This window comes from Microtus ochrogaster, chromosome 15 (assembly GCF_000317375.1).
Source record: "Microtus ochrogaster isolate Prairie Vole_2 chromosome 15, MicOch1.0, whole genome shotgun sequence".
Taxonomy (NCBI): domain Eukaryota; kingdom Metazoa; phylum Chordata; class Mammalia; order Rodentia; family Cricetidae; genus Microtus; species Microtus ochrogaster.
This window is the reverse complement of record NC_022017.1, coordinates 25591524-25648785: the sequence shown is the minus strand read 5'-3', so window position 1 is coordinate 25648785 and position 57262 is coordinate 25591524. Positions and strand designations below refer to the sequence as shown.

At 55.1% G+C, this 57262-nt stretch overlaps 1 protein-coding gene across 2 annotated transcripts; it reads right to left on the bottom strand.

Annotated features, from left to right (window-relative positions):
• Positions 1 to 9801: 9801 nt before the first annotated feature.
• Positions 9802 to 51558, bottom strand: Wnt7b (Wnt family member 7B). 2 transcript variants are annotated; one of them, XM_005354398.3, is made up of 4 exons: positions 51261 to 51558; positions 30646 to 30872; positions 16411 to 16682; positions 9802 to 10703 (listed from the first exon to the last, which is right to left on the bottom strand). In XM_005354398.3, the coding sequence occupies exons 1-4, from the start codon at positions 51329 to 51331 to the stop codon at positions 10224 to 10226; spliced, it is 1050 nt and encodes a 349-aa protein (XP_005354455.1). In that variant the 5' UTR covers positions 51332 to 51558; the 3' UTR covers positions 9802 to 10223. The 2 variants fall into 2 exon arrangements, with proteins under 2 accessions (XP_005354455.1, XP_005354454.1); XM_005354397.3 differs by lacking the exon at positions 51261 to 51558 and adding an exon at positions 47235 to 47745.
• Between the last annotated feature and the right edge of the window lie 5704 nt (positions 51559 to 57262).

Here is a 57262-nt window from a genome sequence, read left to right as displayed (position 1 = left end):
ATGAGTGAGTGTGTGGGTGTGTGAGTGTGTGCTGAGGGTGTATGAGTGAGTGTGTGGGTGTGTGAGTGTGTGCTGAGGGTGTATGAGTGAGTGTGCGCGTATGTGAGAGAACGAGTATGTGTCCATGTGCGTGTGTGTACTGTAGGTGCGTGGGTATGGGTACAGGTGCCGTGGAGAGGCCAGAGGAAGGTGTGGGGTATCTTTCTCTATCACTCTGCCTTCCCTTGAGGCGAGGTATTCCACTGAGCTGGAGCTAGCAGGGTCAGCAGCCTCAGTGACTGCCGGATCTGCCGTGCAGACAGTGCTGAGGTTACAGACATGCACACATCACATTTGCCTTTTAATTTAGGTCCTGAGGATCCTTGTGCTTATACAACAAGCATTCTTACCAGCTGAGCCATCTCTTTAGACCATGGTAGTGGTTGATTTTTTTTTTAAGACAGGCTGTAGCTACATAACCCAGGTTGACCTTGAACAATTGGTGCTCCTCCTGCCTCAGCCTCCTGAGGGTTGGGATTACCGGTGGGCACCACCATACCTGGCTTATTCTTTCATTCACAGGGAGGTCGGGGACATTTGCTGCTGTGACCCTCCAGGACAGACTTTCCCACAAAGGAAGCCACGAGCAGTTAGTTCTTCTTGAGGTTTGGTTTGTCCTTAAATACGTTTACTTTCCGGGATCCTGTCGCTGTTAAACCAATGGGTGGAAACACCGTGCACTGGCTCAACATCCCACAACAGCATCCCACATTCCTAATGTGCTAAGCTTAGGCTCTGTCCTGAGCAGCAGTGATGATAAAGCAGCCACCATCCCCAGCCCAGTGGAGACGTGGAGACAATAGCTTCAAGAGCAACCGTGGGAAAAGAGGGCAGTTGTAGAGGGAGAGCCCAGGCAGACGATGAGGGCAGACAGAAGACCAGAGGACGGCCTTCTCCAGTGACAACCGGTGGCAGAGGGCAAGTGCACCCTAAAGGCGTCAGAGAGGACTTAAGGAGATGGCTTGGCCTAACCTCCATGTTCTTGCCATCTCCCTGAGTGGCAGCAAGGACAGAGTGGAAGGAAATGCAGAGACAAGGGACAGAATGGGGGAGACGGGGAGCAACTGAGATGCACCTCGATTCTTTCCGGGGAACAGTCTGGGAGGTTCTCACAACTTTTCCTGCCCCACGGGTGGGTGAGGAGGTCGGGGGTGGGGTGCGGACTGGTAGCAGACCCTGATGGAGGTCAGACAGTCCTCACACGGGAGAGCAGGACAGAGCCACTAGCCGCTGGACACGCCCTTAGCGCCAACATTGTGCAGCCATGGTAAACCTGGCCTGGCTCCGGGCCGCATCCTTTGCTAGCTCATAGGCCCAGAGATGCTCACCCACCCCACTCTCCCGTCCATGTGACTCCACCCACTTATCCTCATCATGTCCCTATCATCCCACCTGCCAGTCTGTGTGGCTCAGCCATGGTTTGCTCCCAAACCCAAACTGTGGAGGCAGCAACCACTAGCGTCCGACAGACACCCTCAGTCCTTCACTCAGGGAAAGTCAGGGTGGTCTGTAGGAGGCGGATAGTCACAGCCTTCAGAGAAACAATGGGCCTGATCCCCAGACCCAGCAATGTTCCCCTGGATGGTCCATGCAATTCTGTTCCAGATGCTGAGGGTCACCCAGCATTTCCTGGGTGGTTCCCGACATGCTCTTAATGACTCCTAGATGGAAGGTCAGAGACAGGCTAAGGACAGGCAGTGGCATGGGCAACCAAGTAGAGAGATAAAGGGGTGTGTGACGATGTCCTTGAAGATTGCACCAGAGCAGCCACAAACTGGGACACCTTTGTTCCTGAGCTGAACAGGCAGATGCTCCGCCAGAGTGGACTGATTTCTGTACTGTACACATCTTGACTTCAGACGTCTGCCCCAGCAGAATGACTGCTACTTTGAGACCCCAGATTGTGGCTATTTATTCCAGGTCTCCAGGGAGCAAGGGCCTTGTCTCTGAGGTGGTCTGCACAGGGGTCTAAGTTGTTCTCCTAGTGTGGAGGTTCATACAAATGTCTTACACCCTCCCTGAGGCCAGAGCTCCTTGGCACCCCAGTCTTGGTTGGATCCTGGGAAAGATACAGGGTGAACCTCCGTACCAAACCTTTCCTGTCCCTCATTTTCCTTGACTATAGCTCAGGAAATGAGCAATGGGATGGCACACTGATAAAAGATGTCTGCATTCCTGTGAGGGACAACAGCCTTACACTGAAGGACGTTCCCAGCAGGCAGGCTCCTGTAGAGGAAGACACCTGGCTAACCTCAGGGCATGGGATGCCCAAGGCACAACTAGAAGAAGAAGAGGCACTGGGGCAGCAAGGGCAGAATGAGGGCAGGGATAGGGTAAGCTTTTCCTGATTGCACCAGGAAAAGCTGACCCTTCAGTGGTCCCCCGTGGTCTCCCTGATGAGGCTGTGCCAAGCAGGCAGCCTTGGGGACAAGTGAGGCTTCTTCTAAGCGCCTGTATTTAAGAAGGCGCTTACTTCAGTTCCCAGACCAGTCACCTGCCATCCAAGTCCTTTTAACAATAAAAACACATATTTGTTAGGCACGTTGTATGTGCTGGGGTTGAGTTCCTCCCCCACACACTTGAGGCTAAAAATAGAAGCGTCTTGGGTCACATCCCTGTGGGGAGCCCTCCCAACCCACTGCCTGGTGCAAGGTCTGGTTTGGCCTCTGTAGCACGCCAAGCTTTGACTTCACTGTCAGGGGAGGAGGGGTTTTGGAAAATGGTGCTGGGCTGAGGTTGCCCATCTGGATGGTTCACAGGGGAGATTTAGCCCTACAAGGCTGTGCACACCCAGATGTGTAAGGGCCAAGTCTGGCCTTCTGCCAACAGGTCGCGGAGGCTGGAAGAGGTCACGTGCCTACAGCAAGTGGCAGGCCCTCACCCTGGCTCTTCTCCATCCCCTGACAATGATGCATACACACATCTGAGGGACAGCTGGGGAGCCATCAGCCTCCCTTGACCTTGTCCTCTCTGGGCTCCTTCCAGGGCCTGCCTACCCTGCTCTTGGAAACTGCTCTGCCTGCAAAATGTGCGCGGGATCCCACTGTATCCCTGTGGCCGCATACCTGAACCATGGTGTAGACGCCACTCTCGCTGCTGGCTCACGGCCCCTTTACCTTTCATGCAGAACAGCTGAAGGACCTCACAGGTTGCTCTCTTGCCCTTACAGACCAGCCATTGGGAGTAAAGGCCAAACCTGGAGCTGGAACTTCCTGCCATCTAACTACACGTCTGCTGATCCCCTCCCTCAGATCTGGAGTCTGCCTGGTCCCTCTGCCTGGTCCCTCTGCCTAGTATGCCATCTACCCCTGCCTCCTTATCTCCTCCTAGCATGTGTTCAGCCCCAGCCTTGCAGTCTGTCCCCAGCCCTCCCAGATCGACTTAATCCACCTACTTGCCTATCCCCTAGATGTCTGGCCATGCTGAACTATACTGATTGGCTCTCCTCATGCTACCTGTGCCTTCTGGGTCTCCAGAACACTGGTCCTGGCATTTCCCTGACTTCCTGTGGAATCATGGGTAAAGGGAGCTTCTGGTGCCGAGCAACCTGGCAAGGTCAGGGTCGGGGGCTGTGGTCAGATTGACCTCCTCAGAGCTTCTCACCGACCCAGCAGGAGTGAGATTATTGATGCGCTATGTCTGTGCACGTAGCTTCATAGGACCTCAGAACCATACAATCAGAATAGCGCTCTCCTTTCTGTGGAGATAAAACATGCTTGTCCCTCTAGTGACAGGGAGTCTACTCCTTCAGGATCAGCAGACCTGGGAATTGTGGCCTGAGGTCATCGCCGGTCCCTGACTAGGCAGACCTCCTGGTCCATCCCAAAGTCCCCAAGATGAGAGATGCCTACAGACCCTGATGTCACAACGCTTCCCAGTAGAATGGGACCTTAATACGGGGGAGTGCCACTCCCTGTCCCGTTCCCATATGTCCCAGTGACTCAGCTGTCCCTGCGGCTGCCATCCCCTCCATGGTATTTGTCACTGAGATGGAATCGATGTCTCTTGTCTGGGAACTGGGGATGGGACATAAAAGTGGGTCACCCTTCCACATGCCAGGCCACTGGTAGACTGGCAGGTGCTGCCCCATTCTTCAGCTCGGTTGACAAGTGCCCACAGCCTTTGGCAGTGGCCTTGTTAGTGTAAGGTAGCCGCTAGGACCAGCCTTGGCAGGCTCCTCAGTGCTGCACCGGGGCCAGACAGTCCTGGGGATTAATGAGATACCCAGGGCAAACAAAGACCCCCTTAGGCAGGGAAACAGGCCCAAGGAACAACATGAAGGCTACTTGTAGAATTTTTTTGAGGTCTGTGGACTCTTTAAAACCCTCAGAAGATCCCAGCCCTGGATCCTCACCCTCCAATTCTGGTCTTGGACACAGACACCATTCTCTCTTACAATGTCAGCCCACAGGCAGCCTGAGGTTACAGGACAGTGGGAAGCAGGCTCTTTTCCCAAAGGGTCATCCAATGGCTAGCTGCCAGGGGATGGGGCAAGCCTTTCTGGCCAATCCTAGCCTTTGGGGCTCAAAAAGCTAGGTTCCCTTCTATACTTATGGAACTTTCTGGAACGTCACCAACTCAGAGTAGCCCTCCAATTCTCCAAACTCCACTCCCCCACCCCACCAACTCTCAAATCACCTCAGCTCCTTATGTCGCCCTCTTTCCTCCCCCATCCTCTCTTGTTCCACCCTTACTTCGGGTGTCAGTCTCCAGAGGCCATGGCAGAATTTCCACAGCCCATGTTCCCTGGTCTCCCCTGCTGCCATGGAAGGTTCCACAGGAACCACAGGAACACCCTGCCTCCCTTCTCCCCAGCCTGAGACTCTCTGAGGGAAGACGTCCATCTCAGACATAGCTCTGAGCCCTCACAGTGGTCACCCAAGCTCCAGGCACCATGCTGATGAAGAAATAAGACAGCATGGATGCTGTGACCCATACCCCACAGAAAAAGCTGGAGCTCCGGACCCAGAAGCCAGGGAAGGGTCGTGGGTAAGGCTCCTAGCCCGCTTTGTGGTAGGGGGGTGGTGCTGGCAGAGTATCCAACTATATGTAGCTTCTGCCCGGAGCAGGGGACTGGGCCTCAAACAGCTTGTGCCAAGGGCTTCCAGGGGCTCAGCCGTGGCCCTTTGTAGGGCTCCTCCAAAAAGATCAGGGTCCGTAGGTCACCCTTGGGCTTCAAGTGAATAGGCTGCTCACCCAGGAGGGAGCGGCAGCCGGCCCCTGGAAACGAGCCAGTCTTGCTGCCCTGCTGCCGAACCACTGCCTGTAGATGGAGTGAGAGAACTCTCCGTCCCCTACCTGTAGCCTCCTTGAAAGGCCACACAGGGCTTCAGCAGGGCTCACAAGAGAGGACACCAGGCAGCCTCCCTAACATGGGCTCCTTGTGTCTGGAGGTGGGGTAGGACTGTCTCCAGCTTAGCCCTTCATCAGTGCCTTCTTCAGACAACCTGACTCCAGACTGTCCCTGGTCATTGCTGAAGCATCAAGCTTAGTGCTCCCTGAGACCCAGGTCTTGAGTTCCATCCTGGGATCCACAGTTGAGTGGCCTTCAGTCACGGATGGGGTCCTTCGAGATCAAGGACCTGATGGACAAATAGGTCCAGCTTCAGTTGTGGTCCAAGGAGTGCAATAGAGGTGTTAGTTGGGAGGTCCTCACTGGCGTCAGCTGTATGTTCTATGGTAGTGACTCAGGGACCCGATGCAGGGTCTGCCACTCTGCTCAGGGAGGGACTCCTGATCTCCTGGCAGAACATCCCGAGACCCATTTCCATTCGCCTCTCTCATGCCCTTACCCTCTGCTCCCATGCCACCCCAGGCCCTAGCCCACAGCTCCACCCATCCACCTCTTCTTCCTCCTTCATTAGATGGTGGTCCATAGCTACTCCCTCTTGACCTCTCTCCAGTTCACTGAGAGATCTAGCCCAGATCTTGCCTGCTGCTTCTTAACCTGGTCTTTCCTGCTTTGTTCTTAGGGATGACATTCCTGGTATTTCTCCTCTGAGACCTGCCTCAGCCATTCCTTTCCCGTTGTGTGGTCTTCGATGAAGTCCTTGAGCTGGCATACCCCCAGGTAGGAGAATATGAATTGGGGAGAAAAAAGACCCCAGAAGTACTGGGTTTAAATCTTGGCTCTGGCTCTCATCTAGATGTTTCCCACTAATTCCTGGATCTTGGTTAATCCATTTGTGAATGAGAACTTGCACGGGAAGGAGGGTTGTGAAGTCGTGGGTCGCAGCAGACCACCAAGAAAGGCCTGGCTTAGGGGTGCGCTCGATATGCAATGGGCTCCTTGGCTTATGATGAATCAGCCTGTGCTGGGGGGCATGGTACCCCCTTACCCACCTATGGGATAAAAGTGAAGACAAGGTGGTGAGCTTGCTCGGGTGACCCGAGGAGGGTGTGTGTGTGTGAGACGGAGATAGCAGGAGAATGTCCCCATGGAATGCGGTAGGGAGAAGGAAGCATGCAGGTGATCCTGAGCTGGCACCATCACGCACATGGTCAGGGCATCCACAGAAGTAGAGGGAGCCAACCTAGGGAGCATTTGTCTTCTGATACCCAAGTAGGGAAGATCTGTTAGCTGCTTCCTCCTCTCCACAGGCCACCTCCGCTAGCTGTGAGTACCTATTCCTGGGCTCCCTCCTGTCCTGGAACTGTGGGTACCACCTGAGTGGGGGATGGGGCACATGGCTGAAGCACATGGTCAGAACTCAGCCTGGTTAGGGCAAGATTACAGGCATGAGGGAGCAGGGGTGATGGGGGCAGTGGGCTGGCTTTTGCTACGACTCCAGGCTTCCCAATGCCAGTGTCCCCACATCCTTTCTGGAGTCCATGTGACTCTTGTTGCCTGGGAGCCTGTGTTCTTGGAGCACAGAAGGCAGGCCATTCTAGGAAGGGACGTGCTAGGCATGCTAGAAGAAAGGGTGCCGGGGCGGGCAGTACCCAGCAAGGTACAATGTTGACTAGAACTGAGGGGAAGGGGGCGTCACTTGAAAGGATGACAAAAAAAAAAAAAACTGCCGGGGACACCTGGGATGGCCCAGGTGAATGCTCTCTCAGCGCCTCAAGGTAGAGCCTGGGGCCAGACCGGGCAGTGCGGACTCCACGCCTCAGGCAGGGCCCCCAAGGATGCGTGCCCTGGCCCTGGGAGGCCGGGTTGGGATTGAATCACGGCCAAGAAGTAAGTACAGTCTGGGCACCCGGGCCAGGGCATTCTCAGGGCTCCTTCCTCATTCCTGGCCCTGTGGGAGTAGCCGGACCCTGCGCTCCGTTGCAGCCGCGCCACCGGGGATTTGATGACTGCCTCATGGGGACCCAGGGCTTCCTGCCAGCCTGCCCAGCCCTGGCCTGGGCCCCAGGCATGCTTCAGTCTACAGATCATCAAGCCTCAGTCTTGGGCCACCTCCTGCTCTCTGATGGAGAGACTGAGGCTGTGCCTCAGGACGGAACAAGGGTCAGATGCAGGGTCCTGCATATTCCCTTTTGAAGTGCAGAGCTGGAGGCTCCCCCAGAAGACTTGGATCTAACACATGCTCCGTGGGTGCCTCACAGGGCCTATGGCTGGCTGTGGGATCAGCAGTTCCACCCGATGCCAGGCTTCCCAGGACAGCGGGCAGTAGCCAAACCGGCCCCGCCACATGCCTTCTGACCCTGGGCAGAAATGCCATTCACCGTAGGCCGTGCATGGTCATCACAGGCTGTGGCCAGGCAATCAGTTAGGGCTACAAGCCCCTAGGGACTCTGGGCTCAGTCCCTAGGAAAACACAAGGCCCCCAGAAGTTCGCCACAAAGATCTGGGGTGACCCCAGATACTCAGGCCTAGGATTCTGAAGTCAAGGGGAATGACGTAGAGAAAGGGCCTTCTACCCGCCCGTCCAGTTGAGGGCATATTGGGCCCAGATCTTGGTTAATTCCTGGACATCAGGCCATTAGGCTTTGTGTCCTTGCAGCCTGAACCCTTTCAGAGAAGCTTCTAGGCCTGTGTAAAAGCATACATCTAAAGATTCTCACTGGCTGCAAGAGGCAGGCCAGCCTGACGGTCCCATCAGAGCCTGGCCAAGGACCTCAAGTACAGAATGGAAGGAAGCAGGCCTCTTGTCAGCAGAGGAGGTGAAGGAAATGGGAAAGACTAAGGGGTTCAGCCTTGGTGGGCAGTGTGTGTCCCCACCCTCAGGGCAGGAACTGCGGGGGCATCCCTTGTATATTCCACACACAGACACAGACTTTTCTGATTCCAGCTTTTATTGGGGCCAAGTGCTCCCCTCCAGAGGAGGCAGCAACACAGCCCATCAGAAGTAGGGCACTTCAAGGACATGTGGTGCCCGGCCACCTCCACCCCAGCACACAGCATTGGGACAGCCAGTGCCCTGCCTGGGTCCACTAACCACCTCTCTCCCCTAGGCAAGGTCTGCGGCTGACTGAGTGCAGGCGCAGGTGCCTGGCAGCCCAGGGACAGTGCGAATTGCCTCGGTGGCACCAGGGGCCCCGAGGATCTGTTTCAAGCAGAAGGAGGAGCCTGGCTTGGGGGACAGCAGCCAAAGCCATCCCCCATCCCCTCCAGTACCCAGTGTAGGTCACAATAACTTAAGAGACATGACAGACAGGGGACGCTATATAACAATATAAGTTAACCAGGCTCCTCACAGGGGACACTGGGCTATGGACTAGGGCATCCCAGGACTTAGGATGAGGAGATGGGGCCAGGATCAGGGTGGGGCATCTCCAGCGGCCCAGAGGCTTAGAACATCCTGACATGACAGGACCTACAGCTGGATGCAAGGCAAGGTCAAACAAGGGTCACCTTCTCCAGGTTAATGTTCAGGCCACCTGGCTTGGTGGCCCCCAAAACCCCACATTCCCATGGATTTCTGCTATGAAAACACCTTAGTGTAGGGAAGGCTGTGGGCAGTTGTACCATCAGCCCTGGCAATCCCTTACCTCTGCCATGTGTTGTGGAGGAGAGGGAGGGAGATGCCCAGGTCTGAGCTCTTATGTCCCCATCTGGAAGATCCTGAGGAAAGAGAACATCAAGCCTCCCACAGACCCCTGCTTGAAGGCCCCATGTCCTCATAATGTGAGGACCCTCAAGCAGGTATCTGTGGACAGTACGCAGGGGGCCTGGCAGATACATCCCTAAATTCTGGGTGCCGATTCTCTGGCATCGGAGTCAGAATGGAAGAGAGTTCAGCCTCCCAGCACCTTGGCTGCTTCCAGGGTTTGGGCTGGATTGGCTGTTGGGGGTATAATTCACAGAGCCATGGGGTCTCCAGAGAAGATTCAGATTGCTCTGTGTCCATCTGTCACGTAGGGCAACCGTCCCTGGCCTCTCCCGAACCTGTGGGGCAGTCTTGGGGATCAGGCTGGCTCCAGGGTAGAGGGGGATTTGTAAACTGGAGGTGGAGATTGGCAGCAGACTGGGGGTGGGGAGTGAGGGGCTAGAAAAAGGAAGAGGCATGCCTGGAACCTGACACAAGCCACATTTGATTTGCATGACAGTTTCCAAATGGAATGGAGGATGGACTGTCCTCGGAGGCCATCTCAGGCCTTGTAGACCCGCTAAACCCCTCCCAAAGTGCTGCCAAGGAGTTCCCCTACCAGCCAGCCTCTGTGCCAACCCTGACACCCTGGGTCCTGCAAGGAGCAGAGGACCCTCGGGGGAGGGGTTGAGGAGAAGAGAGTGAAGAGAGATTGTGGTGGGGCAACCTCCGATAGGGTTAGGTCTGGCTACCCGGTTGTTAGTACTGAGTTCTCAACTGATGCTAAGAAAACATAAATAATTTTGTCAACATCCATCCACACTGCCAGGGGCCAGCAGGACACAGCTCAGGAAACAGTTTTGAGTGTGACTGGTGGGTGTGGCCTTTCTCTGTCCAGCCACCAGGCAGGGAGGTGATGCTCAGAGTCTTGTGGTCACTTTGAGGTCCAGTTTCCCGAAGAGAAGTAAAGGAATTTGTCTCCATTGGGTACCAGACTGATGCGTTGGCCTTGGATGCCGGGTAGGTCAGGGCACTGCTGTGCCTCTGGAGGGGACAAAGCAGGTAGGAAGGAGTCTGAAGTACCCCAGTACCCTACCCCCAATTCTACCCTCCTGTGCCCACAGCTGGCAGCTCCGGAAGCAAAGAAGGATGTGCAAAATGGCGAGGGCCGCGGGATGGGCAGGTGCCTTGTGCGCCTGCACCGCGGCCTCACTTGCAGGTGAAGACCTCGGTGCGCTCGCTGCACGTGTTGCACTTGACAAAGCAACACCAGTGGAATTTGCAGTTGCACTGCCACACCTTGGTATACTGGTGCGTGTTGTAGCCGCGGCCACAGCACATGGTGTCACAGCCGTCGGCGCCGGGAGAGGTGCGGTTGCACAGGCGGCCCTGCGTGCCCACGCTGCCCGTGGCCGCGTCCTCCTCACAGTAGTTGGGTGACTTCTCGATGTATACCAGGTCCGTCTCCATAGGCTTCTGGTAGCTGCGCAGTTGCTTGATGCGCAAGAAGGTGGGCTGGCGCAGGCGGCTGGCGCGCACCACCTCCACCTGCACGGCTGCGTTGTATTTCTCCTTGAGCAGGTGGCCCACCTCACGGAACTTGGGCAGAGTGGTCCAGCAGGTTTTGGTGGTGCACGAGCCCGACACACCGTGACACTTACATTCAAGCTTCATGCGGTCCTCCAGAACCTACAAGCGACAGAGTAGAGGCTCAGAAGGAAGTGGAAGAGGCTGAGCGCCCTCCAGAATCCCCGGTGTCTCCTCTATGAGCTCATTCGCTTAAGCTGCTAAAAATGGGTGCCCGTGTCCTCTCAGTAGAGAGTGGTGTATCTGATCAGAGTTATTTGGTTAAATCCAGCCCTAATGAGGAAATGGGACAGGGGCCACTTGCAGGGCAGTAGGTAGGGACGCTGTGCTGGGAGAGGCCCAGCGAGAGGAGTGATTAATAAACACAGGCCCTTCATGTCTCCATCTCCCTGTGACTGCCTCATGCCCGGTGCAGGGCCTGGCATGCAGTCAGAGCTTAACAGCCAGCTGCTTAATGACAGCCTGGCGTGCCAGTGATGGAGGAAACCGGGAGGGTGAGGGCACGGGTCAGCGAGGCCCAGTCGTGCCATCCTCTGGGAAGCCGACAGCCAGGCCTAGCCGGTTGTTGTTCTTTCTCCCAGATGCATGAGGGCCCGGGATGGGTGCAACCCTGTGTTTTCCTTGGGCCTCCCTCTCACCCAGGAAGGCTGGTTCCCAGAGCCAGCCCTGACCCCAGGTACTCATTTACCCAGATCGAAAGGGCCCTGCCAGCCGGCCTGATGAAAACGGGGAATTACTGTTAGCTGCAGCCCTGTGGCTGCCGAGGGGCCATTTGTCAGCTGTCCCTGCTTCACTGCCTTACCGCCACTGTCTGGGCCTGCTGGCATTTGGCCCCTCGTCTTTCCCCCACCCCCGTAGAACTCATTGTCAAGGGCACCTGTTCTTAGCCCCAGCTCTGCCCTAGACAAGAAGCCTAGTCAGTGAGTGTGTGAAGGAATAAAGGGATGGACAGATGAAAACAATGCGGGGCGGGAAGAATCCCACAGATACTGCCTCCACCTCAGCACCTTCCCTGGACCTCACAGAGGACCTCTGAGACGCATGGTCCAGTATAATAAACAGGAGGACACAGACTCATGACTCCCAGGGCCTGAGGGAGCTCACAACTTTGAAAGGCTCACATCTTGATCCATAACCATGAGACAGAACACGGGGAATGCTAAGAGTCTTAGGAAACTTCCAAACCTGCTCCCAGAGATACATCTCCAGTAAGACCACACCTCCCAATCCTTCCCGAACAGTTCCACCAACTGGGGATCAGTTATTCAAACATATGAACCTATGGGGGCCATCCTCATTCAGATCGTATCTGTGGGAAGCAAGCCAGTGTGTGCAGCTACCTTGTCATGTTAGCTGTGGAGGCTTCCTGGAGAAGATGGTGTGGGCAGATGGGTAGGAGCTCATTAGATAGGCAGGGAGTTGGAAGGAGCTCTACGAGGACCCACCCAAAGACACAAGAGAGCTGCTGAGAATTCAGGGGAAGATGAGGCTCCTATGCCTCTCGTTGTTGGATGGACCCTGGGCTGGCATCACCATGACTCCAGCTAAGTGAATAACGGCTTGCAGTGAGGACCAGAGAAGCTGGTCAGGAGGAAGTGGGAGACTGAGGTAGGGCTACCTCGGGTTTCATGTGGGGTAAGGGGAACAGTGTGGGCTCCAGACTGAGTAGAATGGGTAGGCCGAAAAGGCTTGAGAGTCAGGCTAGAGCTCATGAACACTTGGGATCTGTTACATACATGCCCCATCCCGTGTCCATCCTGGTGACTCTCCGACCCCTGGTTCAGATTTGTTTGGCTCTGTTCTCTTCTACTAGTTTTTTTTCAAACCCAGTAAGTCCCCTGCTCTGGCCACCTACCCACCAGCTAGTTAGAGTGGTCCTCCCAAGTCCCTGGCAGGAGCAACAGGTCCCTCAGGGCCTGGCTGACAACTCTTCTCCAATAGCTGAGATCAGTGGGGGTTCTGGTTGGGGTTGTGCAGGCCACTGGTCAGCTACCAGTACCACTGCAGCCTGCTGGACACCCTTGCCCTGTCTGTAGCTCCTGAGCCTCATCTGGGATCTCTTCTATCCCTGCCTGCCTGAGGACATCAGATCCTGCACAGCCCTGCTGGTGACAAGGGCAGATGAAGTTGATTGGGCAGGTGTTTGCAGAGTGAGGGGCCGAATCCTCGCTTGGCTGGGTCCCCTGAGCTGGAGCCTCGCCGGGAGGTGATCACAGGATTCAAGAATGCGCCGTTTCCTTCTCCAGAGCCCTCGCCATCAGAGCGACAGCAGCCGTGGCGCCAGGGACAGCCAGGAGCTTGGGGCACTGAGGCCAGCCCAGGCGCTCAGGAGACACCTGGAGGTTGCAGAAGGGGTCCCCTTCCTGAGGTTGACTGCTCTGCAGCCTGGTTCCCTCCAATACACAGGAGTGTGGTGCCAACAGGACCCAGGAGAAGGGCTGACATGGAGGATCAAGGGCCTTGGAGTAGCACTCCATTTGACCAGGCTAGGGGAATCACCAGGCTGGGGCCGAAGTCCTTTAAGAGGAGGTTGGATAGCCCAGGGGAGTCAGGCATCCCTCTGTCTGTCATAAACCCTCGGTCAGGACCTGGCCTGTGGCCAACTGGTAGGGTGTTATCCCCAAGCTCTCGGAAGGACCCCAGTTCGGTCCTGAACCTAGCACCTGACCACAAGGACAGCCCTGGTCATCACCATGTCTGAAGAGGGGTAAGAAACCATTGACGCCACCTTCTCTGCCTACTGCCCTAGTTCCACACTATGGTGGGGACCCAAAAGGGACAAAACTGTTGACCTGGCTCCCCCACATCTGAGTTTTCTTTGGGAACAGTCTCCTTCTGCCCAGACACCAGGGGGCACCTCTCTCTAGTGGCCAGCAGAGCCCGGGAGGTGTCTGGGGATGAGCAGCAGGGCTGGGTTGGTGGCCATGATGAGCTGGACCCTGAGCTCAGCCGTCCCACCCCAATCCATCCAGGATCCCTGCCTGAGTTCCTGCAGCCTGAGGAGAATAGGGAGTGAGATGGTTGAAGGTTGCTGCCCATACTTTTTATCACAGAAAATCTCAGAAGTGACCTCGCCGGGATGAGATGAAGGTAAAATGGAATCGTGTCCGTCTGGAATAGGGTGGTATACAAAGTCTCAGTCTTGGTGGTGTCCTCATTTGAGACAGAAGAGACGATATCCGAGTAGAGGCCACACAGTCAACAGCAGAGGCCAGACCAAAACAGACAAAAGCCAACAAGTGCTGGGGCCTCTAGAAATTGGTCAAGGCAAACAGGACCTCCCCCCAATACCCTACCTCCCAGAGCCTTTGGAGAGAGCATGGTTCTCGTCATACCTAGATGCCAGATTTCAGTGCTAGAACAGTGGGAGAGCATCTGTCTGTCCTGTTCATACTGTGAGTCTGAGGTGCCCTGAGACATCTGTCTGATGCCCTAGGACCCAGCACTGGAGTCCCGTGACCTCAGGCCCTCAACCCCCTCTCCCGCCCCACCACAGCCAGTGCTAGCACCAAGCTGCTTGAAAGAAAAAGCTCATGTGTAGCCACCAGCTGGTTTTTAGGGGTTCAGGCCAACGTGTGCTCACAGCTTCAGGGGGGTGAGGCTACTAGAGGTGCAGCAGAGGAATCTGGCAAAGTATCATCCATTGCACCAAAGGGGAGACTAAGGTTCAGAAGAGGGATCGGGCCAATCCCCACACAACCAAGGGCAGAGCCGGTATAAGGAGTGTGACCTTTAATCAGTATTTCTTTTAGGGGATGGGGGTGGAAATCAGTGTCTTACTATGTAGCCCTAGATGGCCTGGAACTTACTATGTAGACCAGGATGGCTTCAAACTCACAGAGATCTGCCCGCTTCTGCCTCTTGAATGCTGGAATTAATAACATACACCACCACATCCTGTTCTCTCTCTCTCTCTCTCTCTCTCTCTCTCTCTCTCTCTCTCTCTCTCTCGCCTAAAACTCACAATCCATCTCAGCTTCAATGAATGTGCTGCCATGCCTGGGTACCACTGACCCTTAACAGCCTTTTCCCATGGCCTCCCTGTTCCTAACCAGCCTCCACCTAGCCTGCTCTCCAGTAGTCCATTCTCCATCTTGTTCGTGGTACTGTTTTCCCCCAAACCCTTTGTATGGTGCGTGGCCTGTTCCTATGCCCTCATCCCCTCAGCCAACAGCTGCCAGGACTCACCCGTTGCCCTTCATTTTGGTCCCCAGTCCCACTGCCAGCCTCCCTCTTCCCATATCTCCAGGGACCACTCTGCCTTAACACCTGCACCTCTCTACCAGATCGATCCCAGACCTAAACTGGAGATAATGCTAGCTGGTCCTCAGATGGCCCTTTGCCTGAAACCCTTGCCCCCATGACCAGGACCAGAACTCAGGCCTGAGGGGCCACTTGACCAGCTCCGCAGCAGCTCACCCTGGGGCTCACTGTCCTTATCTGCAAATGAGGGATGGTGAAATCTTCCTTCCAAGAGAAAGAAAAAAATCTGCTCAGAAACATGCCACTGAAGCGAGTCGAGGGGCTCCTATGAAGGTCCAGCCTTGCCTACCCTCCATGTTAGAGCCCCCCCACCCCCGGCCCCATCAGCCTCCCTGCCAGGGCGGTTTTAATCATATGCTAAGGAACCAAACTTTGTCTGTAGATAGTGGCTCTCTGTGCATGCACTGCCTCCACAGGGTCACGCTTTCCTCATCCCTTTGTTACCATAATCTAATAGCCCCCTCTGGGGGACACCACATATCAAAGGCAACCCTGGTCCTGTTCTACGCCAGCTCCTGCTTCCTGGGGTCTGACTCATGCACCCATCTGGCTCCCATTGGCTGGAACTGCTTGCAGCCATCCTCCAGGATCTTGCCTTTCCCCTGAATATCCTTCAAGACCCCATTCCCATGCCACCCCCTCCAAAGAGCTCCTGGGCCTTCCCAGGGACACCTAGGTCCTTTATACCCTCAGGTGATCCCAGACTCCCTAGCCAGATGAATTCCTCTCTACTGCCCAGCACAGAAAAAGGACAGAGTGTTAACTGAATAAATGAATGAGATAGTGGGCTTGGCCGTTCCCTGAGGAGAGTCATTCCCTCTTCTTTGCCTGGGAAGGCCAGTTCATCCCAGACCCAAGAAGCCCCTAGGCCCTGCAGGCATGGGTGCAGTCCCTAGAGTTGAGGAACCAGATTCAGCCAGTGCTCTGCTCGGCTGGCTGCTCTATCTCGGGCCATCTTGCCGCCGTGGCAGCCGCTCCTCCTAGCGCATTATCTGCGGCCCTCATCTCCCTGTGGCAGCAGGGCTCCTTCTGACTTCTTCCCCAGTGTGTCCTGACCTGATTGTCCTCCATCCCCACCCATATGCAAACCTGACTGTTCCACGAGGTCACAGCTGACTGGACCTGCCCATCTTGAGACAGTGATCTCTCTTCTTCCTCTGTCCTCAGCTGTCTGTTTTTCATTTGTTTGTGTTTTGTGTGGTTTGGGGGGGGAGTTTGTTTGTTTGTTTTTTGCTTGTTTGGTCAGCTGGCTGAGTAGCTTCTAGATCCATGAAGTGGGCTGTTATGATCTGGATCATAATATGATGTGATCTGGCTGTTATGATATGGCCTTGGCCTACCTGCAGGTCCCTAGCCAGGCCCAGTACATGCTTTACATAGAAATGGGTCCCACATGTCCAGACCCTAGATGTCGTGCCTGTAGACCAGGCAGGAAGATTGCTGCAGAGAGGTACGGAAGTGACACTAAGAGGATCGGGTGCAAGCGCTTTCGTAGGCAGGTATTATGCCCCTTGTGCCCATTATGCCCACCATGCCCGCATGCTACCTTTCTGCCTGCCTCATTGTTGTGGAGGTTCATGAGGCGCCTGGCATTCTTTTTAATCTCGCGAGCATCTACGAAGCGTCGGGAAAAGTCGATGCCGTAGCGCACATCGGCTGAGCAGCCTCCCCACTTCCAGCCTTCTGCCTGGTTGTAGTAGCCTTGCTTCTCCCTGTCACAGCCACAGTTGCTCAGGTTGCCCTGGCTGCAGGCAGCGGTGACAGCATGGGCCACGCCTGCCGCAGTGATGGCATATGTGAAGGCGGCCTCACGACTCCCTGTGGAGAGAGACAAAAGGTTTGGGCAGTGAGGCCTTAAACTTTGAGCCAGGTGGTCACAGGGGATGTAGTCCCTAGCCTGAGAACCTGCCCTCTAAGAACTCGGAACTCACTACACTGGGGCTGATGAACCCCACCCTAAAACGGGGCAACAAGGACATCCGAATGGCATTTGTTTCTGCAGTGACCCACCTGCACACCCCACTGTCATTTTCTGTCTGCCTGTTCCCAAGGGACAAGCCATTTGTGTTCTGGGTGAAAGGTGATATTCTGGGCCATGAGGAAGTAGAGTCTCTGTACTCCAGAGCTCAGAAGCCTCCCTCTCTGCTCATCTTCGGTCCGTTTCAGGCCTCGGTCTCTCCCAGGGTCCCCTCTCCTTCCAGCCTCTGGGCAGCAGACATGCATCAGTAGCCACTACCCAGGTGTAGTCTAGGCAGAACGCCCACCCACACACCTTAACACTGTCACCGGTCTCTGCTGCAGAGCCAAGCCCATGACCAACAGAGCTAAGAAGGGAAGCCATCTCCCACCCCAGCCCTGCTGACACCTGCTTGCCTCCCTGGGCCCTCTCCCCATCCTGTCAGGGACGATGACTCAGGCCTTCTGGGTGTGTCTCACACCTCCTGCAGAGTTAGTCTTCTTTGGGGATGAGAGTCCCTGCACCTCTTGAGGCCAGGCTCTAATGTCTCCTCCTCCGGGCAGCCTTCTTAGGATGAAATCCTCACTGCTGGCATGGGGAACGTTTCTACCAGCTTAGCCCTACAGGGAATGCCTGGTCCTTGTAGGTCCAAAGGCTCCTCAAGTGGGGCAAGACCTGCCCTGTTTTCTTTATCTACCTCAGCCCCAGGCTGGGCCATGCAAGCCTTCTATCTTGTGCTCAGTCTTCCCGGTTCCCTCCCTCTTCCCCAACTCTCTCTTTCCTTCAGGACTCAAGCTCATGGTGGTGGATGGGTGCCCAGCAGGCTTATGAAGGGCATCTCAGGACCCTAGGGTAAGCTCCAGTAAGAAATAGTTCCCTACCATCTCATCTGCAGACAGCAGGGCCAGTAGTCAAATATGGGTAGGGTGGTGGAAAACCAAGACCCAGCCTTAGCGAGGCCCAGGGGCCAGCACCTGCCTGTCCTAGCCTGTCCTTGGTACCTCGCTGCAGGCCCGGCTACTGGGGGCTGTGTCTGCTGTGTCCCACCAATACAGAACAATGGCTCTGAGTCAAGTCAGGTCCATAAGCTACACCAAGGACCAATTCTATGCCTGGCCTAAGCCTAACTTCCTCCCAACCCACCAACCAGTGGGGGTGCACAGGAGGGCATCTTCCTCCTCGGCTGGAGCTCATTGGGGGACCCTCTTCCCTCAAGGTGAAGACAGGGTAGAGCCCAGTATCTCAGGCCTACAGCAGTTTCCCCTCCACCCTGATACCCTGCTGGGCTGCCCTTACCCCCACCGTCACCTCTTTTGCCAGAACAGTCCCAGGATCTGTGGGCTCTGGGCTCCCATTATGACGGGAGAAATGAGAGATAAGGGATCACCCCTAAGCCCGATGGGCTCTGCACAGTCCCGTGTGGCTAGTGTCATTCTCAGAGGCCCCAGGGCTGACCTGTCCCTGCCCTGGTGGATGCTGGCCAGGAGCCCCAGACAGAGCAGAAACTGGAAAGGTACAAGAATCAATGTTTCTGGGTCTAACTTAGGTCACCAAGTCCCTAAGGGAAGCCTGCAGATTCCCTTTGCCCTCTGATCAGGTCTGGCAACTTCGTCTGACCAACTGTTGAGGGATGATGGAGGTGGTCAGTTCAGGGTGGGTCCTGGAGTTCAAGGGAACTACATAGCCACTGACCCCAGGATGGGGGCTCTGTGGAGGCCGAGCTGACTTTCTAGTGTACCCATGTTGCAAGTATCCAATGTAGGGGTCTAGAAAATTCAAATCATTTTGCACTAGGGGCAAACAGCAGTGGGTGTCATCGTCCACCACCGCCGCCGCCACCACTGACACCACCACCACTACCCAGGCCAAAGCAGCCACTGGAGGTATTCAACCTCTTCCGGTCCATCCAGGAAGCCTATCTTGAAGCCCCAGGCAAGCAGGCAGATGCCCTGGCTGGCAGGTGTGTTTCGGGGCGACCCAAGGCGTCCTGCATGGGTTCTGCTTCAGGCCTCAGCTCTCACCTGCTTATGCCCACACTTGCTCTGACTCAGTTACTCAGCAGTTACTCATCAGGCTGCCACTCCTGCTAGGGCCGTTTTTATTTGGTTTTAATGAGCCAAGCCCTCCGTCTGTTGCCATGGAGACAGGGAGGGGGGAACAAGAGGCCAGTGGTAGTTTGTAGAGAAGAACAACCCACGTGAGGTCAAGCAAGAGGGGCTGCCATGGGCTGAGGGTCCCCGCAACTATCATGCTGTAATGTGTTCGCTTTCAAGGCTTGAACGAGCCTGGCTCGGAGGGCTTGGTAACTCGCCCCAGGCTGTGGCATGCCCAAATGTTGAGTAGGGAGGGAGGGACTCCAGGCTTCCCCATCCCTCCTGGGGCCTTGGCTGGGACTGCTCAGGGCTCTAGCCTGCTTCCTCCAGGAGAGAAGAACTGACTCAGAAGAACCTGACCTTTCCAGACGCAGACAACCTGGGCTCAAGGACCTAGTTCAACAGCCATCGATGGCTCCCACGATCTCTGAGATGAAACCAGTGTCCTGTCCTTGTCCCCAAAGCATCCAAGGCCTGATAGTGTACCCTCTCCCACCATGAGCTGCAGCCCAACATGGCCAGGGTGAATGGTGGCCCATCTGGGGAGAATTGTAGTCACCTCAGCGCAGAGACTCCATTTATTTGTGGAGAAAGGAACCCCCAGCTCCCTGCCTCTTGCCTGGAAGGTGCTGGAAACTCTGCCTTTAGTGACTCTCAGTGTCCCCATGTCACAGGCTCTGGATGCAGCCGGGACTCTCCCTGATCCAGAGTGTATCCTGGAGGCAGAGGTAGCTTCCTCTAGGCAACAAGGAGGCTGTTTTCTCACGCATCTCCCAACCAAGGCCCTTTCCCAAGTCCTTGGACATGGGTGAACCTGGCCACTTCATTTTATCTTATCTTTCCCACAACCCCAAGAATGGGTCATTTTAATTGGGCACATTTCTCAGACAGGAAAACTGAGCCTCCTAGTGGTAAACTATTTGCTCTAGACAGTGGCTGCTGCCTGGGCTCGGGCTGTTTTGGGGGATTGTTATGGCAGGAAGAAGGATGATGTGAATGGTGACAGCACTCACAATCTGTTGGGCAGTCACCAGCTGTCCTGAGAGGACACTTGACCCAGAAACCTAGGAGCTGTTTGGGACCTGAAATAATTCCTACATGGGTCTGCACGCCTAAGGACTGGAGCCCCCAGTATTCCTGGAAAACACCAGAGATGGATGTGTAGGGTTTATAGTGTCCAGCCCTTATTTCTGGTCCTCCAGGGTCCCTGGATGGATTCTGAGTCTTGATGGTCCTCAAGGGACCAAGAAGATACAGAGCCCTCTGTCCATGATGTTTGGCTACATCAAAGCAAGCACTATTAGCTAAGGGGCCTTGGCCAATAAAGGGGAAAGCAGAGGGGAGCATGGAGGGAGACTTGGAGCAGGGAAGGTACAGGAGCACTGAGGGATGGGTTGGGAAAGCAAACCACAACTCCTCTAGAAGCCCATGTCCTTACTACCCTTGCGGGACTAGAATTGTGCCCCTCTGCCTGGAGCCAGCTATGGGTGCAAACAACACCAGCGACAAACAAAACCATCACTACGAGGGAGAAGAGGGTTGAGGCCAGCAAAAGGAACTGTAGGATGACAGGGTAATGCTCAGGGCTCAGTGAAGCTGGCTGGGAACATCCTCCTCCAGTCTGGTCCTTCCAGCGCTGCCCAGCAGTGTCCACTGTCTTCATCCTAAGTTAACCCGGCTTACCAAGGCAGCAGATTCTGAGCCCACTACCATGTGGGAGAACCACAGCTGCAGAGCAGAGGCTGGCCCAGCCACAGGGGGATGGCCCAGTACGGTGCTCTCCTTAGGTTATTCAAACTCTAGCCCTCACTGGGCGCGTGGGCTCTCCACCCAGCTGGCACAGGCTGGGCTCATAGGACAACAGATTCAGCCCCTGCCTGCCACCTACCTACAGTGTTGGACTAGAGCTGAGACTCATGTGCCTGCTGGCCTATCACACTGACCCCCAGAGAACACCACTAGGCAGAGTAGGCAGAAACAATGGGCCTGATGCCCAGAGTAGAGGCAGGACAGGGCCTCCTGCCCCAGGGCAGAGCTGGGGCTAAGACTATCCCAGACCTATCAGTCAAGCTACCTGCCACTTCCTGGCATCTCCATGGGCCACACGCTATTTTTAGAATGCTATAAAAGCCAGAATTGGGCTCACAATGACCCCATGTGCTACACTGGGGAGGTCGGGCTACAAAAGCTCCCTCTCAAAAGAGGAGTCAGGGATCAGGAAATCAGTTCTGGGAAGGGCCTCGAGGACTTTCCAGTAACACACCTTAAGCAAGGAGACCAAGTGAGGCCCAGAGAAGGATAGCATACTGCCCAATATCATACTCAGGATATGGCGGACCCAGGGCTCATAGACACCTCATTGAGATCAGAGGTCAAAGGTGAGGGGTCACCCAGGGCGTAGAGTCCCCTAAAAGCCCAGATCCTAAAATTGGCTCCTTGGGTGACTGGTCCTGGGGGGGTCATACATGCTCCCCCAGATAGGCTAGCCTTTGTACCCACATACGTTACACACACAGGGTCTTTGTGGTATGCACATGCTTGAGCAACTGCATGTGGTGTGTGTGTATCACATGTCCATGTATTTGCACATACGTGAGCTTTTGTTTGAACTTAGCGCCTGGGAGTGCACACAAAGGAGCATGCCTGTGTGACCTGCACTCGGGACCAAGGAAGTCCCACTCGCCCTCACCTACCAACCCTGCTCCCTCCTCCTTACAAAAGTTGTCTTCAGGTCACTAATAAAAAAGCAATCAACCAATTAAAAATGGGCAAAGGAGGGCAGATGGGCATGGCCCAGTGGAGAGCGCTTGCTTGCCTAGCATGCGGGAGCCCCCAGGTTTCGTTCCCAGGACTGAAAGGGGGAAAAAAGGCAGCAGAGAAGGGAATGTGTGTGCAAAGATTCTGAAGAGACATTTCTCAAAAGGAGTATGAAAATGAGCAATAAACACACGAAGAGATTCTTAGTGCCCAGTGTCCTTAGCAAATCTGAATCACAGTGAGATGCAGCCCATACCTACCAGGACAACTGAAACCAAAGACCGCTAATCTCACATGCTGGTGGGGGCCTGACATGGCCTTGGACACTCCACTGGGGATGGGAAAGGGGAAGCCACCATGGAAAAGCCTGGCGTGTCTTTGGAAATGTAACGGTTGAGTTACCTGATGCAGCGGCTGCACAGCTCGGGTAAATGCTAAGAAATGAAGTCACACAGCCACAGAACCCCACACACAAACATTCACAGCAGCTCACAGTGGAAAAGGCCCAAGAATGCATCAAAGGTGGGTAAAGAAAATGCAGGCTACTGGGGCTAGAGAGATGGCTCAGAGGTTGAGAACCCTACTGCTCTCGCAGAGGATCCGAGTTCAGTTCCCAGCATCTATGTGGGGTGGGGCAACTGCCTGTAACTCCAGTGCCAGGGCATCACACACACACACACACACACACACACACACACACACACACACACACTTTTTTTAAAAAAGAAGAAAATGCAGTCCATTCATATAACAGACTATTACTTAGTCTTCAAAGAGAAGTAACGCTAACATAAATCTTGGGCCTTGAAAAGATGAAGTGAACAAAGCCAGACACACAGGCCTCACACTGCAGGAGCCCATTTCCAGGAATGTGCACAGCTGGCCACTCCACAGAGAGGAAGTGAACTGGGGAAAAGTTAACTCAAGGCGCACAGTTTCTTCTGGGGCTGAGAAAATGTCTCAGATCTACAGCGGTGGTCCTGCGGAGACTCTAGACCTGGAGTACCACCGCTGGAGCCGTATGGCTGCAGCCCGTTAGAGAGGTGTAGCATTTGATGGTCTGAAGGGCTCTATCAGCCTCAGTAGGAGCTCAGCTCTGCTAAGACGTAGGACAAAGAAGAATTGGTGACTAGCCTCAGGGCACACAGCAGATGAGCCACCGAGCTGAAGTCTGATCTGGGAACCCTGAGCTCTTGATGCCCCTGAGGCCTAAGTGCCAAACTGGAAAACCTGAATCCTCTGCCTCCTGCCTCAGACTGGAACCCTGTACACCTGTGTCAACCCCACATCTCATCCCCTCCTGATCATATACTATGTCAGAGCCTGTGTGTCCCACACCGTCAAATGTAGCTCTGTTCCTGGCCAGAGCGTCCAGATCCCGGGGGAGACAGCTACATGTCCACCCCATCTGGCAAAGCTTTTTAGAAGGCCAAGCATAGCACGTGATGGTGGCAGAATATGCTGACCCAGGGCAGACAGGTTAGACAAGGCTCCTGGCTGCTGAGGCAGAGGGCAGCCCTCAGACTGTGCAGGGGTCAGCTGGAGGGCAGTGGAGGGACTAGGAAAGCCAGGCAGGAAATGTACTGAAGGTGAGCCCTAAACCGTAGCCAAGACCCAGGGACCAGTGCCTCAGGCAGGAGGACCGAAGTCAGGAGGAGGAAGGTATTAACAACTCACTGTTTATCCCAAGAAATTAGGGATGGTCCTCAGGGGCCCGGCATCATTGCTTCTGGGAGAGAATCAGGAAGGGTTAGGGCTCTCTTCTGAGAGACAGGACATCCTTTGGGGTGTGGCTCTGATCTGAGCTGAAGGGAACCCTCTGGCCAACTGTTGAGGTTTGGAGACATCAAGGAGAGGCAGGTGCAAGGGTGCCTATGGGTGAGCCAATGGGATCAGAGGGAAGTGAGGGAGGAGACAGAAGATTCCTGAAGGCCTCAGACGTAGTATTGGAGGACATCATGAAGGGTGGGATCAAGCCTAGGGGAATCAAAGGAAGTTTTAGCTAGTTTAAGGTGTCTGAGGACAGGAAGGGAGAAAGGACAAGTGGCACGCGGGCTTAGTCTCAAGAAGATAGCCCTACCGTGCCCACCCCTCACCATCAAAGCCAGCCCCAGGAAGTACTGGATCTGGGCTATGAGACCCTGGCTGGACCCCTCTCTCTAAGGCCTCAGTGTTCTTACGTGTAATGGGTCCCCTTTAAAATCTCCTTCAAAAGGTAGTTGTGCTCTCTGAACCTTCCAGAAGAATTCCTAGGCTGCAGCAGGCAGGGATGTAAGAGGGTGGGCCTTGGTAGTGAGACACGACTGGTGATCCCTTCCCTCACCCAGCCTACCAGGTCCCCAGTATCCTCCTAAGTGTAGAACTGATCAGGGAGTATCAGGATCCAACAGGATCTGTCTACACATTGAAAAACTGAGACCCACAGAAATAAGGACGTACCTGGGGCCCCAGGTACGTCCTTATTTCTGTGGGTAGCGCCACTGGCCAATGGATATAGTGCCTACATTTAGGGGGACCTTTGTCTGAACAGGGCCCCAAGTGGCTACTGGGCACAGGAACTGGGAAGAAGAAAGCTTGGAAGCCAGAGCAGTGCCCAGTATATCCCTTATGACTGTCCACGCCCCAGCCTGGCTCCTTACTCCTAGCACAGACTCAGTCACCAGGGTCTAAATGTAAACCCTGCTTACGTGGGTCTCAGGCGGGGAACCCTAGCACTCAGGGTCTCAAGCTAGGGGCAACTGTGTGTAGCAGGGGACGGGGTGGAGACAGGGACGGTGAGGTGGGCCGACACACGATACCTCTAACCCCACGGGGATCTCCGGGCTCTGCCTGGTGCAGGTTAAGCTGGCATCCTCACACTCCTGCCTACTTCTACCCCAGTAAAATGAGGTGGTAGCAAACACCCCTTGAAGAGGCCTCTGACAGAGAGAGCTGGAGAGGTATTACATGTGCCAGGGCCTGAGTACCACGGAGGAATACTCTATGTGCTACAGACCCCACCCTCTCAGAGACAGTCTGACCCTGGGCCTGCATAGGTGCTGTATAAGTGAGAAGTGTGCATATGTATATATGTGTGTGTGTGTGAGTGTGCGCACGTGTGTGTATATATGCAGAGATGTATACTGTTTGTGTGCGTGCTTCCATGTGTATGTAGGTATATATACCTGTGTGGAAGTCCGTGAATGTGTGTTTGTACAAGTATGCATCTATGAGCGTGTACAGATGCATTTGTCTAGACGCAGATGGTGTGTGTGTGTTTCCATGTGCCTATCTGTCCTTCTCTATCTCTCTGTGTCCCTTGGTCCCTTCTGGCTCCCACCCCACCCGGCCCCACCCGGCTTGGCTGAGTCAGTGTCTCCACTCCACTCTAAGCTCCTCTCTGCCGTTGTCATAAACAGAGCACCAGGGGAAGGCCTGCCAGGTCCGAACATGCAGGCCTGCCTGCGCCCCAGGCTTTTGTTCCGACCCAGGGTGGCCCGCACAAGCTGCTGTGCAGCCCTGTAGATAGTGCCCCATTTGGGGGCACTGGGCCCAGAGGAGAGGACCTGGCTATACGACTAGAGACATAAGGGGTCTGTGTCGAGGTTCTAAGGGAAGGCAGAAGGTCCCCGGACAGCCATGGTCTCTCTTGGGGCAGTGCTAGCCACCTCCACTTCTCCCTCCCTTAGGGTTACTGACAAAAGCCACCCAATGCTCTGGGGAGAAGTGGGGTCTTAACCTCAGCCCCTCCTGACACAGTAGGGGAAATGGAGGCCCCAAGGACATGAGGCTATCTTACAGGTCACCTGGGTGAGCTAGGACACTGGCCCAGGAAAGATCTCTCCTCCCAGACCTTGCCTGACTATGCTCCTGACAGGGCCTGCCAACGAGGTGAAAATTCCAATCCTGGACAAGTCCCAGGTGGCCTCTGAGGGGCTGAGGGATGGCCCAGGCCACCATGCCCAGCTGCTTAAGGCTGCAGAGCTCAGTCAGTGACAATGGTCTTCTGGGAGCAGCCCTCCCATCTGTGAGCTACCTTCCAACGAGTGGTGGAGTTCAGGCACTAGTCTGGGACCCCATCACATCCCAAGCCAGCAGCTGACTTTCAAGCTCCTGACTGTCCTCAGAATCCCAGCAACCAGAATCCCACGCATAAGAAATGTCTGTTCCGCTGTTTTGGCTGGCCCTGGTATTGGTTCAATGGAACAGTAGCATGAGATTCTCAGACCAGGTATCTGAAGACCTCAAGGCTAGGGTCCCTCTAGCCCTGCGACTGTAGCACCAATAATAAAAACCCAGAGACAGATATTGGGGTTCAAGTTAAAATATCAGAGAAGCAAAACAGTCAACCACTAGAGAGCTCTTACCGCTACACAAATCTTCAAACTGAAAGAGAGTGAGCTCCTGTCTCATCCCTAGGCAGGGCCCTGGCTTGGCATACTGCAGGTGTTTAATGCCAGCACGCTGAACCACCACAGGGGCTGATAATGGCAACCACTGTCCCTCACATTGCCTTGACCCATAATGCCCTGGGAAAAGACCATCAGATCTAAGTTCAAATGTTGCCTTTGCCCTGGCCAGGTGAGCCAAGTCGCTTTCATCCCTTCTCAGAACAGTGCCATGGGTATCTTCTGTGGTTTCCCAATGTGGTCACATTAAGGCAAACATAAATAACATGGGAGGCCAATATGGGTGATCTTTCACTTAGCTGGTATTTCCAAACAGTATCACTCTAATAGAACGCAGGATAAAGGGACGCTTACTTCTGGGGTCTGAGCCCTGCTGTGTCTTACACTGCTCTGCACTCAGAGGAAGCACACCTGCCAGAAGAGGCCTACAGCCATCCATCAGGCAGTCAGTGACCTTCTGGGGACAGTGTTCCCTGCCCCACAGGAGCCTGTGTGCAATGCCCTGGAAGAGCAACCAGTACATGCACCTGCTGAGGAGCCACGCTCCCTTTCCAAGGACCTTCCATTCTCAGGTGACCAAAAAGGGGTCAACCTACCCCCTCCCCAAGGGCCTCAGCTGCTCTCCTGATGTAACATGGGTGACGGGAAGCGGGGGGGGGGCGGGAACCTTGCTATAGGGACACTGTCCCCATAACAAAGCTCAGCAGGAGTCAGCCTTGGTCTGCTCACGTGAGCACAGATTAGGGGCGGCCCTTATGCTTGGTCATGTCTGAGACTAGCACATGAAGGGCGGAACGCTGCATGCGGGAGCTGGAGACTACAGAGCGCAGTCGGGGCCAGGGCCAGGTTAGCAGGTCAGGGGCTTTAGGCTCAGGAGGAACTGGGGTTCAGGTGTGCTCAGAATCTTCCTGATGCTCTGAGCTCTTTGGGGGGGGGCTCATGGCATTCCATCTGTCTTTCTGCACCCTTCAGCCTCAGCTCCCCCACACTGCCATTCCAGCTTGCCCCTACAAAGCACCTGTGCTTCAAAAATACACTTTCTGCTTCCTGGCCTCAGGGCCTGGGCATATTCTGTTCTCTTGGTCTCCTTCCCTGGGCTCTCCTCTAGGGAAGACTTCGATGGAAGTCCTGGCTTGGTTATGGTGACTGTTAGAAGCTCCCACACTTGCAAGGGGACCCCTGGAATATACAGGTACCCCACACATACATTCTCACCCCTCACCTGTGTCCCCCCTCCCATCTCAGGGCACAACAGCTGGGCCATACTTAAAAGACATCACCCCCAAGTTCATTCTCAGTCAATGAAAGAAAGGGCTCCATCCTCCCTGGAGCCCCGTGGGAACTGTACTAGTCAGCCCAGAGAGCAGAGGGTACCAAACATGGAATACCATGTCAGCCACAGGGAATCTAAAGACTGACTTGACCTTCTCAAAAGAACAAAGCCACTAGCACTATCAGTGTGCCAGACAAGACTAGTGTCCTGGTCAGCATGGGAGCACTGAGCATCCTGGCCATGGAGGTATACAAGTCACTGCAAACGTGTTGGGGAAGGAGAGGAACTTTGCTGAGGGACTTTGCTGTCTTCAGGGGGTTTCTCTTCCACATATACGTTTTAGGGCTGGCCCAGGTCACAGGCAAGGCCTAAAGGGGGCTGTCCCACCATCCAGACCATTGCCCCTCTTGGGGACCATCATTAATTGGCCCTGCTTAAGAGGTTGCTCCCAAGAGAGCGCCCCAGCTGCCTGCCAGGCACCCAGCAAGCCTCTCAAAGTGGCCTGTTCACAGTACAGCCTGCTTGTTGATCCTGACTTTCAGCCACTGAGACTATATAGGCAAAGCCCCTACGGTTCCCGCCCCTGCTCCATCAGCTCGGCCTGTGGCCAGACCTGCCCTGCTTGAGTGCAGCAGGAAGCTACAGGAGGCTAAGGCAGGGCAGCAAGACCCAGGCTGGGCTCCAGGAAGCCTGCCCATCCCAGGGCAGGAAGGGCTAGGGACAGGCACAGGCTGACCCAGCTTGAGGGTGTGGAAAAGCCCCCCAGGAGGGAGGGAGATGAACTGTAAAGAGGTATAGCACGGGGAGAGGCCTTTTGGGCTGAGAAACGAGACAGGAAGGGATCTGGCCTACTTGGGCAGACAGGAGAGTCAAATGGGCCTGGGGGTTCTGGTGGGAGAAAATCAAGGTGAGGGGCTCTGGGATAGGAAGGTAACCTTACCTTAGGGCAGCAGACAGCTACAGCAAAGATTAAACATTGCTTTTGTTGTTGTTGGCAATGGATTTGAAACAGTCTCATACAGACTAAGTGGGTCAGTAGCTGGCAAATATGGGGGTGACAGGACCCTACTGCAGCCCCTTGGTTTAGGAGGTGCTGGGGAATCAAACCTAGATCCTTTGATGTACTAGTCTAGACATCTACCTACAGAGCAGAAAGAAAAGGACACAGGGTGGCCTCTGTCTGACCCAGTAACTGGGGCTGTGGAGGCCAGAGGCCATTCAGAACTTCCAGGGGAGGGTCGGAGAAGAGATCCCGGTAGGAACGAAGAAGTAGAGGGCTAGGGGAGAGTACATCTGAGGAGCCGGATGCCATGCAGAAGAGCCAAGGTGTCCGTGGACCAGTGAGACTCAGAGCATCAGGTGACAATGAGCTGTCAGGGGTAACTGTGAAGACAGTCATCCATGTGTACCTGGGGACAGGACCTTTTCTAGGGCAGGGTAAGGAAGAGCTAGAGGCAGGAGAACCCAAGCTGATGAGTCCAGATGCAAGCCAAGGAAAGGGAACAGTCAGCAACACAGGTCACTAATGACCTGGACAAGGAGCTGTGTGGACACAGACAGCCATGGGCTGGGCATGAGAGAGTCTGCTGAGGACTCCGAAGTCTTCCTGAAGTTCTTGATGTGCAGGCTCTCCCTAGGAGAAGCACCCGCGGCAGGAACAGTCCTCTCAAGAGCAGGGGTCACAAATAGGGGGAAATACAAACTCTTGAACAACAGCGACATTAGCAGCCTGGGTCCCGAGGGAGCAAGGAGCAGGAGGGACACACGGGGCAGCACTCCCTCGGTGGCCTCCTTTCGTGGACAGAGCTGTGCCCTTCCTGGCTGCCGGTGGGCCCACTTCCTGAGGACAAGCTATGAAGTTCTTTGAAAGGTGACACTGAGGTAAGGGGACAACTGAGTGGGCGATAGCATTGCTCCTGGGAGGACAGTGTGCAGTCTCTGGCATACTGGGCAAGGCTCAGGGCTGTCACGTGTCTCTCTCCCTGTATCTTGTGTTCCCAAAGTTCAAGCCCCCACTTCTCTGATGCTTGCCCTGATTGCCAGATGAGGTGACACCAGACTCTAGGTCTACACCCTGGGCAGGCTGAGTGACAGCAGATGACCTTACAACGTCAGTTTCTTCCCTGTGCTCACAGATGCCTCCGAACATGGCACCTGGGGAAGTGGGTGGGAAGCCACACAAGGCGGGTACCTCTGCCCACTATTGCCCTCCCACCATCCCCCCCAGCTGGCACCTGGAGGGAGTGATCTGCACTTGGGTGGCAGAGCCCCAGGGAGGGGGCGGCGCCACGCTCCTGGCTGCACTAGGTGCCACCCACAGGCTGCTCACCACAAAGGGGCCCGCGGGAGTTTTCCCCTACACCACCCCAGCCCCACGCTGGCATTTGCAGCCCTGTAGAGCTGGCTCCTGCCTGGGCCCTGTGGCAGCTGCAGTCCTCTGGGGTATAGGAGACACTGTGGGCCTGAAGGCTAGGCAGCCAGCAAGCATTGGACTGTTCTCCCATCTGACATAGAGATAGTCTACAGGGAAGCCAGAGTCACTCACTGTCCTTGCCCACATGCTGTCCACAGTGCTTATTGAACACACTGACTTTGAAACCCAGACAAGAGCCTACGGGCTTAGAGTTCACAGTACAAATAAGAAAACCGAAGCTCAGAGTAAGTAGCCCCGAGAGACACAGCCAAGATCACACAGCTATATAGATAAAGATCTATATACTTTCTGGAAACTTCTTTTAAGCCTCTTTCTAACCCTGAGTGGGGTCCTTCCTGGACTTCATTCTCCCTATCTGTGAAATGGGCACCATATTGCTCATGCAGTGCTTCAGGGGCAGGCACCACCATGCACCCCCAAGAGCTGTAACATCAGCAGCCACCCCACCTGACACGATCCCTGTCTTCAAATAGAAGACCACCCGTTTAGCCCAGATCCACCCAAGCATGCGGCGTCCTTCCTGCAGGGTCGTAGCGATCACACCTGAGCATCCTGTAGGCTCTGCTGCTGGAATCCCTCAGCAAGGAGCAGGAGGCATCTCAGCTCCTGTCCAAAGACTCACACAGTCTCCTTGCTTTCCACAAGGCAGCCAGAGAAAGCAGAGGAGGGGCCTGGGTACTTGAAGATACAGAAGAGCCCCACCACTGCATTGACTCCCCAGCCTCTGCTCCTGTCTACAGAGGTCACTGTGCCCCCACCTCACAGCCCAGAGCTAGGATGCTCATCCATACACACAAGCTGTGTGGGCTGTCTGGCCTGAACTTGTGTTGGCTGGTGGGTGACCTGGTCCCCAGCCCACAGGCCCAGAGACACCCTTACCTACTCGGAGCTCTTGCCCGAAGACGGTCTTCTCGCCCAGGGCGGAGCAGTTCCAGCGGCCGAATCGGAACTGGTGCTGGCATTCATTGATGCCCATCTGCGCCCCCTCCCCGATCACAATGATGGCATCAGGTCGGCTCTGGCAGATGGCACGCTGCCGTGGGGCCAGGCCAGGAATCTTGTTGCAGATGATGTTGGCTCCCAGGGCCACCACGGACGACAGTGCTCTGTGGAGGCAGAGAGAAGATGGAGGTTGAGAACCCCTCGGGTAGTCTGCTGTCCCCCACTGGCACCCAACACTCCCTCCGCTGAACCTCACTGGCCCTGGAAGTGTTAGAACCACAGACCAGTTCATACCTGCAGAAGCCATGGTCCCCAAGTTTGAGTCAGGCACACATCCCCCCGAGCAGACCCACCTGGGATCTGACAGCCTTGGCACAGTCCCCGGTGGTTTTGGAGTGGCACGCCCAACTCGGAGACCACTGGGCTTTCCTATCTCCTCCTTCTGAGCCCGAAGAACATCCAGCTCCTACCTGTGTGTGACCCTGAGGAGACACTCTGAGCCTAAGCTTCACATTCAGAGAATGGGTGTAAACACCTGCTGATCCCAGCATGCAAACAGACACACCTGAAACAGTGCCCCCAACTTCCACATGAGTGGGGTGCGCTGGGAACAGACAGGATCCAACATGAGGTAAGCACCTACTGTGTGCTGGGCTGGGCTCAGAGCCTATAGCTGCCTTTGTAATGACTCCTGGCAACTCCCAAGGAGGAAGCCTCTTGCCAAGTTCACTCTGAGCTTGGAGTATTATCAACACAGTTGTTTGTTTTTGTAATGAGGGGAAATTCACATAACATAACATTAACCATTTAAAAATGTACAGCCCCGTGGCCTTTAGCACACACGTGGTATTGTACAACCTCCGCCTCTATCAAGTTCCAAGCTTTTCTCAACATCCCAAAAGGAAACTCTGTACCCATGAGCAGACACTCCCAGCCCCTGGCAGCCACTAATCTGTCTCTGTTCCCACGGGGCTGCCGCTCACTCGGGCAGTCTGTGGAATCTTACAATCCATGTGGTCTTTGGGGCTGGATTTCTTCCACTCAGTAAAATAAATGCTTTCAAAGTTTATCCGAGCCGCAGCACACATCGGTGCCTCGTTCCTTTTAAAGGCTGAATAATATTCCACCTGCACAATGTGCTCTCACTGGCTGATCCATTCCCCATGGACAGACACCCGTCCCACCTCTCAGCTGCGGCTGTGAAGGGGCACGTGTCTGCTGCTTTCTGTCTGAGTTTTCGATCTTTTGAGTACCTACCACTGGGGATGGACTTCCTGGACCATCTGGCGATCCTCTGATCTCCTGAAGAATTGCTAAAAGTTTGCCTCAGCCATTTTACTGATCTTTTTGGTTCTAGGTACTCAGAGAAGGAGCATCAAGAGGAAGCAAAGAGCTAGTCTTCAGGTTAATGGCCAGGGCTCAGGCTCAGTTAGTGGTGATCTGGCCTTCCATGCACAAAGCCCGAGGCTAAAAACACAGTAACACATAAACTATGTGTAGCAGCTCATGCCTGTAATCTCAGCACACTGCAAGTGGAGGCAGGAGAATCACGAGTTCATGATCATTATCAACTACTTAGAGTTTGAAGTCAGTCTGGGCGACAGGTGACTCTGAATAAAAAATGATAAAAAAAAAATCTCCGGCTTTAAAACAACAGTCTGAGCCGGGCAGTGCTGGCGCACGCCTTTAATCCCAGCACTTGGGAGGCAGAGGCAGGTGGATCTCTGTTGAGTTCAAGGCCAGCCTGGTCTACAAAGCAAGTTCCGGGTAGCCCGGGCTACTTACAGAAGCGCTTTCTTGAAAAACCAAATGATGATAATGATGATGATGATGATGATGATGATGATGATGATGATGATAAAACAGAGTGGGAGCAATGGTGAAGAGGAACGCCCAGGAGTCCCCAAAGTTGACAACTAGGCCCTGGGCCCTTGGAAAGATGAGTGCCCTTCTCTGCCTACTGCCTGTTCTTTGAGAACTCTGTGTTTTTCCAGGCCACCGTACTCCCCAGGCAGCTGGGCAGTCCCCGTGTGGCCTGAGCCCCCAGCATGTGCCGCAACCTCGGTGACACTCAATCTCTGTGACCCGCCCACCTGCTCTACCTGTTAATCTGGCCAAGAGCCCCCCTGCGTCTCTTGTGACACAATGGGGTGAACACACCCCAGGCTGGCGTTGAGGAAGGGCATCTGGGCGGGTGGAGCTGGGAGCGGGCTGGAATCTGGGGAATCTAGCCCAAAGTAACTGTAGAATCCTCGGAAACCGAGCTGGGGAAACGAGATGGATGAGAACTCCACCAGGCACCGCCACGGCAAAGCAGTCACTTTGGGACCAGACCTCAAGGGCGCTGCTTGATCCCAAATTCCTGCAATAGGCTTGGACCTCAAAGCCTCAACTGCCTACCCAGGTCAACAGGCTAAGCCGTGGGGACCTTAAGGGGACACAGGGTGAACTGCGGGCAGCAAGAAACCATTGCAGTGGTTCTTGCCTACTTTCCCACCTACAGGCAGCTCCCTCTACCACCCAGATCTGACCACATCACTCCCCCTGCTCAATATTCATCCATAGCTCCTCATTGATTCTGTCTAAAAATGTAAGCCTAGGGGTTGGCTCTGATGATCGCTCCCTTCTGCCTCCGCTGTCCACCTTGACTGTGTCCGTATATCCCTCTGTTAGCATGCTGTCTCTCCTCTCTGGAAAACTACTTCTCCCTTCCATACGCCCTGGCATCGAGGAGGGGAACAGTGGGCATGTGTTCTGAGAGTCTAAACGCCAGTCCTGCTTTCCCTGATGTTACTGTATTTATGCCACCTCCAAAAGTATGTAGGTGCCTCAAGAACAATGACAAATCCCAGTTGAATTGGGGGCCCAAGAGCGACCTGCAGAGAAAGGGCCCTCTTCAGCTCAAATAGGATGCCTGAATAAATGAACAAGTAGATTAGATGCCCGAGAAGCACACAGGAAACCACGGTTGGAATTCAGCAACCAGACAACAACCCTGTTTTGCAAAGGATTTGACATGTTCCCACAGAGACACGGGAGAAGCAAGCAGCACACACAGTAGATGTGACCTCGCCCATCCTTCCAGGAATGTGAAACACCGCACACCCACCAGGATCCCTGTGAGCAAAACTGAGAAGCTGCAAAGCACCAGTTGCGGGTGAGGAGGTAGAGGAGCAGGGTCCTCCCGCCGCACCACAGTCGCTGTGGGCAGCAGTCTGGCAGAGAGTTAAAAGTCACACACAAAGCTGCCCGGAAATTCCATTTCTTGGCATAGATCCAAAAGAACTGAAGACAGGTGTTGAAACAAAACCTTCTGTATACATGCTCCCAGCAACACTATTCACAGTAGCCAAAGGATGGAAATAACTCAATTCTCCATTGACGGCTGAGTGGCTGAAAACAAAATGTGGTATGCCCATACCATGGAATATTATTCGGCCATAAAAAGGAATGAAGCATGCATTCATGCCCCAATATGGGAAAAGTTCAAAAAACATTATGCCATGAGAAAGAAGACAGACACGGAATCCCAGATGTCACCTGAGTCCATTTAAAGGTAATGTCTAGAATGGGCAAACCCACAGAGACAGAAAACAGGGGAGTGGGAGGGGACAGAGTCTGACTGCTGAGTAACTGTGGAATTCCCATCCGGGTGATTGGAGCTATATAGGCTGGTGGTCGTGGGGTGCTAGGAAAACACGAACTATCACCATTCTGTGCTTTAAGATGGACAGAGCAGTAAATTTCATTTGTTGTGTCTCTCATTTTTTTTTTTTAAAAAGCAACCTGCAATTCCCAGGACTCTACATACTTCAATACAAAGGACCCACCGGAAGTCGGCTTTCACCAAATGTGTGTGTTGGAGCTGCCAGGATGAGAATTCCAGCCCCACAACCCAGTTTGCTGTGCCCACACACTCTCACCAGGGTGTGCATCATAGGCTCTCAGGAGCGTAGCCTAAATGACCAGGTACCGTTACAATTTGAAGAAGACATCAAACCTGTCTTCCTTTGTGCTAGTGGGAATTCCACTGACAGTACCCAACACGCTCCTGAGGCTAGCCTCTGTGGGGTCTCCCTCACTCCAATCTTGCAAGGACTCTGCTTGGCAGGGGTGGGGACGAGTGCTCAGAGAGCACGGGGAGGCCTCCAGTCCCACTCGGAGCCAGCGCTCCTCTTCCAGAGCTCAGGGGTGGAGGCTGAACTGTGCATTGGGAAACCACACAGATTCAGTGAGCCCAGAGAGAGACCAGGGAGTGGGGGAGGGGGCCAGGCCTCCTTCCGTAACCCATGCCGACCTTGAATTCACTCTATAATCTCACCTTGGCCCTTTTACTTGGGGTTGTAGGAGAGTACAACCCTATTGGGCAAAGCCAATTTGGGGTGCATTCTCAAAACCCAATCTGAGCTGCCTCCTTGCTGAAAAAGGCTTCATTCATTCATTCATTCATTCATTCATTTGTGCTTATGGTGTAGAGATCCAGTTGCAATTTTCCATACCCTAGCCCCTGGCACTGACTGATCAGATCCCAGGCTCCCAGTGCAGGTTAGACCCTGGCTGATCCAAGTCTTTGGGACAGGGTAAGGGAGCTGCAGGCAGAGCCCACGAATGAGAAACATGGTTAAAATTCTAAAACCAAAGTAACCTGTGCCAGCAGGAGACTAGTGGCGTGTGAGGCCTTGCCGAGGTTATTGGCAGTGGGATGAGAGCTTGCCTGGCATCCTCAACAGGCCACCCTGCAGGTGGGCCCCGGCTCTCATCCCACCTGGGAAAACCCTCTTCTCAGCCAGCAGCTGCCTGCTCAGGTGTCCAAGTGACCAGACCAGGGTGGCCTGTGAGCAGAGAAGCCTGGCTGGCAGGGGTCATGTGCCGCTGTGGTTGACTTTTTCCGTGGAACTCTTCTGTTCTGGGCTTGTCCCTCAAACTGCTCCTGAGCCTTAGGACATGGGCCAAGTGCCAGGAACAGTGGGCCACACTGTGAGCCTACAAACCTTCCTCACCTCTGGCCTGGATCAGGCTCCTAGCAACAGCTCAGAGCAGCTGTAGACGAGACCTCCAGGCTCACAGGAGAGGCCACCAGGGGGACCTGAGTCTTGGGTTGCCCAGCTTTGACAATCTGGCACTGTGACAAGGGGCACTGCCCTGGACAACAAGATGACCCTTCTACCTTCCAGAAACTTAAGGGGATGGGACTGTCTTCATGACGAGGGGCTAGAGGAAGGAGTGAAGGGCACAGAAGAGCTCAACCTTGTTGGCACTTCCCAGTGGTAGATACAGGCTACCTACGCCCGGTCCTCTAATACAGTGGCTAGGGCCACAAATTCCGGTGCCGACAAGCTCTGTGGGAACCCTAACAATGCCTCTTCATGGCTGAACGGGAAGGCTCAGGCACACTCCCTAACCTCTCCGTGCTCCAGTTTCCTCCTCAGTAAAGGGATGTGAGAACATCCTGGACACATGTCAGAAGCCTTGCGCTGGCACATATGCGCGCACCACACCACAGCTAGCGTGTGTGGGGGTCATCTGTATCCTGCAGGCCTGAGACTGGGGTCTCTCAGTCCTTCACTGGACACACATGGCTGATGCATTCCTGGCTCCACCAGTCCCTCTGGGATAAGCAGTGCCCCACACCTCCAGTGGGAACCGGAAGCAATGAGTGCCCACTGTAGGCTCCATGCCCACCCAAAGGGCCACCCTCAGGCATTTCCTCCCTCCCATCTAGTCAGCTCACTCACGGTCTGAGAACCAAGGGAAAACAGTATCAGAGACCCCAGACAGTATGGAGACCAACCAACCACCAGATGAGCCACGGCTGTGCGTGGGGGAGGGCCAGATCCCTTCTTCAGGCCAGCCTTCACCCTGGGGTCTCCTCCAAGTACCCTCTCTCCAGCATCAGCTCACATTAAAGCCTGGGGAAAGAGTGCTCCCTAGGCCCAGGACTGAGGTGGTGATTTCCTTACTTGGTATGGAGAACACTCCTATTTCCTTCAGGAAAGAGGCCCTCCAAAGCCTCTGCTTTGGGGGAGGGGGGATCGAACCTATCCTTCATGATGGCCAAATTTTAAAATGCTTGAGTGAGAAAAGACCCACTCTGTGCTAGACTGAACTTAATGTCGCTATATGAAAACATCGGGGGCCAAACGTGATACCAATTATTACTGCTTTCCCCCAGAGGCTCAGAGGGCTCGGCTTCCTAGGCGGGCAGGCAGGGAAGGAAATCCAGCTCAGCCCTCTGCCCCACACCTCAGTGGGTGAACGAATGAAGGTCTGTGAGGGGATGAAGGCCTTCCATCAGGCATCTCAGATGCACTGACACACACTAAGGGACCCTCACAAGACCTGACTCACGGCTCACATGCCCAGCTGAGTGAAACATGGGACACCCTCAGCGTAGCAGGGCAAGCGATAGCTGTAGGGAAGTCATGGGGCTCCCACTCCATCCTAGGTGACGGGTCCGTGAAAACCACGCCATTTACCTTGTCCCTTTCCACGGAAATGGCCAGAGAGGAATGGTGTCATTGCTAGCCGCAGAGGTGACCGTGATGAAGCAGTTTCTCCCACCCAGAGGAAGCCTCCAGCCACCTCCAAAATCCCCAGATGGGTCCTAAGGTGGCCATGGAGCCAGGCCTCTTCACCCCAGAATCCCCTTTAAATCTCTACTACGCACAAGAGCAAATGGTTCCATAATAGCAGTGACCTCTGCAGGGCTCTTCTCTCTGGCCCGAGCCCTTTCCACGTGGGACCAGGCTGCCCCCAGGCTGCTGGGCTAGGACAAACACACAGGATGGAAGTCATGGGATGGAAAGGCTGGCAGAGAATCCAGTTTAGAACTGGAACTGAATTCACCCTAGCCTGGACACTCACAGACAGGGACCTGGGCACTCTTCTCTCAGAAGCGGGTGCCTATTAAGAAACTCCCCCAGGACAGGCCCCTTAACCCTCCTGTCCCACCACCCCTACATGCTCCAGCTCCTGGCTTAGCCCCAGGCCCTGTCTGCACTACGCTCAACCTGCCCCATCTCAGGACCTGGCCCGGCCCTCCCAGCCTCAGACGCAACCAACCTCTTGAGCAGCAACCTTCTCTGCTCCATTCCACCTACCCCGTGGCACCAGCACTGGGCCTCTCTCTTCTCCCTCCTGCTGTACCCCACTTTCTCATCTACTCTCCCACTGTGGATATCTCTCCTCATAGGCATCGCATCTTCCCGCCCCCATGGGGTCCCTGGACTCAGTATGTGACCCTAAATCCTTTCCAAAGGCCATTTGCAGCAGGCTCTGCCTCTCGCCTGCTGCTGACTGCTCAGAGCACGTATTCCCCATCCCTGCCAGGGATCAGTCCGAAAATGGCCCTGGCTTTGAAACGCCCATTCCTCATGCCTTCCTGCCCTGGTCCCAACTTTGGAAGGTAGGGAAAGGTTGGTCTAGTTCCCCTCTGGGCCCCCAAGACTTGGCCCGGCCAGCTGCCCAGCTGCCCAGCTGCTCAGCAACTCCAGCCCACGCTCCTGGCCCAGGGCGCTTTGTAATTCTTCCTTCTTGGGCATCCTCCGGCAAAATATTTGAGGAATGTTCTAATTATCTATGATCAGCCAGGAAGGCGGGCCTGGGTCCACTCATCCAGGAAGTAACTGAGCAAATCCCCTGGAGGGTGGCGCTGAGCTCTCCCTCGGGTGGGCAGGTGTGTCCTGGGCTTTTCCAGCCACTGAGGGGCCCAAGGGCTCTTCCCAGGCTCTGGAGCACAGAGGGGTACTGGGGGGTGTGGGAGACAGGGCTAGAGGAACCTCAATGGTCTTGCTGCCAGGTAAGTGGGGATAGGAATGTCTCCCCAGTGTAGACTGGTCCCCAGATCAGAGTCCCCCGGCACACAGCATTAGCTACGTTCTGAATTAGGTAAGACTGACCACATAGAGGCCACCCAGGCCATTAGGCAAGTCTTCAGGACAGAAGTGGTCAGAGGAGAACACAACAGGTAACAAGGCCACTGCCTTCAGGCCACCTGTCCTCCCTTTGGTCCTCCTTCAGCCTCTTTTCCTCTGCTGGTAACCCCAGCTCGGAAACGTGGGCAGAGCACGCCGCTCCAGAGCTGTGTTCTGTTTCTCTTCCTCTCTCCCTCCCCATCTCTCCCTTCCAGGGTCTCATGTAGACCAGGCTAATCTCAAAACCACTAAGTAGACAAGGGCAACAATGAACTTCTGATCCTCCGCTTAGACCTCAAAGTTCTGGGGCTGCAGGTGTGCATCATCTCAGAAGGAAGTACCTGGACCCAGATGAGGCTGTGTAGGGAGTGCCAGAGGGTTGGTCCAGCCTGGCCATCCAACTGGCCCTTTAGCATGCCCTGACACAGAGCCTGCACCCATAGACACAGAGCCACAAGAGTCACACACCCACAGTGGTGCCTACTGTTCTACCCATCCCCACAGTGGCTCCTCACAGTGGACCTTAAAGCCTAAACTTTCAGAAGAAAAAACAGACTGAAAGAAACCTAGAAGGGCCTGGAGGTACCCGGGGACTGGAAAGGGCTGAGGGTAGGTACTTCTAGGGCTCTGCTTAGGAATTCAACCATCCTAAAGCCCCTCCCTGACCTGCCTGGGTCTCAGTTCCCCATTTGAATGTCAAGGGACTGAGGTGAAAACCAGGGTACCTGAGGCTAGATCCTAAGGAGGGCCTCTGTGGCTATGGGGTCTAGGGTCCAGTTCTGCTCAGTCTCTGACCCTTTCTGACCAACCTGGGCCTCAGTCTACCTGTCAGGAGAGAGAACAGCCTGCCCATGGTTGGGTCCCCTGGAGGCAGCCCCTCCCACTGGCTCCCATCTTTCCAGGCCACTGATCCACTCAGCTGCTCCTGGTGTTCCCAGGCAAGAGAGTAGAGATTCTGCTAAAGGCTTTCCCACCCTTCCACATAGCTGGCATTCCATCCAGGCATCCCGGGACCCCACCCTGGAGAGAAAGAAAGCAGTCTGGGAGAAAGCGGACGGTGAGCAGGAGGCCTGCTGGAGATGGGAAAGCCACAGCCGTAGAGTGGCACACAGAGCAATGGGCAGAGGGGTCAAGGGGGCTGATGGATTCGCGGAGCTCTTACAGGGGTCACTGTAATGCCACTGGCCTCCAACTTCAGAAGTCTCAGGACCTCTCCTAGCACACAAGGCCCCCCATAACGTGCCAGGTCCTGGCCCTAATGGACCAATCTTTACCCAGCTCACTGCCACCACCTCCAGGAAGCCCTGCTTCATTCTTGCTCCTAGCATGGCCATGTGTGCCCAGTCCGGCACAGGGGGTGAGGTGGCATCTCTCTGGCCTGAGCCCTAGCTTTTCTCTTTGCTTCCCACAGTACAGATGTAAATCACCACATCCAGAGATGCCAGGCCACTGAGATGGCCGAAGTCCAACCGGAACTGAGAGCCCCCCAAACAGTCCATCATGGCACTGACTATACAGCCTATGTGATATGGGGTGCCCTGAGGCATGGCTGGCCAAGACACCAACCTGAGACCTAGCGACAGATGGACAGGTGGGTGTAAAAGGTGGGAGGGAGCTGGCAGGACCCACTGGCCTACTGCCAGTTTGGGAGTCTAAACGCTGGATGTCTGAGCCAGCACTTCCTGGGACACTCTGAGCATATTGTGAGCTGTAAGTTTGGGGACCAAGTCCCACACACAGAGGTCAGTGAGTCGCCATCTCTTCACAGACCTCAGGGCAGGGCTGAGCTCTTACCCAACGTAAGATGAGAGACAGAACCTAGAGAGGATGGGGCCTGCTGGCCACACAGCACCCAGGACAGTGTGAGCCTCAAACAGCAACAAGACCCAGCCCTGTCATCTGATGTCATCATAACTGGGAAACTGAGTCAGAAGACCCCTGGGCACTGCTCCCCGGTCCTTCACCTTCTGGCTTTCTCCATGACCTCAGTGGCCTCCCCAGCCAATTGCCTCTGATCGAATGCCCTGGGAAAGGTGCCACTCAATCCTAGTGGACAGCCTGGCTAGGAGTTCACTCTTCCCATTTTCCAGAGGAGACTCAACGGAGGGCAGTGTTTTACCCAAGGCTGAACAGCAGCTTGGCACAGATAAAGCCTAGTGCTTTGCCTCTGCCTCTTTGATACCCTCCCAAGGCAGCTGTGGCTACCCTGCTCCTTCCCGCTACAGGAATCCCCACCTCAGAAGACGGCTTTAGTCCTGCCCATACACCCTGCCCCTGCACTACTCTGTGAGGAGTCCAGGCTGACCTGCAAACTGCCAGAGGGCAACACTGGCCGTTCAACCTTTGCTGCTCCTCAGGTGGGGCCATCGCACAAAAGGAGGACTTCCCTCAGGTGGAGTTACCGCGTACTCTACTGCAAAGATGGCGGGAAAGCAACACAGAACCTCGGGCAGGGCCAGGAGCCCCCACCACAGGTACCACAGTCTGAAGGGAACCTGTCCAGCCCTAGGACCTCCTGTTGTAGGGGGACAGGACGGAAGTCTAAACACTTCTCTCTGGCCATCTTGAGGGCTGTGCCTCTGGGGTCCCTCAAGCCACGCCGCTCTGTCCCAGAGCTCTGGCAATGTAAAGAGCATCTAGACTTACCAGGCCCTGACTAGTGCTCTCTCCACACAACCTACCCACCCAACCAGTCCCTGGGTTCAAATCCAGCACCAGACGCCCTGACCAGAGACACGCCTGGCCTTGGCTGCCCCGCCCTCACATTCCTACGCTTGAGGTGGCTTGGTTTAGCCCCCATGCCAGCAGTCAGGGAAGAGACTCCAGACAGGCTGGTCACGCCAGGCTCCCAGGTGAGGGCCTTCTGGAAACCGTGAAACTTGGGACCTGTGTTCCCAGTCTGGAGTCAAGAAGACAGCTGACCCATTCTCATTCTGAAGACTTTTATCTAGGACAGGCCTCAGTTTAAATCCATGCTCGCTTTAAACTTGTGATCCTCCTGCCTCAGCCTTGAGTGCTAGGATAACAGGTGTGCAACCCCAAAAGGGCATTTCAAATCAGTTTTACACCCAACGGCCTGCTACTGAGAGCAATCTGGACTCTGACCTGTCCTCTGCTTCCCAGGGACCTGGCCACATGTAGTAGCTTCACCTGAAAGTAGACTTTCTGGGAGCACAATGGCCGAGGGTTCTGGAAGGTGATGGAAGCCCTGAAGTATCAGCTGATGGGACTCTCAGACTGGGGTTCTGGCTTCTCCTCCACCTATGTACTAGGTGCCTGCCTGAGTGATTGCTGTTGTCCCTAGTCCTGCTCCAGCTCTTGGGAAGCTTTACAACCTATAGCTGTAGTACTGGCTAATATTTACATCAACTTGATACAGGCTAGGGTCATCCGAGTAAAGAGACTCTTCATTGAGAATCGCCGCCTCTATAAGAATGGCCTGTAGGCAAGTCTGCGATTAAGGATAGAAAAGGGAGGGTCTATCCTACAGGTACTGCTCTTAGGTACTCTAAGAAAGGCTGAGCAAGCCACGAGGAGCAAGCCAGTAAGCAGCACTCTTCCATGGCTTCTGCTTTGGTTCCTGAGTACAGGTCTTGCCTTGGTTTCCCCCAATAGACTGATCTGGGAGATGTGAGCCAAATAAACCATTTCCTCCCCCAAGTTGCTTTTGCTTATGGTATTCATCACTGTAATATAAAACCTTACTACGATAGTTGCCATGGCCACATCGGGACCACTGCACTTTAGCATTGTCTACTCCCAGTCTCGGCCATGGTTGCAGCGTATCTGCACCGGTACAGCCATTTCAGCTGCACATCTAACTGCTTAGGTGCCCAGAGCGCCGGACTCGCTGGTCCAGCAGAGCCCTTCCTCAGAATCCCTGGTGTCATGCTTACATCTACTTGGATGCCTCCAGGACCAGAAAGCTCACTGTCTCTCAGACAGCAGCAAGCCTGGCCCAAGTCTGGGGATACTTACTCAAGGGCAAGGTGACCCTGGGTGGGTAGGGGAGCTGGGGGGAGGGGCAGACTGAGCTGGAAGACAAGGAAAGAGAGGGAGCCTGGACTGCACCTGTCCCCACCCCCACCCATCGGCCAGCCTGAGGGGAGGCCCCCAGCCCCACACCAAGGAGAGAGGACAAACGGCCGTTTTGTCCTTGGACAGCGGGCGGCCTGTACTACACAATGACCCTTTCATCAGGCTGAGGGAGCCCTGGGCCGGGGTTTCATCTGACAAGGGAGGGCGCCAGCCTCTTGTCCCCTTGGGAGGGGAGCTGAGCCCTATCCCAGCCGGACTCAGGACTGTGCAAAATGGAGGCCTCCAGGGAGCCTGTTGAAGCTGTTTCACCTGCCTGGGAGACGGAGAGGTTAGTAGGCTGGCTTTGGGCTGCACAGAGGGGCCCTGCTCTGGAACAACCTGGGTCCAAAATACCGGTTTCCATCCCAGCTCAGAACACTGGCCCAAACCCCAGCAGGGCATCCATGTCCACCAGAACACCTGCAGCAATAGAACCCTGGTCCACGTGCCCTTCCAGGCCAGCCCGAGGCTCGGAGGCTCAGCAGGAGAGTGTGAGAGGAGAAACAGAGCAGGAAGCATCGTTTTTAGACATCTCCCTTCATGGTGATCACCTGCCTCTCTGCACTGGTAACAGCTGGCAGTGCCACCTCGCCCCTCTGGGATGGATCGCTGCGGGAGAGCCATGTGGGGGTTAGAGCTAGGGAGGCAAGGTAATGGCATGGAGTCTGGGTGAGCTCATCTCTGAGGACCCCGGTACTGTGTCTGCCTCTCCATTCCCACGGGGACCCCTGAATGTGTTTGACAGTCATGCTTGCTCATTCAGGAGTCTCTACTGTGATCTTACCTAGTTTGACCAAGACTGCTTTCCACCCCTCTAAAAGTCCTGTTTAGATTCACCTGCAGGAAGCCCCCTGAGACACCTAGAGAGTACACCATGCCCTCCCAAGTGCTCCCTCTACACCTCCCTCTGTGTCACTAGAGGCCACCCCCCCCACACACACACACCATGAGCCCGTGCTATCCAAGAGCCACCTGTCCCCTGAACTACCCCTAACATCAGGATCTGAACTGAGCACTGGCCCTGAATCTTCTGAGTGCTCCAGGCCAACCCCGTGAGGTTTGCGTGAGCTCCACTGAGTCTCCCTGAGCAGAGGTGTTAGTTAAGGTCAGGATACAGTCAGACAGGAAGAGGTGGCCCAAGGATGAGATTTGGCATGCCTCATGGTCTCCAGGACTCCAAGGAAACCAGGTTAGAAAGGGTCCCACCCTCCAGTTTCCCCCACAGCCAAAGCCCAAAGAGGTGAAGCCCTCTGCACACACAAGCTGGGGAAAGTCCATTCCAGACTGTACCTCACTCCCCTCTCAGCTGGTAAGTCCTAATACCGCAGTGGGTTTGGGGTAGCTTTCTGTGGTTACAGGGGCTCCAGTTGGCAGGTTTCCTGGGAGCTGTCCTCGGGTGTTCTAGCTCTAAGGCTGTTGTGCCAATGTCCTATGGGTGTCACATGCTTCGAGACCCAGAGACAACGGCCTGACCTGAGCTTCTTTGCCCTGTGACTGGTGAGGAGACCTACCACCCTTCAGGTGACCTGTCCATGTTGAAGTCCTGTGACCCACACTGCCCACCCCCCGGACTGTGATGCCACAGGAGCAGCCTGATTCAGCTCCCATCTCACCAAGGGTCATGCCCACAGGGCTTTTAGGACTGTGGTCAGCACCACCGGCAAAGCCACAACAGGAGCCAGGAAGAGGCCTGCCGGGGCCTGGGGAGGACAGTGGTGAGCACCCTCTGCACCCCCCAAGCCAGGTGGTCGGTGAGTAACCATCCTGTCACCCATGACTCACAGCTCCCCAGAGCAGGCGGTTACCATGACAGGCTATACCGGAAGCCATGGGGGGGGGGTCATCACAGCCAACTACCACATCTAGGCCAGGGAGGCCAAGACCGGAAAGGACCTGCCCTTACAGTAGCTCAGGCTGGTTCTGGCTCCAGGCTTGGGCCAGGCCCTCACACCAGCTGACCCAGCACTCCAAATGCTGCTTGTGGCCTCAGCTCCCACTTGCCTTCCCTTGGTCCCTTGCTGCTTCTACACGTGGTTCCCACTCTACAACATGGGTAGCGGTAGCCAGAGCTGTTCTCCCAGCTGGGTCTTAAGGGCACTCAGGGCTCTTCCAGGCCAGCACACCCGTCCAGTGTGATCAGTGGCAGGGACCCAGGCATGTGTCTGGGATTCACTATGTCCGCATGATAGCCCTGCATGGGGAGCTGAGAGAACAGCCCAGTTGAAAGGGGCAGGATCAACTGTTGGCCAGTGTCTGCGATCCCAGCCATGGGATGCCTTCTGGAAAGTTCTCTGGAACAGAACACAGCCTCCACTCAGGGCCCCTCCTAGCTGTGGCATCCTCTGGGACATTCCTGCAGTGTGAGAGAGGGGGGTGTCTCGCATTGACCCCTACCACCTTCCACGGTTAGCAGAGTTCTTCAGTTCAGGGGCGCCTAAACCAGGGTGGGTTAGCACGCCACGCTTTCATTCTGGGCGTAGAGGTAGCTTCATTCCTAGGCATCTTATACAGCCAACCCTATGATACCCAGCAAGGTGAGGATGGCCCAGCACTACAAATCATTAAGCCCGCCCCTCTCTCTCTCTCAGGAACAGGGCTTATGATGGCTGGAGCAGGCTCTTTCTCTGAACCCCATGGCTGAATACCAGGCAGGACTAGTTAGTGCTGAAGAAAGGAACCTGGTCTGCCTAACTCTCCACTCCCTCTCCCCCCAGCTACCACCACTCATGCTGGTCCCAGCCCTGGCCTGAATACACTTGAGAAGCTGTTCCTTTAAAAAGAACTTCAGCCCCCAGAGTGGCAGTGTAGTCAGGAAGGAACTCATGGCGGGTACAGCTGCTGGAGATCACCTCTAAGCTGGAGAGGGCCCTCCAGGAGAAAACTGGGGGCCTCGGAGGTAGACTGGCTACCATTGCCAAGGAGCCCTGCAATCATTCTTGCCATCTTCTCCTCTCAGACCCAACTCCTGGTCTCCACCCCTGGACACCTCCCCAGGAATACCAAACCTCAGCTACTAGCTTCCCCAAATGATTTCTCAGACAGAGTAGCTGCAGGCTCTTCAGCAAGGCTTAAGACTGGGATGGCCAGGATGGAGGGAGGGAGGCTCAAAAACTCCAGAACCAGGAGCATTGGAGTCCTTGGTTGATCCATTTCAAGGAAGGACTACAGAAGCAGGATTCTTTTGGCCAGGTCCCCACTGATCAGGCGGTGCCCACGGGCCCTGCGCCCTGCCCCGGGAGGCCTGCTACTCCCCACCCCAGGCGATGCCTCCGCAGCCAGGGCTGCCCGCCGGGCCTGGAGCGCTCCCTCTGCCCGGACCTTGTAATTATGTTCCACAGCCGGGGAAACCGCGGGCCTCGCAGCATCTGGCTGCGGTTGCGAACTTTTGTTTCAAGATGCGCGACTATTTATAGAAGGAAAACTGGTAGGATAGTAATTTCCTAGGAGCTGGAGGAGAAATTGGCCGCGTCTTTATTAAAAGGGGTGGGGGCGGGGCAATTTATCAGTACTGTGGCCGCGGGGCGGGGAGGGGGTAGTGCAGGGAGCGGGAAAGTGGCTGCCGCCTCTGGCCGCGTTAGGCGACCCCGGACGTGGCCCGCGTGTTAAGGAGGGGGCGGGGGAGGGGAGAAGAGGGAGAGGGAGCGCTGGCTCTGAGGTTTAATCAGTAGCATCCAGCTTCAATTCCCCCAAACGGCGGTTCCATAAATCAAACTTCTTTTTAAAAGGGAGGCCAGAGCATATGCGTCCCATTAGGAATCGGGCGAAGCCACCGCTGTGCGGACGCGCCCCCTCGGCTCGCAGGGCCGCCTTGGGCCCTGCCCCAGCTTCCCGTAGCCTGGTGGGCGCTACCCTACCCCTCACTCAAGCGCACTCTCCAGGCCTTGATACCTGGGCGCTCCGCGACCTGAGCGCGCACAGTGCGCGCCTTCCCCGCCTCCAGGAGAGGCGTCAAGCAGAACAGGGGCCAAGGCCTTCAGGCGCGGCAGGATGGCGCGAGTGACCAGAGACCTCGGGGGACAACCTGGGTGCGCTATCTGGTGGGGTGCAACATGCACGTGTCTGCTACTGTGTGTGTTGGGAAGCAGATCTGTGCATGTAGTTCTCCTTAGTGTAGCACGGGCCGGGCCGTATGCGCCGCGTTGAGTTAATATGGCCTAGGGAGAAGATCTTTCGCCAACTCAGGATCCTGCTGGGACGCGAAGGAAATCTTCGCTCTGACTGGCTAGCTCTGACCCTGGCGCTCAGTGCACACAGCCTAATCTGCAAGGCAGCCCAATCTCTCTTAGGTCACCTTTCCTCTATCCCCTAAGCTAAAATTTTCATTGCCACAGCTGCGCCCCCAGGTCCCCCAGGTGTTCTACCTTGGCGACTTAAGCCAGCAAAGTGACCTAAAACCAGCTTCCGTGCTGCATGCAGGGCACCCAGCTCCCCACCCAGGGACCCTCTTGCCACCTCTCCCGCCCTCCCTCCTACAGCAGTAGCAGATGGCTAGGGGCTCCCTTCCCATCCACCCTACCCACCACCCGCGGCACTCACAGGTAGCTGCCGCTGGACAGAAGGAGAAAGATCTGCGGGCAATAGACGGAGACCAGCGCGCTGCGCGGCGACAGGAGGAGCATGATGGGCCGGCGCGCCTGGCTGGGCTGGACAGGCCCCACCCGCAGGGCTCCTGCGCCAACCGAGGCTAGGGTCTCCGCGGCCCTCCCTAATGCAGGGCAGCAGCGCTGGGCGCTAGGGGCCAGGGCTCGGGGACCGGGGGACAGCGGTCGCCCGTGTCTCGACGCCAGGACCGCGCATCGTGCTGTTTCTGTGGCAGCAGCGGGCGCTGAGGCTGGAGTTCGGGGCGGGGGCCCGGCGGGGGACAGTGGGCGCTCCTTAGCGGCTGTCTGGTCCTCTGTCCGTCTGTCTGTGCGAACGGGCTCTGTCGCTCACACTGGCTCAAGTCTCCAAGTCTCCCGAAGCGAGCAGCTGCCATTGGACAGGCTGCCCCTACATCCGCCTCCTCCGCGGGCGGGTTTTTTTTCTTTCTTAAGGGGAGGTTGACCAGAATGTGCAGCGGGTGCCGCCCCCAGGGTTTGCCCAAGTTGCCTTGGCCGGGATACCCTCGCCACAACCTTTGGCTAGAAACACCGCTACTGAGAGCGCATCTCCGGGAGGCACTGCGCGGAGGCGTGTGCGCCTCTTAGGGGTTGTACTCAGCAACGTGTGCTCATGTGTGCATGCATGTGCTTGCATGTTCTTGCAGGAGCACGGGCGGTCTATGAGTCCGCAGGTGTGTGTGCACAGATGCCCTGTGTGTGCTGCCCCTCTGCCTGCATGCAGCCTGGTTAGGGATGGCTGGGTGTGGGTCCCTCTTAATGCACCTGGGCCAGCCCTGCTCCGGGGCTATGTTCTAACCCACCCACTTCATGCACCTCTTTGGGGAGGAAGGCAGGTGAAGGCCCCCGGTTGCTGCTCTTATCATACAGGACTCTCACCTGTAGCGTCTTTATCTCTCATCTTTTGCACTTTGAGAAGTTGGCTGGGGTGGGTGCGGAGGGATTCTTCTTAAGAACCCTCCCTTTTCTTGTAAATATTTTTTTCAGAGCCTACAAATAGATTTTGGGTCCCATCTCCTATTTCTGCTGAGCCTGGCTGTAATGGAATGTACTTATATAGAGGTATATGTCAGCTGGGGGGAGTCTCAGAGAAAGGTGGGCAGCAGGAAAGGGGGGCTGTGTATGGTACAGTCGTGATCCTGGAGAGTGGATCCTTGACTCCTGGGTTTGGCAAGGAGATTCTGGCCATCCAGGCAGGAACCTCCCTTACCTTCAGACTTCCCTGTCGTTTGCCCCTCTGGTTCTCCTACCACAACAGCACAGAGAAGCCAGGGTAGGGCTGGTCCCCGTATCTCAGTGACCTCGGCTGTTCCCTATCCCACCTCGGCCTCCTTCAGGACAGCAGCTCCATCCATGGGGACCCTAGGTTAGGCACTGTGACTTCCTAATGTCATTATACTTGGAACTTGTTGAGAATCCAAGGCACTTCTGGGATTGTGAGGGCTAAATTCTGGTTTCTGCTAGTACGGGGGGTGGGCACGTAGGATGAATGTAACTGGGTGGAATTTCTGGAGGCCCCACCACACATACAGAAACATGCAGCAGAGGCAGGCTCGGGGGCTGAGATCACAAAGGACACTCTCCCAGGAACAAATTATCTGGAGGAGCCCCACGAGGGCTCCCACACCTCTGAGAGTCACAGTATTCCACCACCATTGCTTACGGTCAGGACAAAAGCCATCAGAACCAATGCCTCACTGCCCCGAAGGGGCTTCTACCACCACTCCACTATCTTCAGATGCGGGTGAGAGGCTGCTCTGGGCAAGAGTTCACGGAGGCACCTGCCAGAAGTGATGTGAGATGCCTCCTCCAAAGAGATCTCAACCACAAGGCTTCCATGCCACCTGTCCCTTCAGGACACAAGCTCTCCCAGTTGACTTTCCAGCCCACCTAATGGAGGACACACACAGGCAGACACAGGCACATGCACACACACACACACACACACACACACAGAGAGGGGGGGGGAGGGAGATTACAAAGACGTCCATGCCTTCTCTTTGCAGGTCTCAGGACCAGTCTCTGCTTTCCCTGGAGGTCATTCCATTAGGCCTTTGCAATATTTTTTCTTTTTAAGTCGAGGTGGGGGCAGTTTCTAGAGGGAAGAGTTCTCCTTCTGGGCTCATGGGCAGAGTTGCCACCATGCAAAGGAAAGCTTGCTCGGTCCCAGAAGGTAGTGGTCATGGGCACTAGGTGCCCAGACTAGGCTATAAGAGAGACCTTCAGGGTCTCACCCACCCATTCTCTATTCAATACTGACCACCATGCTGTTCAAAACAGCCAGAGCCAAAATCCTACTTCCAGAAGCGGAAGGAAGAAGTATAGAGATAAAACCCAGGAAACACTCCAGAGGGGGCCCCAACCTTGGGAACCAGGTCCCTCTTCTGATACCTTTTCTCATTTGTCCAATAGGAGGCTTTCTTGGAGGCCTCTTGTAGAACTGGGGCTAAGAAAGACTGGTCAGCAGTGGAAGCCAGAGCCGGTGGAGTGAGGCACCCAACTCAAAGGCCTCTGTGCCAGAGCCAGTAGCTGGGATCACCCTGGAGCCTTCTCCTAAAGGACTGTGGATCTCTTTACTGGCCTAGGTGGATCACTGCAGGCCGCTGAGTACCGGGAAGCCATGGCCTGCCCACCCCACCCCCACCCCCCAGCAGGCTCAAAGCCCGCACCCCTCACCTTCATAAACAAACACCCAGGGACACAGCCTACCCACACAAACCTACAATAAACACAGCCACCAGCAGCCGTAGACACTCCCGCTCAGGTCTGCAGGAATAAGGCTAGGACGGGACTTCCAATCCTGCCTCTGAGGCCACCAGGCTTGGTCCCTGCCTCTCTTGGGGCCTCAATTTCTTCACCTGTAAGATGGCGGAGGTGCAACGGGCTGGGAGGGGTGCTGATCTTCAGCTACTGTTTTTACCTCTCGCCTGGAAAGCCAGTCTCCCAGGTACCGGAGCCCACCCCTCCTACAGGTCTGGTCGATGACTGGCCTTCCCAGGGCCAAGATGAGGCTGGCCTCCCAGGCCTGGCGGCGCATAGTAGGGGCGCGGGGCGCAGCACAGATGCCCGCAGGTGCTCGGGGTGGGGGTGGGGGTCTGGTCTGGGCCGCCAAGAGTGACTAACGCCTGCGAGGTTCACTGCGCCCCGTTCGGTCACACTGCCCCTCCACCCCCAATCCGGGGAGGCCGAGACAGATTCCGTCTAAAGGAGATCGCGGCTCAACAGGTAAGGACTCGGCTAGGTTCAGGAATGTGGAAATACGACTCGGAGCAGCTAAGGCGGCGAGCAGCGAGCGCGGCCCGCCTGGAGCCCGCCCGCCCGGCCGCGCCAGGGGGAGCGCGGCGAGAGGGGGCCGGGCGCAGGGTCCCAGGCGGGCGGGGGCGCGGGCCCCGGACGGAGCCCGAGGCTGCCGCGCCAGCCCCGCGGCCCATCCTGAGCCAGCCGGACGAGTTGTCAAGGTAATTTCAACATGTCCGGGTGATGGATAGAGACGCAGGGCCACGGAGGGTGCGGGGCCTGCGCGCTCGCGGCGGGTGCACGCTCCTATCTCCCCCGCCCGGGATGCCCCCCGCCCCCCGGCCCGGCGCTCCCTCCGGGCGGCGAGCGCTCGGCCCGGGCTCGGCGCCCAGCGCAGCCCGGGGGAGGGAAGGCGCGTCCCACCCCCGGGGCCTGGAGCCCAAACAGGTGAAAGTACGCGCCCGGCACGCTCGCCGCTACCCGCGAGCCCCGCTGCGGCCGTCCGCGGGCCGCGCTGTTCCTGCTGCGTCCTGGGTTCCGCGCCCCTCGGGAGCACTCCTTGGGTTCCTGGGCTCGGATGAGTCTGCGAGGCTGAGGCGAGGGCCGGACACACCGGTCGTTCCGAGAAACGCCCTTCCCCCCCAAACTCGGGTCCCCAAGTCCGCTGGAGGAGGTTCTCAAGACTGCCGGCTCCCCTTCTACCGCCCCCGCCCACAGGAATACTCACCCGAGCTTCACGTAGAGGACGCCAAAGCAGAGAAACACGTAAAAGATCCACTTTCGAAAGTTTCTGTGCATGATCCAGGGAGGGGGGCTGCGCCATAGACAGCTGCGGCCGGAGGGGACGCGCGGGCGGGCAGGGGCCGGGCAGGGGCCAGGGGGCTGTGAGAGGACCACGCTCAGCCGGCACTTCGGCTCGGGCGGCGGGCGACGCGCGGGCACCCGGCACGCGTTGCCACCATGGTGAGCCCAGGGCGCCGCAGCCGCCCCGTGCGCCCGGGGGAGTGACCCGGACTGGGAACCGCGACCTCGGAGCCCAGCGGAGTGACCGTGGGGCTCTGCGAGCGCAGGCCGGGGCCGGACACAGTGAGCGGGTGGGTGGGCGGACGCTGCCTCCACTGGGCTCAGCCGCCTGGGGCCGTGCGCGCCTCGCGGTGCGCCGCGGCGGCCAATGTGTCCGCACTTGTCCGCCTCCCCAGGTGACTCGCGGCCCCGGCAAGCGAGCTGCGAGCAGGCGAGCGCGCCCCAGGTAGAAGGATCCGCCTCCCGCCCGCCCTCCTCGCTCACAGCGCGCTCTCTCTCGCGCGTTCCCTGGCTCTCCCCTCCCTTTTCTCCTCCCTCCCCCGTGACACACGAACGCATCTAACCCCGCGCCCCCCCTCCTCCCCAGGCCAGCTCCCTTCCAATCGCCCTCCCAGGACTGCGTGGGAAGGGGGGGAGGGAAGGAGGAGGGTGCGGCTCTGAAGAGACACCTGCGCTCCTCTGAACCACTGAGGGTGGGGGTAGGGGCGGGGGCTAAGAAACTACTCTTGCAGGGCCTGGTGGTCACTTGGTTTCCAGTTTCTAGTCGTGGAGGCAGAGACCACCCATCATCATTTCCTTTCTAAGTGCAGACATCCTCCCCCTAGACATTACTCACATGGGGGCTTCCAGGGCCACACCCCCGATCAGACATCGCTGCCTGCCCAGCAAACTCCAGTGAAAGACCGTTCCAGCACTCGCACTGGAGAGCGCAAGCAGAGCGTGGGACTTCAACACTGGTCCTCACCCTAGCCTGGCCAGCATTACAGCATGACAGATACTCAGAGAAGGGTATCGGAAGGTGTCCCTGGAAAATCCCAGTCAGGATTCTCTGTTCCACTTCGCAGGGCTGTCTGATGAGGGATCTGATTCCTGTTGACCCGCCAGAGTGGGCAGTTAGACCAGCCTTGGTGCCTGGCACATTCTGGATGGGTCGGGCTTGATTCTATCCTGGACAAGTGGGAACCAGGGACCCTGCCTGTCAAGGCTGTTCTACCTCAGTGGACCCAGCTAGTAACCAGATGCCTGCTGGGGGGGGGGGCAAGCCAGGTTTCCTGGTTTCCTAGTGTCTTCCTTTGGCTTTGGATAGCATCAAATGGAGCCATTATGACAAGGGAATAGACTCGGAGAGCGCTTAGTCTTTAAGGACTATTCAGTACCCAGTTGTCTGGTGTGGGAATAAGGAGGGGTAAGAGGGGGTTCGTCCTCAGGCCTACCTAGCTCAGCTCGGCCAGTAACCTCGAACTCAGAAGTTATCTTCCCTGTCCCTAATCCCCTTTTAATCTCTTTAAATCCTCTGAACTTTTGCCATGACCCAGGAGAGAGCTGCTCCTGGGCCCCAGGTTCAGAAGCGGGCAGGTGCAGCTGTGCAGAACGTTTTGGGTCGGAGGACTCTGTAGAAATAAGACTTTGGACATCACGAGCAGGGAAACTGAGGCACAGACGTCAAACAGCAGTAGCAGTCCCATACCACAGTCTCCTGAAACCGAAAATCTCAGGACATCGCACAACTTAGTGGGTAGGGAGCTGTGCTGGGCCCGATGGCGGGAGCGAGCAGAACAACTTGGCAGGCGGATGCTGCCACCCGGTGGCAACAGGGAGCGACGCTTGCACCTGGACCTGGGCTTGAGATACTTAGGGGTTCCCCGCCATGCCTGGAAGTTTGGGGACCACTCCACCCGTCACCGCCAAGAGCCTCAGTCTTGGAGTCGGTTAGCGAGACAAAAGACTTGTGTGGCTGCAGCCGGGGGCTGGAGCAACGAGAACATTCCCGCGTGTCCTCCACCTGGGTCTTTGGGATTCCCACCCTTTCTCCCGTCCATTCAGATCCGAAGGCCCAAGATAGAATTGGCTCTGGGATTCTCCAGGAGGTGTGTGGCCGAGAAAAGTGGGTACTTCTGTTGGTAGATGGGACCCGACCTACTTTTATGCCTTAGTTTCCCAAAAACAGAATACCGGGTTGCTAAACTTAGCGCCGAAGGTCTGAGGTACAGCGTCGTGCTGCCCCCTGCCGGCAGCATCTGGGGAAGTGACATCGCCTAGGCATTCTTGTGGGCCTTTAACCTTGCAGTTTGAAGAAGATATGGTTAAGATTTGGCTCCAGTATCCTCCCCATCCCACACACACACAACTATTTGTGGAACAAGGTGGAGACTCACTTCTGCTGAGGGGCGCTTCTCTCCATAGGGCTGGGTTGAGATTGGTAAGAAAAAGACAGAAGTCTCCAGAATCAGGACAGCTTAAGGGCCTGGTTATCTGTAGGTACAGCAAGGCTCAGCTATCCTTGCCTGTGTGACTTCAGGCAAAATTTTCAACATCCCCAGCCTGGAAATTATCATCATTCTTATACTCCGTGGTATAAGAATATATTCTGAAATAAGTATGAACAGTGGTGCCTGTCTGGATGAGTGGGTATTCAGGTAGATGATACAATGATGGATGTATGCACACATGAATGCATGGGTGAATGGTAGGTAGGTAGGCAGGTGGATGGGTGAGTGCCTGGATGCATGGGTAGGAGTGATTGACACACACCTTCATAGATGGGTGAGTGCAGACATAGATGGACGGTGTCTTAGGTGGGGTTTCTGTTGTGATAAAACACCATAACCCAAAACGACTCAGTGAGGTTTATTTCAGCCGACAATAGCACATCACAGCCAATCATCGCAGGAAACAGGGCAGGCATTCAAGGCATGAAAGAGGTAGGCACCGAAGCTGAGGAATGCTGCTTACTGGCTTGCTCCCCTAGGCTCACTCAGCCTGCTTTCTTATAGCACCCAGGACCACCAGCCCAGGGGTGTTCAGGCTCTGCCCTCAGTGAGCCGTGTTCTCCAGCAGCAATCATCAACCAAGAAAAGGCTCCATCGACTTTGCCCACGCACCATTTCCTGTAGTGGGGAGCATCTTCTCAGTTGAAGTTTCCTCTTCCAAAATGACTCTGTGTCCAGCTGACACAAAATAAGCCAGTATAGCTGGTCCCTTGTCAGCTTGACACATGAACACATCACTGGAACACTGACAAGGGACCAGCTATACTGGCTTATTCTGTGTCAGCTGGAACACATCACTGGAACTTTCCTTTTCTCATTTATCCCTAAGATGACATAATATTAATACCATAATATAAACACTCCAACTTTGTTTTTGCTTTTAATATTTATTTATTTATTAAGTATATACTATTCTGTCTGTGTGTATGACTGCTGGCCAGAAGGGGGCACCAGACCCCTTTACAGATGGTTGTGAGCCACCATGTGGTTGCTGGCAATTGAACTCAGGACCTTTGGAAGATCAGGCAATGCCCTTAACCTCTGAGCCATCTCTTTAGCCCCTTGTTTTTGTTTTTGGGACAGGATCTCTTTATGTAGCCCTGGCTGGCCTTGAACCCACAGAGATCCACCTCCATCTGCATTCTGAGTGTTGGGATTAAAAGTGTGTGCCACAACTCCTGGTAAACATTCTAATTTTGAAAACTTCCACAGTACTTAAAAACTCAAACACATTATGAGTTCAATCTCTTTAAAATACCCAAGGTTTCTTTAAAAGTTCAAAGCCTCTCTAAAATATCCTAAGAATCTCTAAAATTCCAAAGTTCCTCTAAAATAGCCAAGGTCTCTTAATTGCAGGCTCCTATAAAAATCAAAAACCAAGCTAAATAGTCCTTACTCTAAGAGGGAGGAACCAGGGCACCGTCACAATCAAATCAAAGCAAAACCAAAATCCAACGGTGTAAAGAGTTCAGTGCTTGACATCCGGGACTTACTCACGATCCTCTGGCCGCCAAAGACCAGCAGGCGCAAAATACTTCTCTGGCTCTGCCATTTGCAGCTCACACAGACCAGCTCCACTCCACAGATGTTGCTGTCATTGGTGGTCATCCCACAATACTGGCATCTCCAAAATGCTGGGGACCTCTCTGCAACTGGGCTGCACTTTTACCAACAGTCTTTCCTAGGTTCTCATCAGGGAGTGTGATCCTACCACGTGACGCCAAGCCTCAATTTTCCATGACCCCTTTAATCCTGGGGCTTTACTTCAACTAAGGTGTGCACTGATGTGTGGATAGGCGAGTCAGTAGATGCATGTATGGATGAATTCATGTATCTACGAATTCATGGCCTCTCCTTGTGCCAAGCCCTTTCATGCCTTCAAAACTAGTACCACTCGGGAGACTCTTACACATTATCAAGTTCGGCTACCAGCACAAAAGTACAGCACAGTTCACAGTGAGCTGGGCTCTATGACATTAGTCATCAGCCAAGAAAACACCCCACAGGCCAATCCAGTAGAGGCATTTTCTCAATTGAAGTTCCCCTTTCTCAAATGTCTCTAGCTTGTGTCAAAATGATATAAAACTAGCTAGCATAGATGAGTAGGGGATGGATAGATGGATGGATGGATGGATGGATGCCTGCATGCATGTATGGGTACATGCATAGATGGATGAATACACAGATGGAAAGGTAGGTGAGACATACATGGATGTATGCATGCAAGGATAAATGAATGGGTAGGTATGTGAGTGGATGGGTATGTGAATGTGTTGATTGAGGAATGTTTGGGCATATGGGTGACTGGATGGATGGATTGATGGATGAATGGATATGTGGATGGATAGACACATTGGGGGATGGATAGTTGGGTGGATAGATGGATTCATGGATGGATTTGTTGTGGGAGGATGCAGCAAGCCATCCCCGTGTAGACCAGTGTGGGCTATGGAGATAGAATTAAGTCCAGGTATTTTAGTATTTTGCCTGGTACATTTCTGCGGTGGGATACCCTCTCTGTGTGCGGTGACTATGTTTTATTACCATTGGTTAATAAAGAAGCCGCTTTGGCCTATAGCAAGACAGGATGCACCAGGTGAGAAATACAAGCAGAGATACAGAAGAAGAAAGGCGGAGTCTGGGCAGATGCCAGCAAGCTGCTTTAGCAACAAGCTATATTAGAGAACAGGTAATGATACAAAGCCACGTGGCAAAATATAGGTTAATAGAAATGGGTTAATTTAAGTTGTAAGAGCTAGATAGTAATAAGCCTGAGTATTAGGCCAGTTTGTAATTGATATTAATCAATTGTAAGAGCTAGTTAGTAATACGCCTGAGCAATAGGCCAAATGGTTTGTAATTGATAATAAGCCTCTGAGTCTTTATTTTAAAAGTGCTGCAGGACCAGGTGAGACAGAAAAGTCTCAGTTTACACATTCCCAGGTTTTTGTTTGTTTTTGTCTGATTTATTTATTTATTTATTTATTTTGGTTTTGTTCTTGTTTTAGAGATAGGGTACTTTACATAACCCTGGCTGTCCTGGAACTTGCTATATATCAGGTTGGCCTTGAATTCAAAGAGATCTGCCTGCCTCTGCCTCTTGAGTGCTGGGATTAAAGGTGCATGCCACCATGACTGGCAGATAGTCTTAAGCACCAAAAGTTCTCCATTGCAGGAACTAGTCAGTCCTTGATAACCACCTTAGATCTAAAATAAAAGGAAAGAAACCAGAATTCTCCTCAAGCAACTCATTTCTCTGGGACCTGCGGTGAACTCCTCGACCAGCGAGAAAGAACGACCACGACACGAGGATTCTTCTCAGATCACGCTTTGCTGGAGTGCACTTGGTTGAGAGATAACATGAAGCGAAGGGGCCCGAGAGCACTAAGGCAGCTGCTTATATATGGAATTGGCACATGGGTTGCCCTGTGATTGG

Bases quoted from the DNA above. Each gene is read 5' to 3' on its own strand.
- Wnt7b (XM_005354397.3), bottom strand. From the start codon at position 47,317: ATGCTCCTCCTGTCGCCGCGCAGCGCGCTGGTCTCCGTCTATTGCCCG. The intron at 30,873-47,234 runs GTGAGTGCCGCG...CTGCCTCCACAG, and splicing joins CTGTCCAGCGGCAGCTACCT to AGCACTGTCGTCCGTGGTGG. The intron at 16,683-30,645 runs GTAAGGGTGTCT...CTCTCTCCACAG, and splicing joins CGGGCAAGAGCTCCGAGTAG to GGAGTCGTGAGGCCGCCTTC.